This window comes from Prionailurus bengalensis, chromosome C1, assembly GCF_016509475.1.
Source record: "Prionailurus bengalensis isolate Pbe53 chromosome C1, Fcat_Pben_1.1_paternal_pri, whole genome shotgun sequence".
Taxonomy (NCBI): Eukaryota; Metazoa; Chordata; class Mammalia; order Carnivora; family Felidae; genus Prionailurus; species Prionailurus bengalensis.
Genome location: NC_057345.1, coordinates 219,485,256 through 219,536,280, shown reverse-complemented (window position 1 = coordinate 219,536,280; position 51,025 = coordinate 219,485,256). Strand labels below are relative to the sequence as shown.

The following is a 51,025-nucleotide window of genomic DNA, read 5'->3' as shown; positions in this document are numbered from 1 at the left end:
CTTGACTCTTGCCTCACAATACACTCAATAATCAAATCCTAGTAGATTTCCAACCTAACCTTAAAAGCCAAATCTATAAACATTTTGGGAGAAAAATGGAAGAGTGTGCCTTTGAGACCTTGGGGTAGGCAAACATTTCTTAGGTGGTATACAAAAGGCACTGATCATCAAATACAAGATTGATAGATGGGATTTCATCAAAAATTAAATATTTCTGCTTATTTAAAAATTCAATTATGAAAATGAAGAACATGGGCCAATCTGGGAGAAAATGTCCACAGTCCACAGATGTGACAGAGTACTTCTCTCTAGAACATATAAAGATTTCCTGCAAATCAGTAAGAAAGATATAAGTGGGTCCTTTAAATAATGGGGAAGAATTGTAGGAGACTGTACAGAGGCTTCTCAAACAACTAAAAATAGAACTACTCTATGATCCAGTGGCTGCACTACTAGGCATTTACCCAAAGAATACAAAAACACTCATTCGAAAACTACATGCACCCCTATGTTTATTGCAGCATTATTTACAACAGCCCAACTACGGAAAGAGCCTAAATGTCCACTGACTGATGAATGGATAAAGAAGTGGGGGCAGTTGGGTGGCTCAGTCAGATGAGCGTCTGACCTTGGCTCAGGTCATGATCTTGCAGTCCGTGAGTTCGAGCCCCGCGTCGGTCTCTGTGCTGACAGCTCAGAGCCTGGAGCCTGCTTGGGATTCTGTGACTCCCTCTCTCTCTGCCCCTCCCCTGCTTGTGCTCTCTCTCTCTCTCCCCCTCTCAAATAAATAAATAAGCAAACAAATTTCTTGTCTAGTCCTACGCTAGTGTTTAAAAAAAAAAAGAAGTGGTATATATACACAATGGAATATTACTCGGTGATCGAAAAGAACGAAATCTTGTCTTTTGCAACAACGTGGATGGAGCCGGAGAGTATTATGAGAAGTGAAGTAAGTCAGTCGGGAGAAAGATAAATACCGCGTGATCTCATTCCTGAGTGGAATTTTCAGAAACAAGACAAACGAGTGAGGAAAAAAGGAGAGAGAGGGGCAAACCAAGAAGCAGACTCTTAACTATAGAGAATAAATGGAGTACACTTTCGTGATGAAAAAAAGAAAATAAAATGATTTAAAACAACAAATAATGGGCAAGAGGTTTGTAGATTGGCACAGACCCCTCCTTTAAGATCACGTACAAATGACCAAAAACCAGCGAGGGAGGTGCTCGGCTTCCTTATCTCCAAGGACATGCAAAATAAAGCCAAGTAATATACCACTTTGCACACACTGGAAGGTCCACAGTGGAAAGGTCCAGCAAGCGTGCGTGTGGGTGAGGATGTTGAGTCCAGGGAAGTCTCGGACGCTGTCGGTGGGAGTGTAGAGTTCTACAGCCACTTTGGAGCGCTGTTCTTAGAAACATAGCCTGCCTGCCCTGTGATCCGGTCATCACTCTCAGTGTTCGCCCAAGGGAGGTGGAAACGTGTCCACAAAAAGATGTGTACCAGAATATTCCTAACAGTCAAGAGCTGAAAACCAACCCCGTGCCCGTCGGCAGGTGAATGGATAAGCCCGTCGAGGTTCCAGAGGTGACACCACTCAGCAGTGAAAAGTAACAAACCACATAGACAGTAACGTGGGTGAGTCGCCAACACATTATGTTGAGTGAAAGAAGCCAGACTGGTCCCATTTCTGTGAAACATTGAAATGGTCCCATTTCAATGGGAAAACTTTGACTGGTCCCATTTCTGTGAGATTCTAGAACAGCAACACTGAGCTGTGGGGATAGAAGTGAGAACAGTGACTGCTATCTGAGGCGGGGGATGGATTGACTACCAAGCGGCCCAAGGGGACCTTTTGGGGGAGATGGCCATGTCATGTACCTCCAGTGAGGTGGTTGCTACAAAGGGTGACCACCCCCCGCCAACCCTGTCCAGGTCAGCTGGGAGGAGGGGCTTCCTGAGATGTCCGACTTTCAGTTTTAAAACAGGGATAGTCCCGGAAAAACTGAAACCAGATGGTCACCCCTCACCCCCGCCACGACATGCACGTATACATTTGCCATCCAATTTTTGCATGCACGTGGAAACACATCTACGCTTAAAATCCGTGCATCTTATTATGTGTAAGTTATACTTTAATCTGAAAAAAGAGTGTCTTAAAAGGGAAAAACACCAAGCCAATGAACACAGAAGCTGGCAACAGAAGAGAGCGTTTGCCCTTTAGACATCAGGTCAAACTCAGTTTTAGTGCAGTGACTTTGAAGGGACCACAACTTAAGGAGCTGCCCAGCACATCATCCATACGCATCACTTCCTCCAGGACACGGGGATGCTGGATGAACAAAGGGACCGTTGGTGTTCCGCCGAGGTGACACCGTCCCGGGGAGAGTTAAGGAGCTTGGGTAGTCCCACCTGTTTCCTTCCTACCGTTAGTTTTCCTGCAGAAGGACCACTGGGAACATCAGGATGCCAAGAGAAGCAGGTGATTCGCCCACAGTGTCGGCTGGCTTGTTTAACCTGCCGTGAAATGAGTCTTGGAGCTCCCTCCACAGCCCTCCCACCCCGCAACCGATTAGCCAATTAATCCCTGTTAGCGTTTGCACACCCAGGCAGAGCCGGGGTGTTCCGGGCTGTGTTTGGATTTGCCGTCGTCGTCCGTTTGGCGCGACTGTCCGGGCGATCTTAGGTGCGGGCTGGTTCCTGCGCAGTCTGGCGGGCCGTCCGTGCCCGCACATCTGGGGAGGCGTTTTGAGGGCGGAGTCGCCGTGCCCCTCCACTACGTCCGGGTTCCAGTTAGCTCATGCGGCCTTTCCCCTCCAAGGATCACTGTATTCCTGAGCAAAACACCGTCCTTATCAATCACTCACCCCCGAGCCTCCAGAAGTGGAAATTGAGCACAGCTGTTTCAGATCTTTTTCATTATTACTAGAAGATGACTGCCATATTTTTGGCAGTGGCTTTAAAAGCACTCCGTGTCCTCAGTTGGCCAATTTTTAAACCGTACAAACATCTCACCAAGTTTAGGTGATGCTGAATAATGCTCTGAGGACTTTCTCCGGGGGGGGGGGGGGAAGTCAGTGGAAATTTCTGCACTTGAAGATGACAGTGACCAATCGAGAACACTCTGGAGGAGTCTTGCTCTGCCTGGTCCCGCTCTCAGCTGTAACAGCGCTCAGGGCTCCGGGCCAAGGCGAGGCCTCCCCGTCGGCACCCGATCTATTTTAGGAACATGAGAGAAAAATAGTTTGCCACTGACTCATTTGCATCCTGTGCTCAAGGTGAATTCTTTACATCCATTTCCCCAAAGAACAGCCGATAAAATTCGGCTTTTTTTCGAGCAGAACAAAGATGATAATGGTTTTCTTCCTAGGAAACGTTTTCCTGACTCCTAGTAAAATGCAATCCACAGCGCGAGACAGGGGCCTCGGAACATTGATCGCCGAAGTGGCCAGCCCTGCAGACTGTCCGGGGGAGTCCAGGGCCCAAGACGCAGGTGCAGCAGAGAACCTACTGTGTGCACGGGAGAGAAGAGAGAGTGAGACCCAGTCCCTGCCCTCAGTGCCTCTCAAGGCAGCAAAAGGAGTTGAGGCATGAGTCGATTACGTCGCCACCCTGCTCCAACGCAGCTTCTCACTGGACCATCAGGAAGGGACTCCTGCTTTGTGGATGGGTGTGATTTACTCCCACGGGAAGAAGCTGAAGCCGAGGAAGACCCAGGCGGGGAAGCTGTGCGTGGCTGCCTTGCTGTGACCCGGGCCTCACGGCCCCGATTTCCCCGCCCTAAGGACAAGAGCATCAGGCTGTGAAGGGTAGCAACTTCTGCCATCCCCCAAATGCCTCTTTGGCATGAGGGTTATTCTGAGCCGATTATTTTAGGAAACAGTAGACACAGGAGAAGCGCAGAAAACAGGGTAGCAGTTGCTCCTTTGTAAGAGAAATTTGCATGTACACAGGACAGCTCTGGGTGTGGGGGTGGCTCCCTCTCTACCAGAAAGAGAAGAGACTCTAAACCACAAGAAACTCTGATCAGGGGACAAGGCGCCACTCAAATCTGCACAAGCTTATCCTGGTTTACTGTGCTTTTCCTGGTAACCTCCCCGTAACTGGACCCCCCGCGCCTTTCTGCCTTTTGTCTCTAGCTGAAGATGGCGTTTCAGCCAGTGGCTTGAGCCACTCTTTTCTGGGTGTCTCCCGTGGATGCGTCTTAATCAACTTCCGTTTGTGTTTCTCTTGTTATTCTGTCTTGTATTGCAGGGCTCTCAGCCAAGGAATGCAGAAGGGTAGAGGGAAAATTCTTGTTTCTCCCCCACAACCATTTCTGTCCTCTCCGGAAACACCAGGCCTGTCACTCTGAGAAGGGGACTCAGGATCCTGGCTCAGCACCAGACCTTAGCTACTGACCAAGGCCCCTGGCTGCCCTGATGGGGCAGAAATGAGACACAGCTCCCAAGAGGAAGGAGGGGCCCTGGTCTTGGGGAGGAGAGGAGGGGTGAGAAGGGCAGGGACTGGGCCGAGGGACCGGCCAGAGCTGATCCCAGGAAGGAGGACCACCCTCCAGAACAGGCCCAGAGCCATGTCAGTGCCCGAGAGAGGCGAGTGAGAAAGAGACAACTGAGACCACACATCCGCAGGTAAGCTTGTGTGAACCCCCGTGGGTGTGTGTGTGCACACGCGTGTGCAAGCAGGATACATCAATAACTTTCTGCTTCCCAGTCTTGGGCAAGAGCTTGCTTTTGCCTCTCTGGGTGGTCGATGAATGCATTGTGGGGGAAACCATCAGCAGGCCGGGACTCAAATTATTTCAGCTCCTGAAGGACACGTGTCTTTCATTCATTCACTCACATGGCCGTTTAACTCTGCTAGGTCTTTTTCTTTTTTTTTTCCTATTTACCCACCATGCACCTGTTCACTGACCAGTTCAATAACTATGTTCTGAAGGTCGTCCAGGAATGAGGCAGAGGGGTGGCCTCCTTTGGTGGAGTCCCAAGGGAAGCAAAGCCTTTCCCGGCATCCTTGAAGACCATCTTTGTCACTGTGGATGGTGGTGCCTCCTGGGGTTATTGGGGCTTTTACAGTTACCAGTCCTGGTGTAATTACAGAGCCTCCCGCTGTGGAATCTTACCCCAGCCTCTGTTTCCAGTTCTGCCCCCTGGGATGGGGTCTTCTGCACCCTGCCGTGTTCTGGGCAGGATAACCATCTACTCGGGCCGCGGTCCTTAGGAGAAGACTTCTTCACAGCAAACCTGGAGAGGAAGAAAGGCCTGGAAGGGGATCAGGTACCTGCCTTCCCTTGCCTGGCTTCCAAACAGCGTGTCTTCCACCGCATCCTGCGCTTCTGGCCCGGGGTGGGCACTGAGTGCTCTGGGCGACTCTGACTGCCCTTCATGCTCTCAGGGGCTCACCATCTACTGTTATGGCAACATTCCTTGTATTGCTGTTGCGAGCGATGGAATTTATATTATGATTTACTTCTGCGAAGTTTCCTTTGGCCTTTTCAATCCACAGTAGGCTCCTCGAGGGCATTTCTGTGTGGCTGCAGGGCTCTCTGGCACAGTTCCGGGGGGCACGGGAAGGTTTTTGATAAATACTTAATGAAGGACAAGTTTGCAGATCTCTTGTGCAAAAGAAATGACGTGCTCACTCCATTCTGTGTTGGTCAGACTGCTCTTGAGGGTTTGGTCTCGTTCTGGGAGTAAATTTATGTGGGCCATCGACAGAGTGTCCAGAAGGGCAAGTGGGGGAGGGGGCTTGGTGGTGCGAAGAAGCTGAGTGGCGTGGCTGCTGGGAGGGCAGCAGGCATGGGTGCAGGGCACTCGTGCAGCACGAGCAAGGACGTTTTTAGCGCTGGGGCCTAAGGGGCACAAGGAACCTCAGGGAGGGATACGTGTCCAGGGGCACCTCAAGGAGGCGCTGGCACCAGGTCGGGTGGGTTCCCCCAACATGTGCTTCCTTACCACTAGTCCCAGGGCACATAATAGGCAGTTCACGAAAGATGCACGTAGGGTCCAGTAACTTTGGGAAATGCGGGTCGAAGTAAAGGTGAACGGGGGGGTGGTGCACAGCTCCCCCAGGGGACTCCTCGGGCAAATGGGATGGTTCATTGACTCCCCAAGAAGGGATCGCAGGGAGCGGTCCTTCCAAACGCGGCTGGCCGAGCAACGCTGGTCCTAGGATCATATCACACGGGTCTAGAATTCACGGAGCCCGCTTTCGGAGCTAACAGAGCCCAGGGTCTGTTGGACAAGACGTGGGTCGAGGGCCCTGCCTGCCCGGCAAGGCTGCCGCAGAGTGACTCAGCCCCCACGCCGGGTGCCCCACCTGGAGCTTTCTGTGGCTGTGTTAGTCCCTTTGGGCTGCTATAGCAGAGCAGCACCTTCATTTCCCACAGATCTGGAAGCTATGGAGTCCAAGATCAAGGTGCTGGCGGATTCCGTGTCTGGTGGAGGCCTGCTTCCCGGTTCAGGGACTTGCTGTGTCCTCAGTGCTGCAAGGGGCGGGGGAGTCTCTCCGGGGTTTCTTTTACAAGGGCACTAATCCTATTCGCCAGGACTCGCCCTCACCCTCGTGCCTAATCTGCCCCCAAAGGCCCTGCTTCTGAACGCCATCAGATGGTGGGGGTGGGGAGGGATGGGGGTGCGGGGTTTCAACCCGTGGAATTTGCAGGGACGCACGAGCCGCTTCCGGAACAGCCACGGGTGTCTTTCCTGTCTGGGATCAGAATGCATTTTAGGTACATTTGCCCTGAGAAGTTGAAACAATATAAAACCAGACTGGTTGTCATGTTTTGGAGTTTGTAGGCTGTGCACCGCATGAGTAATAATAATTACATGATAATCATTCGAGTAACAGCCATCGCCCTGAGGACTGTCTGTCCTGCGCACAAGGAACCCCCTTTTGCTCAGACGTTTGTTCACGTTCCCCACACCCCATCTGCCTCCCCTAGCGTCCCCCACCGTCGATGGCTCATGGGGATGGGAGTTTGGGGAGTTTGTGGTGTGATTGGCAGCCGGGCAGGGCTGGTCTCTCGTCCATCCCAGATCTGAGGGCTGCTGTGAGCACAGAGGGGCAGAGATGTGGATTCCAAGCCCCCTGCTCTGGGCTTTGATAAGCAACCTCAGTAGATGTCTAATAAAATCCCTTCTATTCCTGGTAGCTTCAGCTAACTTCGTAACCTGCAGCCAAAAGAATGTTTTCAAAATACATTGGAGACAGTGGGGAAGCATCGGTCCCCTGCCCCTCCCTGGCTTTTGGTGGAATCCTTGGCGTCCTCTGGCTTCTAGAAGCGTTTCCTCCATCTCGGCCTAACTTTCCCTTTTTTGTAAGGACACCTGTTGTACTGGGCTAGGTCCCACTGTGATGACCTCACTTTAACCCGATTACCACTCTTTGGCCTCTATGTCCAAATGAGGTCTCATGCGGAGGTACTGGGCATGAGCTTCAGCGTATGAATTCTGGGAGAGACGCAGTCCAACTGTAACACCGTGGGCGTCATAAATCTTCACGAGAAGCTCGGCCAACATGCTTTTGGGGAGGTCTGTCTCTGCGAAAAGCGAACTGGGCGTTTGTTCAGGCCCAGTCCTTCGGGGGTTCCTGAACCAAGAGGAGGTCTTTGGACAATAAGTGTTAGTACTAGGTTGATGAGCATCCCCCAAAATTTGTGTCCTAGGAGAACCAGGGGTTGCCAGGAACCACCAGAAACTAGGAGAGAAGCGTGGAACAGATTCCCTCTCAGAGCTTCTGGAAGGAACCAGTCTTATGGACACCTTGATTTCCGGGCCTCCAGGATTGTGGGGCAACACATTTATCTTGTTTTAAGCCCCCAGTCCATGGTGATTTGTTACATCAGCCCCAGGAAACTAGTGCAGAGCTGAACCCAATGAGGGGTCTCTGAGAGGATAATCACCCGACATGGAACAGCGGACAGAGCCCAAGTCCTAGAGCTTGGCCCTGCGTGATGCATGGATCATGCTGGGAGGCACCCCCATCTCTCCTGGGCCCCAGCTGACAGGGGCACAGAGTTTACCCCACAGAGATAATGGTTGTAACACGAGCACACACTCACTATGTCACTTGTTAGTTCCATGTGACTAACTAGGATGATCATGTTCTCTTGTGGGCACTTGGCCACAAGAGCAGAGACCAAGAAAGTGGACAGAAAGAAGGAACAGAAGGACAGCGGTGGGACTCTAGAGGGGTGGCAGATTATAATTTGGTCCCTGGAGGTGCAGCAAGTCCTGAATCACTTCAGCCCAGCCCCCACGAGACCTACTGCCAGGATCCCCCCACCACTGAAATCCCTGTCAGTCCCTACGGCCGAAGAGATGACAACATGGTGGCCTTGTGCCTACCCCTGGGCAGGGACTGGGGACCCTGCAGCCGGAGAAGGAGGGGCTAAGCTGGTGGTATAGAGTCTCCAGAGCGACGGCCACACCAGCGCCAGACGGGGGCCCCGATCTGGACGTCGCCTCCCCAGCCAGCAGCTGGTCCAGGGTTCCTCACCTCCCAGCAACTCCCTCCTCCTGCTTTGCTGATAGTACAGGTTTGGGGGGAGCACCCAGAGGAATGGGCTCTCACCTCTCACCCCTGCAGCTGGAACATCCAGCACTACTCTCTGTAGAGGGCCCGCCTGGCCGCTGCCTTGCCCTCCCTGACGGAGAGAAGAAAGTGCCGGTCAACCAGCACAGAGGGAGGGTCAAGCCATGGGCTTGGCATCTGACAGATGTGAGTTCAGAGCCTGCTCTGTCCTTTGCAGGTTGTGGGACTTGCAGTAGGTCATTGACTTCTCTGAGCCTCGGTTCCTACATCTGTAAAAGATGAATAAATCTGGGTCCAGAGCACGGGAGGTTGTGAGCAGTGAAGGACTGGGAATGTGTAAGACCCAGCACAGAGCCTGGCATGGGATGAAGAAGTGGGGGTGACTTGGCCCTTGAAGGAAGGGACCTGTTCTGCATGAGATCGTGTTGATACGACTTCCCTCTGAGGGCCTCCCCACGTGCTCAGGGCAGGGCAACTAGAACTTACAGGTCTGAAGAGTCAAAGAATGCAGTTCAGGCTGCCAAGAATGGCTAGAAAATAAGGGGGAAAATCTTAGTGTTCTGAGAGTCTTTGTCATGAAAGGGTGTTGGGTTTTGTAAATGCTTTTTCTTCATCTACCGACTTGACGCTGTGATTTTTCTGTTTCAGCCTCTAAATGTAATGGATCACATTAACTGATTTTTGAATGTTAAACTAGCCTTGCATATGCGGGTTAAATCCCACTTGGTCGTCATGAATAATTCTTTTTATACATTGTTGAATTTGATTTGATGATATTTGTTGAGGACTTTTGTATCTGTTCATGAGAGATATTGATCTCTAGTTTTCTTTTTTTTTAATGTTTGTTTATTTATTTATTTATTTATTTATTTATTTCAACGTTTTTAATTTATTTTTGGGACAGAGAGAGACAGAGCATGAATGGGGGAGGGGCAGAGAGAGAGGGAGACACAGAATCGGAAACAGGCTCCAGGCTCTGAGCCATCAGCCCAGAGTCCGACGCGGGGCTCGAACTCCCGGACCGTGAGATCGTGACCTGGCTGAAGTCGGATGCTTAACCGACTGCGCCACCCAGGCGCCCCAATGTTTATTTATTTTTGAGAGAGAGAGAGAGCGGAGGAGGGCAGAGAGAGAGGGAGACACAGAATGCAAAGCAGACTCCAGGCTCTGAGCTGTCAGTGCAGAGCCTGATGCAGGGCTCGAACTCATGAACCGCGAGATCATGACCCAAGCCGAAGTTGGACGCTTAACCAACTGAACCACCCTCTGTAGTTTCCTTTTCTTATAATGTCTTTGTCTGGTTTTGGTATTAAGGTAATGCTGGCCTCATAGAATGAGTTAAGAAGTATTCCCTCTACTTCTGTCCTCTGGAGGAGATTGTAGAGAACTGGTTTGATCTCTTCTTTCAATGTTTGGTAGAATTCACCAGTGAACGCATCCAGACCCTGTGCTTTCTGTTTTGGAAGGTTATTAATTACTGATTCAATTTCTTTGAAATTTCTTTGAAGAAATCAGATGATTTCTTCTTGTGTGAGTTTTGGAGGATTGTGTCTTTCCAGGAACTGGTCCGTGTCATCCAGGTTATCACGTTGTGGGTATGGAGTTGCTCACAGTATTCCTTCATTATCCTTTTATTGTCTATGAGCCTGTAGTGATGTCCTCTTTCATTTCCAGTATTAATAATTTGTTTCCTCCCTCTTTTTTTTTTCTTAGCCTGGCTAGTGGCTTATTAATTTATTGATCTTCTCAAAGAACCAGTTTTTGGTTTCTTTGATTTTCTCTGTTGATTTCCTGTTTTCAGTTACGTTGACATCTCCTCTAATTCTTATTCTTTCTTTTCTTCTGCTTACTTTGGAGTTAACTTGTTCTTCTTTTTCTAGTTTCCCAGGGTGGAGGCTTGGATGATTGATTTTAGATCTTTCTTCTTTTCTACTACGTGCATTCACTGCTATCTATTTCCCTCTGAGTGCTGCTTTTGCTGCATCTAGCAAATTTCGATAAGTTGTATTTTCATTTTCATTTAGTTCAAAACATTTTAAAGTTTCCTGTTAGATTTCTTCTTTGCCTCCTGCGTTATTTGGAAGTATGTTGTTGAATGTCCATGTATTTGGGGATTTTCCAGTTATCTTTCTATTACTGATTTCTAGGTTAATTTTGTTGAACTGAGAGCAGACGCTGTATGATTTATATTCTTTTAGGTTTGTGAAAGTGTGTTTGATGACTCAGGATGTGGTCTATCTTGGTGAGTGTTCCACGGGAGCTTGAGGAGAATATGTATTCTGCTGTTGTTGGGGAGAGGGATGAAATCTTAAACAGAAGGGGGCCACAGAGGAGACAGCCCCAAAATACTGCATCTTGATTGTCCTGAAATCCTTAGCTGATGTCTCAATGGTGCACACACACAGGTAAGACTGCAAGAAGCTTGGTGGCAAGTGTCACCTGTAGAGTGTGAAGAGCTGACAGGGCCTCAGCTCCTGCCCACTGTAGGGGAGACAGAGTGTGGAGTTCATGTTCTGCCACATAGAAGAGCTTGGTAGACGCCTTAGGCTTTCCATTGAGACCCCAGAAGGGCCTCAGTTTAGGAGCCAAGGCTATGTGCCAGGACTAATATTCACCCTAGGATCCATGGCAAATCAAAATAGGTCCCACCCCAACCAGGTGTGAAGCAAAATTCCCACAGGTTCGTGGTGATCCACCAATAATTGAACTGGCTGCTGAAAACAGGTCAACACTCTTCAAGGGTAAAGGAAATGAGACCCATGGTTAAGAGAAAAACAAACAAAACAAAACAACCAATCAATAGAGACAGACCCACAAACAAATCAGATGTTGGAATTTGTGCACAAAAAGTTTAAAACACTGACAAATATGGTCAAGAATCCGTATGGAAAGAGAGATCATATAATAGGCAAAGAAGTGTGAATTTCAGAAGAGATTCAGAAATTATTAAAAAAAAGTACCCAATGGAAATCAGATAACTTACAATTATAATATAATATATTTTTAAAAAATGTTTATTCATTTTTGAGAGACAGAGCATGAGCAGGGGAGGAGCAGAGAGAGAGGGAGACACAGAATCTGAAGTAGGCTCCAGGCTCTGAGATGTCAGCCCAGAGCCCGATGTGGGGCTCAAACTCAATGATCGCAAGATCATGACCTCAGCCGAAGTCGGACGCTAGACCGACTGGGCTCCCCAGGCGCCCCTATAACATAATATACTTAAGAAATCAGTAAAAGAGAGAGATGGAATACGACAAGTGCTTGATGCACTCCACAGAGATGGAAAAAAAGAACAAAGGAACAAAGAAGAGAGGGAACAAATGGAAAATGAACATCAAGATGGTAGACTGAAACAGAATCATATCATTAATTACATTAAAGGTAAATGGACCAGATACTCTCAATTAGAAGGCAGAGAGGAGAAAAATGTTAAGACCCAACTCTGTCTACTGCTTTCAGTACATGCACATGAAACATGAACATGCAGACAGGCTTGCCCACTTTGTTCTTGGGGGTCTGTACCCCCTTTACTTCTTCTCCAGCTCTATCCCTCCTCACTTGCACTCCCAAGTCAGCCCCGTAAGGCTGGGAATCAGGCAGCCAGGAGAAAAAGTCCCGTGGAAGGCAGGGACTGGGGAGCAAGCAGAGAAAGCGAAGTCAGAATCCCTTTTAGGTGTGTGGTGGGGGGGCGCCTGGGTGGCTCAGTTGGTTAAGCTTCCGACTTCAACATGGGTCATGATCTCGTGGTTCGTGAGTTCGAGCCCTGCGTCGGGCTCTGTGCTTTCAGCTCGGAGCCTGGAGCCTGTTTCAGATTCTGTGTCTCCCTCTCTCTTTGCCCTTCCCCCACTCATGCTCTGTCTCTCTCTGTCTCAAAAATTAATGTTAAAAAAAAATTTTAGAAGGTGTGTGGTGGGAAGGATGGGGAATGTGTTCATGCTAATGAGTTTTCCCCCATCATGGACTGTGCTCAGAACATTTATTTATAAGTGGTGTGCTTGAAAGTTAAAACATGTTATTCCACTGAGACAAGACATGAGGCATAGGTTCTTAAGCCAGCCTACAACAGTCGATGTTTGACAGGCAGATTGCTCTATGCTTTCATCAAGCATGCCAAGGAAATGGTAGCTCCTGTTGGATTAAATTAAGCTGGGTTAGAGGAAGTGTCAACATCATGATGCTTAACCTCTGGGAACATATGGAGTGTCTTCACGTATCCGGTCTTCTGTGTCTCTCATCAATTAATATTTGGTAGTTTAATTCATTTTTATCTGGTTACTTTCTAAAAGTCTATCCTTAATAATATTATAGCCGATGTCCTTTTGGATTTTCTAAGTATAAAATTATCCGTAAATAATGACATCCATCCTTCTTTCTTATGTTAATTATTTCTTTCTGTCTTGTTTTGTGTGTGTGTGTGTGTGTGTGTGTGTGTGTGTGGTGTTTTGGTTTTACTATCATAATGTGTGACCAAGGGAATTTAATGTCATGGAAAATAATAATAAAAGGAAAATTAATACAGGGGATACTTGTTCGGTCTTCTGTATTTAATTAAAATACCCCTACTGCTTTTCCATTAAGTGTGATGTTAGTTTTGACTTTAAAGGTAGGTCTTCCTGTCTTCAGAAATCCTTCCTTCTAATCAAGGAATTCTTCGTATTAGGTTCATGGATGAACGGGTTTGATCCAGGAGTATCCTGAAATCGTGGGTACAGAATTTTCTCTAAACGCTTACATGCAAACATTGGTTCAACCAACACTTACCCGGTGACTGTTATGTGCCAGGCTTGTTCTAGGCCCTGAAGTTACAACAGTGAACAGAGCGGTTAAAAAATCCTGCCCTTAGGAATTTACAGTGTAGCCAGGGAGACAGCAATAGACAATAAGGAAAATATAAAACATGTGAGCCGCTGTGTCATGGAGAAATATACCGCAAGGCCGAGGGGCAGGGAGTGCTTGGGTAGGTCGGTCAGAGAAAGAGTTGTGGGGAGGGGGCTATGAGAGCAGGCTCTGTTGTGGGCTGAATTGTGTGGTCCCCTGAAAGATGTGCCCACGTCTTAACCTATGGTACACGTGACTGTGACGCTATTTGGCAAAAGAGTTTTTGCAGATGTCATTGAGTTAGGGATCTGGAGATGAGGTCATCCTGGATTAAGCGGTGGGTCCCAAATCCAAGGCCAGTGTCTTCGTGCGAAAAGGAGGCCCACAGAGGAGGCCCTGTGACGGGCCTGATGCAGCCAAGGGACCCCGAGGGCTGCCAGCAGCCACCGCAAGTCAGGAGAAAGGCCGGGGACAGATCCTCCCTCAGAGGCTCTGGGAGGAAACAGCTCTGCGAACTCCTTAATTTCGACTTCTGAGCTCCAGAACCATGAAAGAGTTAATTAAGTCTGTGTTGTTTTAAGCCACCCAGTTTATGGTCATTTGTTACAACGGCCACAGGAAGCGAACATGGCCTGAAGTGTGTCCGTCTGGGAGGAGAAATTTCCAGGTGGAAGGAACAGCAGCGCTAAAGGCCCTGGGAGCGTTTAGCCAGTGGAGAGCAGTAGAATGAGGGGAGGGGTCACGGACGAGGGAGGGGGACGGCGTCCGTCGCTACCCAACTAACTGCTCCCGTCAGAAGGCCCTTCGTCTTCTTGCCGTTGGGCGAGTTTCTGGTCCCTCTTCGGTGAGTGCGGTGTTACCTCCCTGAACGGTCTATCTTGACCCTTCCCCTTCCGTCTGGCCCGGGGAGCCTGCCTCTTCTGCTCGCACCCACTGCTCTGTTAGCACCTTGTCCGAACCTGGGGAGGCCGCCTCTCACCGGGCAGGCCCCTGTCCCGGCCTGTGGGGCCCCGGGTGCCTCGGGCCGGACTTTGCTTCTTTGCTCCGCTCTGCTCGGCCCAGCCTGGAAGTGAGCCAAGCACCGAACTGATTGCTGAGCTGAGGAATTTCACTCGGTGTTCAGAAATCCCTGCCGGAATTTTCCATTGAGATAAGCAAGGGTGAAGGTTTGGAGGCAAGGCAGACGGCCGTTTCTGCTTATCTCAGAGGTCTTAGGAGATAAGAACATTCTGGAAGACCCGTACCTCAGCCATCTAGCACACTGGGTCTGATCCTTAACTACAGGAAGCCCAAGAAGGAAGGGGACGCACCTCTTCCCCACAAACCCCCACAGCGGGGTCACTGGGCGCATCTCCTGGAAAGATGTGGTAACAGTCTGGGCCACACCGGTGGCCTCTACACAAGGATTGGGGGCGGGGTGAGGGGTGCAGGGCAGGTCATGGGCAGTGTCTGCGACGAGCCCTGATAAGTGCTTCCAAAATCTCAGAGATGTTTCTGTGGCGGTGGGTCCGGCGTTCGCCACGTGACCCCAGGAAGGCAAACTGGTGGGACGTTACAGAAGGCTGGTTTGGATGCGAAAGAACCCACATGCAGGGGCTGCCTCGGGAAGCAGAAAGTCCCCGGTCACTGCAGATGGCCGAGCAGAGTCTGAAGAATCGGTTGGCGGGGGTGTTACAGACGGTCTTCAGACACTAGCGGGGGGCTCAGACCAGATAATCTCCAGGGGCCCTTCCGGCTTCCAGACTCTATGATTTTGTATTTCTTTCCAAAGAGGAACACAGTGAGACCTTGGATTGCAAATTACCTGTTCTGTAAGATTTCCGCAGGACCGGCAAACGTTTCTAATAAATTTTAACCTGATAAACGAGTGGTCTTGCGACCCGAGCAGTACGTGATGCCGAACTCACATGATCACCCCTGAGCCAATGGTTCTTGAAATTCGCTTTGAAATACGAGTGCTTTGGATGACAAGTGTGTTTCCGGAACGAATTATGCTCGCAAACCAAGGATTTACTGTATACGCCTGCGAATGTGGATGCTTGTACGTACGTATGGCCCGATTCCGCGGCATGGCAAAGATTCCCTCTGCTGATGCGCGTGCAGGAAAGTTGATAAAATGCCAAGAGAGAGAGCTCACAAGTTATACAGCTCCATCAAGATGATATTAACGGTGTCACAGAAGTGAATGATTTTGCCGTTTTTGCCTGATTTCCCACGGTCCGCCAGCAGTGTGCTAATGGGTAGATTTACTCTGGGTCAGCTGGGCAAGGTGTGCCCCCCTGTGTGGGCCTCAGCTCAGGCACTGGGGTAGGCAGGATTCTAGACTATCGGCCCATGGTGTCCACACCCCGTATAATCCTTTCCCCCTGAGGCTGCCCAGGGCTGTCGATAGGATGGATGTCCCTCCTGAGTTAGGTGATGTTACGTGGCAAAGATGAAGGGTTTTTTTGCAGATGTAGTTAAGGTCCCTTATCAGTTGACTTTGCGTTAACGGAAAGGAAGATGTGCCTGGTGGGCCTCACCTAATCAGGTGAACCCTTTAAAAGAGGGTCTGGAAGTCAGAGAGACTCTCCTGCTGCCCTGGCAAAAGCAAGCTGGCATGTGTGACAGGGCCTGAAAGCGGGGCCACATGACCAGGGCCAGCAGGTGGACCGTAAGAGCTGAGACGGGTCCTGGCTGACCGCCAGCAGGAACACGGGGCCTCAGTCCCGCAACAGCAAGGAGCTGAGTTCTGCCCACAACTGGCTCCGAAAGGACCTCCGGCTCCAGAAAGCCTGCGGCTGAGCCGACACCGTGACTGCAGCCTGGGAGACCCTCAGCAGAGGACCCAGTCGGCTGTGCGCACACCCCGGACCCGCGGAAACCGAGAAATGATAAACATGCTGGTGGCCGTCTGTCACAGAGCCTGGGACGAAGACACGGGCCCTGAGCCGGCCACTTGGGGCCCTCAGTAACAGAACCTCCGGGCAGCTGGATAGTCACATGGGGGCTGAACGGATTCCAAAAACCTCTTCTGTGGTGAGGGCCTGGCTTTGAAATCTATTGTCAGACCTCAGGCACAAAACTCCCTTTTTGGAGGTAGGATGCTGGTGATCAGTGACCTTGTCTCTGCATTCCTGCCGTAAAACTGGGATTTACAACGCTCTCTCATTCTGTGCCCCCTTCCCCCCACCTGCAGGAAGGTGGATACTTCACCGTAAATGGGGACAAGCCCATCCCTGTTAAAAAAGAGAAGAAAAGCATCGTCATCAGTTTCAAAACCGGACCCCCCCCCATGGTTATATAGGCGGAACGGCACATCCTCCCCCTGACCTTTGGTTACTGGTCTGCAGGGGTGTGGGGGGGGGCGTGAAGGTGCCATTCACAGGCAGGGAGAGCTCCTGGGTCTCCAAAGTGGCAGGGCCCAGCCACGCTTGTTGGTGGGATCCTGGGAGGTGGCCACATCCCCAAGGAAACGATTGTGTGGAGGAAGGATCCCCCTGCCCCAGGGGCGGTGTGGGCACACCAGAAAGAAGCTGGTCCTGAAGGGGTGGTGTGAGGACCTGACAGCAGGAGCCTGGCATAGTCGAACCCCCTCCAACACAAGATCCCAGCACCCCACGGGGCGTGGGGAATGTCTCCTGGCAGCTAAGTGGGATGGGAGCCCCCTTCCATCCGTCCCTCCGGTGGCCGGGTCTTCTCGTCCTCTGGGAGGAGCAGTCGGGCTGAAGGGTGACAAAGCTGGGAGGGGGCGTTAGAGAAACACAGCCCCTCACCGCCCCCTACCCCCACCCGTAGCACCAGGATCTGGTTGTCTGACCCCAGGACCAGCCCCCCCCTGGCTTGCCTCTGGTTCGGGGGCAGGGCCCCACAAGAGGTGGCTTCCAGACGTTTGTGGCAGGAATAAGTTCATTGGACCAAAATACAACCCTTTATTCCCTGAGCTTGAAGTTTTGAGAGCAACAGAGAACCTGCAGCCCCCAGGAAGGACCAGGGGATCCTCAGCACTGAAAGGAGGGACAGAGAGCAAAGCCTAGAGCTTCCCCCAGCTCCCCTGCGTTGAATGACAGCTCACACCTGCAGAGGCTTTATATCTGGCCCGCCCTGCCCCCACCCCAGGTGACACGGACCCTGGTGGACCTTGCCCTGGGATCCTCCCGGGAAGGGAGGAGGAAGGTTGACTTTGGAGCTGGAGGCGGGGTGGGGCTGGGCCCGGGCTGCTGTTCTGACCTGTTTTCTGTTGGAGCAGGACCTCTGCCCCTCCTGGCTCTCCCACCTCCCACCATCCCAGCCGCCTGGTGACGGAAGCAAACCTTTCCCCAGGCCAGAGGACTGAGAGAGGGGACCGGTGATGACAAGCCGTCAGGCTTCCCGGGGGTGACCAGGCCTGGGGCACACGTGAGTCATTGTTTTCACTTCTGTGTGCTCTGTAGAGTGTGAGTGTGTGTGTGCGTGCGTGTGCAATGCTTGTGTCTGTGTGTGAGTGTCTGTGTGTCTGTGAGTGTCAGTGGGTCTGTGTATTTCGGTGTGTGTTTGTGTGTGCACACGTATGCACGTGTGTGAGTGTGTCTGTGACTTTGTCCTCGGGCACGTATGCAAAGGGCAAAGTGCCAGGTGAGGAGTTTGTTCTTCTGACGACCAGAAGTGTTTGGATCCCCGTGGCCGGCGAGGTCAGGCTCCCAGAAGGGGCCTCCTGTCTAAACAGGGGCCCTTTGAGGGGCACCTGGATGGCTCAGTTGGTTGAGCGTCTGACTCTGGCTCAAGCCACGATCTCACAGTTTTTGAGTTCGAGTCCCGCGTCTGGCTCTGTGCTGACAGCTCGGAGCCTGGAGCCTGCTTCGCATTCTGTGTCTCCCTCTCTCTCTTCTTCTCCCCTGCTCTCACTCTGTCTCTCAAAAATAAAGATTAAAAAAATTAAATAGTGGCTCTTTGGGAAAATCCTAGACAGGAGTTCATCAGAAACTGCTGATGAGAGGAGCCCTTGAAGGGACCCATTTCAGATGACCTAGGTGCCCAGTTAGCACAGACTGGCGTCGGCATAACCAGCACGAAATCCCTGTGTTTTTTACACGCTGGGGCAGGGATGACACACACGGTGACGTCCTGCACGACAGACTCAGCAAATCAGACCCTTCCCCCAAATGCCCTCTCCCACCCCGAAAAAGGACTAGCTTGGGTTTGCAACCCTTCCTTTTTCCCTTTTGTGGAAAGGAGACAAGCGTAGAGAGTGTCTCTTCACCCTAATCATGAATATTTCATTCCTGAGAACATCTTTGTGTTTAGGAGGACTTCAAATAACCCCATCTTGATTAAATTCTAAAGGCTGGGTCAGAAGTCATAGTTTTAATTTTCTCTCTGCACAGAGGGTTCCAGTCTATGACTATTGGAAACTTTCAACGTATAATCACACAGAAACGTAGACACGAAAGTGCTTTCTGCAGCCTTATTCATTACAGAGAAAACACTTCTGCCCAAGAAAAGATCTCGCAGTTGGGAAATGGTTCAGCCAAGTGGAAAGGCTGTGAGAGTGTTCTGTGGGTCATTAAATGTCTGTATGCTGAATGCATATAGAACATATGCAGCAATGTGAAAAGCTTCTGTTAATACATATTGCTTTGTTTAAGGGGAGGATACATGATTTCATGTTAAAACTATGGGTTTTGGTTGGCTTGTTTTTAAGATTTGTAGAAAAGAAAGACAAGAAGACAATAGGCAAATGGCACTCCTGGTTATATTTAAGGATGTAGGATTATGGGGGATTTAATTTTTTTCCTATTGACAACGATGTGTTTATATTGATGGTGAAATACTATTTTATTTATTTTTTATTTTTTAAGTTTTTATTTATTTATTTTGATAGAGAGAGCGAGCAGGGGAGGGGCAGAGACGAGAGAGAGAGAGAGAGAGAGAGAGAGAGAATCCCAAGCACTACCCAATGGGGGGCTCCAACTCATGAACCATGAGATCATGATCTGAGCCGAAACCAAGAGTCAGACGCTTAACCAACTGAGTCACCCAGGCGCCCCGTGAAATACTATTTTTAAACAAAGCGATGTATCACCACCAAAGGAGTAAGATGCTGGAACGCGATATCGTGGTAATGGTGTATTCATTCATATTCCACCTGTTTTGATTCATGAGGACATGTTTGGGGCTGAAGATTTTCTAGACTTAAGAGCTTTATTAATCTGAGCGCATAAATAGCAAGGCAAACTTGAAGGGGTATCTTTACATACTCGAGAAGGCGTTGCCGTAGGTGTGTTAGAACTTTCTCCGTGCAAAATTCCAGTACAAATCAATGGGAGACCTGCTTCTAAGCAGGAGCCTTAAGTCCTTCCAGTTAGAAGCGAGGTGTTAGCTGGGGGGTGATGCAGAAAGCTTGGAAGTTGCATCCTTAAAAGTGTTTCTTTTTTCCAGCTTTGTTGGGGTGTAATTGACATCTGACACGGGGGGTGGGGGGGGGGGGGTGGGGGGGGGGGGGGGGGGGTGGGGGGGGGTGGGGGGGGTGGGGGGGGGTGGGGGGGGTGGGGGTGGGGTAAGGCGGGCACCCCGTTGATTTGATACATTTATGGATTGCGACAGGATGCCCAGCACGGTTTTAGCTGCCATCTCGTCCTGTCTCACAGTTACTGTTTCTTTTTGGCACTGAGAACAGTGAAGATCTACGAGGGTGACTTGCGAGTATACGATACAGTATCAGTAGGTAGGACCTCCGAGCGGTACATCGGATGCCCAGCCCTTGCTAACCTTGCAGCCAGAAGTTCGTACCCTTAGACTGACATCTTCCCATTGCCGGCCCCCAGCCCTTGGTGACCACCGTCCTGCTCTGTTTTTCAGAGGGTTTGCTATTCAGCTGACTGTCCTCAGCTACTGTCCTCAGTGAGTCTGGGCTGGTGGCTCCCTTGGGCAGGCTCAGTGAACCACCATTTTTTTTTTTTTTTTAATGTTTATTTTATTTATTTTGAGAGAGGGAGTGAGCGGGGAAGGGGCAGAGCGAGAGGGAGAGAGAGAGGGAGAGAGAGAGAGAGCTCCAAGCAGTTCCACACTGTCAGTGCAGAGCCCGGTGCGGGGCTCGAACTCACAGACGGTGAGATCATGACCCGAGCCGAAATCAAGAGTCGGATGCTTAACCAACTGAACCAGCCCCCCTCCCCCTGCCCCGGGCGCCCCTGCACCACTGTTCTCGATGTGGGAAGCACGTGCTGGCACCCTCTGCAAGTGGCCGACACCACACCGGTGCCCAGGGAACCCAGGGTGAGTGTGAACACGGCCCGCTCCGGCTTCGAATTCTGTGTCTCTGTCTTAGAAAAGCTGCTGGGCCTCTCTGTAAGGTGGGGGTAACGCCAGGACCCCCCCCGAGGCTTCCGGCTCAGCTTCAGTGGGACTCTCTATGCAGCCTGAGCCGGTCAGGGGCGTGTGGGCACGTCCGCCCTGCCCCTCCGTGGAGCTGGCCTCTTCGTTAGGCTTGGCTGCTCCTCCTATCACAGCCTCGTCCGAGTACCTGTGCAGGGTGACCGTGAAGCAAGTAACGGTCAGCTTTTCTTGGCCCCTCGGGGCTGAGCCCCCCGTATGGATCTTTTTCTACCTGTTTGTAGATACCCCAGGTCACCGCTTGGCAGGCTGCCTGGGGTTTGGCCGGCCGAGCAAACTGTGCAGTGTAAACAGCGCGTCTGTCCAATACGGCTTCTTGCCGAACCCTTTCTACACGTGTCCATGAGGTATTTATTGAGCACCTACTATACGATCAACAAACACAGTCCTGGCTCTCATGAGAGGTTACAGCCTGGCGCATGCGAAAAGGTATTAATAAAATAATTATATCAAGTGCATCTCGGAAGTTCCAGTCCAGTAGGGTGCCTGGGTGGCTCAGTTGGTTAAGTGTCTGACTCCGGCTCAGGTCATGATCTCGCAGTTCACGAGTTCGAGCCCTGCGTCGGGCTCTGTGCTGACAGCTGAGGGCCTGGAGCCTGCTTCGGATTCTGTGTCTCCCTCTCTCTCTGCCCCTCTTCTGCTTGTGCTCTGTCTCTCTCAAAAATAAATAAAAACATTAAAAATTTTTTTTAAAGAATTAAAAAAAAAAAGAAGTTCTAGTCCAGCAAGAGAGTGAAGTTGTTAAAAAATAATTCTTTGAGTTAAGGCAGAGTTACAAACTGAGATTAATTCAAGCTAGAAAAGGGACAGGGGACTGCAGGCCACATGATGGAAGAGACTTTTACCTGTTTTATTTACCTGCTGTTGGTGGGGACCGGATGTGATCAGGGGTGGCCGCTGAGGCAGGACAGAGGTCTGCTTCAGCTGGGACAGCGAGCCCTGAGCAGATGTAGTGGCTTTACCAGAAGCAAAGCCCCCAGTTTATCTGACAGCAGAGTGGATGCATAGTCAGTCTCCAGAAATGTCTGAACTTTGAGACAATATCATTTTGTTACCTTTCGTGGTGATTCCATTCAGAATCCTGGGCTCTGATTTGCCACGTGGCTTGCAGAGTTGGAATCAAGCTACAGATTTTATTCCTGGGGGGCCCGGCTGACGTTTCAGCGTCTCTCCTATTTTGTTCATGTTTATTTTGTGTTGGCTTTGAGTTTAGTCTTCGACTGATGGGTTTAGACCTAATGGGCTTAGGCTAATTGAGTTTAGACCGATGGGTCAGAAATCTGCGGAAGGAACTACATGGGTGGAGGGCTCTCGGAGAGGAGGACGGACCCTCCCGGGACCCTCGAGGGGCTGCCGTGTGTCTGGGTGTGAGGCGGCAGGAGTGGGCGGGGCTGGGCTGCCGTCCAGGCCACTGTACCCCGAACCCACCCCCGGCTGATTCTCCACGGAGAGCCTGCTCCGGCCAAGTCGCTCGCATCCTGCCTCAAGTCCTAAGAAATTGTGCTCAGTCGAGGCAGGCATTTCGAAACACTGGTGCTTCGATGGGTCATTTGCCCCTTCCTGTGTGTTTGGATGGTACACGGCTACTCACTGCTCGGGTGTTCATGAGGCACCTACTGCGCGTGCTGCCCTGCCCCCAGCCCCAAAGAGAAAAGATAAAAATGACAGCAGCGGTTCTCAGCCTTGGCAGACACCGGGATCACTTGGGGAGCTTAAAAAAACAAAAACAAAAACAAAAACAAAAACACAAAAACCATGGGTGGAAAACTTGAAACGCTTTATTTTTCTAAACCTTCTCTGAAACGTCCTACGTTGACCCTGTAAGCATCATACTTGATGGAGAAACTCATGAGTCCCGTAGAAGATGGCACTTCATGTGCCTCCCATGGTCCCCTGTCCTCAAGGGGCAGGAGCACCAGTGAACCCTTCTCTCCAGACCCCAGTGAACCCTTCTCTCCAGACCCGTAACCGCCCCCCCCCCCCCCCCGTCACTTCTGCTTAGAACAGCCTCGTTAGTATTTCAGACCCAGCCCGGTTTGTGCTGAGACTTTGACATGCTTTTCCTCTTCTTCAAAATTCCTTCCCTTCCTCCCTTCCCATAACCCTTGGGGGTCTCCCTCCTCCCCACCATGTTAAGGAGGGAGCAGAGATGTTCCTAAGACTGCCTGCCAGGGGTGGCAGTCGATATTGTTTTAGAAGAAGGTTTCTTCCTAGAAGCGCCCCGGATAATACACGGAGACAAAGTGATGACCTTGGAATGCCACCAGTCTGTAGCTCCTCGTGAAACAGAGGGTCTGGCAACGTCTTCAGTGACCCCTAACATCACCGCGACAGCGCTTGGCCACTACTTGCCTTCTGAGGAAATGCAAGGCTCACTCACGAAGCATCCTGGCCAAGAGATGGCCTGTATCTGATCAGATCTCTGTTTGGAAGCACCCAGCTCTAGGAAACACAGCATTCACGGGACACACTCAGTAACCACAGCGGAAGCAAACAGCCAAACCCAGACTGGAAAGTCGCAGGACAATCTGATCTCTTGAACAAATGAATTACAAAGAGAAAAAGATTCCCCGTACAGGTACTGAGATTTGCGGATGAAACAACGAGGCGTCTGGGATTGGCTTCAAACCAATCTTTGGCGGGAGGGGGTTTGGGGACGTGAGTGAAGCAAGACTGGCCATAGCTCAGTGTGCAAATGCAGCACGGTGCGCGAGGACGGTCTCCATTCTACTGTGGCAGGTGCCCGAAGTTTTCTATACGGAAAAGATACGCGCGGTTTGCCCAAATTTGTTTTGATCACAGAGCTGTTTTCCTCCACGGCACATCTCTCTGGGTGCTGAGGCTTTAGACACAGTGGGAGGGACCAAAACGTCGAGGTCCTTGAGACACCAACTTTTTCTTTAGGTGGATAATTCTGAAACACCAACTTGAACCCGTGAGTCACAGAGACAGTACGTTGCCTCTCGGGTGTTTCAGATACTTTTTGGAATAAGTAATGGGTCTTTAAAAATTATTTATTATTTTTGTTAAATTTTTTTTTTAATGTTTATTTTTGAGAGAGAGAGACAGAGAGAGACAGAGCGAGAGCAGGGGAAGGGCAGAGAAAGAGGGAGACACAGAATCTGAAGCAGCTCCAGGCTCTGAGTGGTCAGCAGAGAGCCCCACGCGGGGCTCGAACTGACGGACTGTGAGATCATGACCTGAGTCGAAGTCGGATGCTTAACCAACTGAGCCACCCGGGCGCCCCTAAGTAATGTTCTTTTTTTTTTTTTAAGTGAGAAGAATGGATTGAGGACAGTAAGCCCCTATGATAGCTAGCCCCTATGATAACTATGGGTCCTGCTGGGCACCGCCCGTACCCTTCCCAAACACGACCCCCAACTAGTTCCTCACAACAGACCTGTCACCTGGGTACTGCTCACCCCACTCTACAGATGGGGAGACGGGGTTGCGGAGTGGGGCAGGGGTATCGACCCAGGCTGCCTCCGACTCATTCATTCAACCTCCTGCAAATGCTGTCTCTTTGCAGGGCATGGCGCAGGCGGGAGGTGTCCCCTGCCCCGGGGCTGCCCCGGGCCAGCCCCTCGTGTTCAAGCTGGTCCTCTTGGGAAGTAGCTCTGTGGGCAAGTCCAGCTTGGCTCTCCGGTACGTGAAGAATGACTTCAAGAGCATCCTGCCCACCGTGGGATGTAAGTGACATGGGACAGCATGCCCTTCCTTAGTCCGCTAGAGGAGAAGCCAGGGCCGATGGCTCGGGTGCGGGCACTTCCCACGCTCCCCCCAGAGCCCCGGGTCGTGCCCAGCACCGCAGGGAGGGGACGAGGACTATGCTGGTCAGACACATGTGGAATCCAGAAGGCGGTCGGGTTTCAGTAAAGCAGGAGTCTGCAGGGGGTGGAGATTCGGGGTCAGGGCCTCGGGTCCCCAGGGGTTGGTGAGCGGGATTGTACCTGGTGGAGGGGGGAGCCCAGAGGAAGGCCCCCTAGGCCCTGCCACACATCCACCGGACGAGCTGGTCTCTCACCCTGCCTGGGTTCCCTCCTGCTGACGCTGTCCCCCTGGGGTGGCTTACAGGAGAATGGCTCCCTTTTGGCCCAGACTCTGTTTACCAGCCTGGCCTGGGTTGTGGGGGTGGGGGGCAGGGGGCGGGGTGGCAGGGAGGGAAGACCCTCTCACTGCACTTCTTGAAGAGGTGACATAGGTTACCCTACCTCTCAAGGGTAGGGGGCTTTGGAGCACCTGCCGGGCTGTCGGCCTCCTTCGCATCCTGCGAAGCATAGTCACTATGCTATTATAATTACTGCATCAATATGTATTACTATAAAAGTCGATATTCCCACTTTTCAGACGAGGAGGTGGAGACGATCCTTCCTGTGGTGTACGTAAATGCAGTCCGTGTTGTACAACATCCTTCTGGAGGCAGGGGCTTGCCTTTCTTGTCACACACGGCGCTGGCTTTAACAAGAGAACTGGCTTTTGTTCTGGAGAGGGTTCGAGAGGAGCAGAGCCCCAGGGCGAGAGTGAGGGGCTCTCCTCCTCCCGGGCAGGTAGCTGGGACAATGACAGAGGTAGTGTGTGCTGGGGGGGGGGGGGGGGGGGGAGGGGGTGATTGGCCTGCAGAAAACTTTCAATAAGTCTGACCTGAGTGACCAACACGTGGGTAAACGGCTTGTTGTCTCTTCTTGACATCGTCATCTGTGCGGGGGGGGGGGGGGGATATAAACGCCCTCCTGTGGTGGGCTCTCCCTGCAAGGCGGGCTTAAGGCTGTCTAAAGGCACCGATCACCATCTTGTGACTAAGGTCATCACCCACGCCCGCACTGCAGAGAGCAGGGTGGGACCAGGGGCTGGCTTGTCCAGGGTGCTGCTGCCTTCCGAGCATGCTGGCTTCAAGATACTTTACTCCAGGAGGGCCGGGGTCCCTGGGCCCCCCCAGGGGGTCTGGATCTGTTGGCGATCGCGTGCAGTGACCTGGCCGCAGAGGATGGCACAGGCTCTGGGTACCGCCCTCCGGAAAGGTGCCTGAGTCAGGGCGGTGTTCTAGCTGTCTCAGGGCAAGACCCCCATCCTTCCAACCAGGGGATTCTGGAGCCAGAGCGGTAACTGGGACAGACAGACTCATGTCCCCGAAGCAGAGCCAGAGTGGGAATCCCAAGTGAGCATAGTCTCCTGCGGGGGTGGCAGCCTGCTGAGGGGAGACCAGAAAAGCCCTGGTTCTCCTGGCCACCCCAGCCACCCCCAGCCACCTACCTGCGAGGCCCGGGTCCCACTTCAGGAGAGAGCTTAGTGGGGGAGGTGGAGGCTCCAAGTGGGAGTGCTGTGGCTGGGGGGCTTGAACCACAGAGAGCTCCCGAAGACCCCACCGGGGTCCCCGCAGAGCGACCCCTCATCCTGGAGTCCCAACTGGCCGCAGCCTGGGGATTCGGGCCCATTTCCCCAGCCTGCACGGAGTGACATCTTTTGGAGAAATGCTGACATCTAGTGGTTGTGGGCGTATTCGCCCGCGGGTAGCAGTGCCTCTGGCGGGAAGGGAAAGGCGGCAAGCATTCTCCACTGTCGCTGCTGAACCCTGGTGGCCCCGAGAAGGCATCCATTTCTCCTTCAACCGGGGCTCCGATGATGATGTTTATGAAAAAGGCAAACGCCACGAAGAGGCTCAGAGGAGTGAGTCAGCTGTTTGTTGACATTAGAAGGAGAGCGAGCACAACCACGTCCCTTATGTCAACGTTTGTAGAGACGCTTTTTAATCTGGGGCTATACCTTACAAGCCGGGCGCGCAGATGGGGGCTGTTCAGGGCACCAGCTTCCGGGAGCCCCCCCACAGAGGGCGTGCAGCTGAGGCTGGGGCGTGGCCGAGGGGCGTGGCCGGAAGCGTCCTTGGCTCTGGGGCACCTGTGTTGAGGTCTTCGGTGGGACCAGCCAAGGAGGAGGAGGTGGGGGAGGGGGGAGGGGGGAGGGGGAAGGAGGAGGAGGTGGGGGAGGGGGGAGGGGGGAGGGGGGAGGGGGAGGAGGCCTGTATTGTGCCCTGACGGGGCCACGATAGTCACTGTGCAGGCACCCCGGCTCAGTCCATCCAAGGCCCGTGAAAATGTGCCAGTGTGTTCGAGAAACTGAAAGTCCCCTGGGTTTTGGCCTGATTCCACCCCCCACCCCCCCACCTTGTTGCTAATATCATTTCAGGCAAAATCTCCAAGTCGGTCTGGATTCCCTGGAAGTTTACTTTTCAATCACTTTTTGGCTTTAGCTGTGACAATGTAGACAATGCGGTCCGTGGGTTTCTGAACAAGTGATTAATGTGGGCTCTTCCTGGTTGGAACCCAGGGGTCCCTGGGGCCCAGGACTGGCAGGTTGCTCTGGATTCCATTCCTGGAGCCCCAAGGGAGCTTGTGTCTCTCTCCGGGGCAGATAAGGTTCTGGTCTCTGCAAGTATCTGGTTATTCGTGCCTGGTCATCACTTGGACTGAAACCCTCCTTGCAAATTGGTTGGGGTTGCACATGGATTTAAGCTCAACTGGGAGCCATCTTTTACAAAGTGGAGAAGGAAGGGGCGCCTGGGAGGCCCAGTCGGTCTAGCGTCCGACTTCGGCTCAGGTCATGATCTCACGGTTTGTGAGTTCGAGCCCCGCATCGGGCTCTGTGCTGACAGCTCGGAGCCTGGAGCCCATTTTAGATTCTGTGTCTCCCTCTCTCTCTGCCCCTCCCCCACTCGTGCTCTGTCTCTCTCACTCTCTCCTTCAAAAACAAATAAACATTCAAAAAAAAAAAAACAAAAAACAAAGTGGAGAAGGAAAAGATAGGGAGCTAGGCCTGCTGAAGAGTAGGCAGATCCGAGAGGCCCCTGGGGAAGCTGGCAGTGGGGTCTGCTTACATCACGTTCCATCCTGGCAATAGCCCCGTGAGGGCTGGGAACCCTTCGTCCTACTATGGAAATAGGCTGCAGCTTTGTTCCACCCGGAGCTGTAGCTGCTCAGGCTGCCATAACAAACACCACCCACGGGGTGGCTTACACAGCAGCGATTTATTCTCACTCTCCTGGAGGCTGGCGTCTGAGGTCAGCGTGTAGGCCGGTAGGTTCTGTTTTGGAGCCTCTTCTCTGGGCTTGTGGGTACCTGCCGTCTGGCTGCTATCTTGCTGTGTGCTCATGTAGCCTTTCTTTGTGCTTGCATAGGAGGGAGGGAGAAGAGAGGGAGAGAGGGAGGGAAGGGAGAGGGAGAGAAGGAGAGAGAGGGAAGGTAGGGGGGAGAGGGAGGGAGGAAGGGGAGAGAAGGGGAGAGAGGGATGGTAGGGGGAGAGAGAGAGGGAGGGAGGGAGAGAGAGAGGGAGAGGGGGAAGGAGGGAGAGATCAAGCCTTCTGGATCTCTTCTCACAAGGTCATGATCCTACCATGGGGGCCCCACCCTCATGGCCTGTTCTAGCCCTGATCACTTCCCAAAGGCCCTACCTCCTAACACCGTCTCTTTGTGGGTTAGGACTTCACCTATGAATTTTGGGAGGGGACACAAACATCCAGGCACAACACCTCGGAAGTTGATCTGACTTCAGGTTTGTGGACACGCAGGGCAATGCAGGCTGTGCGGGCAGAGGACGCCCGTTGGTGGGTTCTGTTAGGAGCCACCCCAAACTAGGTTCTCGTGTGAGAGAACTCCACCCGCGTTGCACTGAAAACCTCAGCCCAGACTCATCCCTTTTCCAGTGTCCGTAGCGGGTTGCATTGTCCCCCAAAGGCTAAATCCACATCCCAATCCCCAGGGCCTGTGAATGTGGCCTTGTTTGGAAAAAGGGTGTTTGCAGCCGTGATTAGTTAAGGATGTTGGGATGGGATCATCCTGGATTTGGGGCCGGCCCTGAATCGGTGACAGATGTGCTCATAAGAACAGGAGAGAGAGAGAACAGGAGAGGGAGCGAGCACAGAGTCACAGAGGGAGGGCCCTGTGGAGACACAGGCAGAGATGGGGTGACGTGTCTCCAAGCTGGGGAATGCCAGCAGGTGCCAGCAACTGCCAGAAGCCGGGAGAGAGGCAAGGAAACAACTCTCAGAGATTCCAGAAGGGGCCAACCCCGGTGCCAGCTTGATTTTAGACCTCTGGCTTCCAAGGCGGGAAGAACGAACGTCTGTTGTTCTGAGCTACCCAGTTAGCGGTAATTGTTATGGCAGCTCCGGGAGCGGACGCACTTGGCCTGGCAGTGACAGTTTTAATATCAAACACGTGGTTGTGTTTGCCAGGATCCCCTAACGGGTCCGAAACCCAGCCTGGGGTCTGGGCAGGCCAGCAGCTCCGCCTAGAGCCTCCTCCCTGCTCTGGACACGGCTTCCCCGGCCCCTCCCAGCCCCTCCCTCCAGTTCTGGAGAGGACACAGCAGAACACCTTGGTGTCACCAATTTTATTTACTTACTTATAAAGTTTATTTATTTCGTGAGGGGCGGGGGGAGAATCCCAAGCAGGTTCCATGCTGTCAGCACAGAGCCTGATGTGGGGCTCGATCCCACGAGCCCTGAGATCACGAACAGAGCCGAAATCAAGAGTCGGACGCTTAACTGACCGAGCCACCCCGCTAAACAACTATTTTAAAACCTCACCACTTCGGCAAGGAAAGCTCAGAGTTAAAAGTCAAACGGGAGGCAGATTTCCCAGTGCGCAGAATGAAGGGTTTGGAGCAGGTAGGTCCTTCGCTGCATGTAACTATTAAGCAGGGATGGGAATGAATACAGGTCCTTGCTCACTGGCTCCAGGGTGACAGGTGAGAACACAGAAGTCCACCTGTGCCATCAGGGGTGTGTGTGTGTGTGTGAGAGGAGCACAGGTTGGCTGCTAGAGACCCGTCCTCGGGAAGGAGGGGGACTCAGCAGAAGCCCTTGAAGGCTGATTGTTGCCTGAAGACCTCGGCAGACACCCGGGCGGCCAGAGGAACGATGCCGAGTGGGGCCCTCAGGGAAGGGAGGTCGGCAGGGAGAGGCGTCGATGAGGCCAGAAGGTCAGCAGGAGGCAGGAGGGACTTGGGGGACGACTGATGTGGTCGTGAGCACCTCTCGGCCAGGTTGGTCTGGTCACTGAGCGGCCGGTGGGGCGGGGGTGCGGACGGTTCTAGAGGTCCCCGGGGCTCAGCTGCATCGCTGGAAGCCCACTGGGACGTGCTGGACCCCTGGTTGTCAGAGGTCCTCAGATGTGGGGAGGCCCAGGCCGAGAGGTCCTTCCACGTCACGCCGTCCGGAGGACTTTGTCCTTGGGCCCCGAGAGCCCATCTTCCCGCCCGGAGCCTCTGCGGAATCTGCGAAGGGTCCACGGCAACTTGTAACACTTTTCCTTTTGTGGAAGCCGCCGTCTTCCGGGAGAGGGGATCGCTCGGCCTTCCCGACGGTGACTCGGCCAGCTGTCTCTCTGGGCCCAGGGCTCACGACGGCCCGGCCTGAGCTGGGTCGGGGGGAGACCCCGTCCTGTGGGCGAAGTTGTCCCGGGCTTCTGTTCCAGGTGCATTCTTCACGAAGGAGCTGGAGTCGGGCGCCGTGGCCGTGAAGCTGGAGATCTGGGACACGGCCGGCCAGGAGAAGTACCACAGCGTCTGCCGCTTGTACTTCAGGGGCGCCAGTGGGGCCATCTTGGTGTACGACATCACCAGGAGGGTGAGGCTCCCCCCGGGCGCGTCCCCACTCGCCTTCGCGAGGCACCTGCTTCCTTGTGCTCCCGGGCACGGGGACGCTAGCTTCTGAGGGCTTTCTGTGACCGGCCCGCGCTGGTGCTTTATGGTAAAACCACTACAGCCAGTAGAAAACACTTAATGAAAGTCTGTCACTTCCTCCAGGAAGCCCTCACTGATAACCCCTGCTCCTCCTGCATGGTTGAGTTTGTGCCCCTCCGTGGTCCTCTCAGAACCCCGCACGGAGCACCCTCGTCTACCGCTCACGGTTCCTTGGGTGCCCGCCGAATTGGTGAGGGGTGTTGTTGCGGAAATAGTACGCGGCCCCTGGCTGTACGTCCCCCACAGTGTCATCTGGGTAGCTACTAAGTACCTGAGCAGGTGCTTAGAGCAGGAGGAGGGAAGGGAGCTGAGAGGAGGGGCACCTGACTCAGCCTGGGGTTGGGAGACTTCCTGCAGGGAGGGAGGGAAAAGTGGGGATTAGCCTGTTGGGGGTGAGGCTGGGCACGGGGGTGCGGTGGGTGGGTGAGCAGGGAGGGAAGACGGTCCTTAGTGAGAGAGCAGAGACCCAGAGACCGCGGGGTGAGGGCGGGGAGGGAGACGGGTTGGGCTGGGGAACGGGAGGCCACCCACCTGAGCAGCTCAGCAGCAGGAAGGGGAGAGGGGCAGCGTGGGGCCCAGGGCAGCACCCCCCCAGGCCTGGTCTCCGGGGTCCCGAAGTTAGGATCAGGTGATAGCCACGCCCCCAAACTCTCCTGCACGGAGTGGTCCCGGAGGGCGCCCAGGAGTGAGGGGCCCGAGGCCTGACCCCGAACAGCCCGCAGCCTCCAGATTCGGGCCCTGTGGGGAGGGGAAGGAGCTGTGGTATGACCTGGGCCCCGAAGCCAGAAGACCGGGTCGCCCCGCCTCAGGGGACAGAGCAGCCCTCCGGGCGGTCTGTCGTCTGGCCGACTGGACGGTGGGTGCTTCCACGCAGCGTGGCCGTGGACATCTGCATTGCCACACCCGCATGTCTTTGCTGGGAGAGCGGATGAAGAGCACCTGTGAGATTTGTGTGGCGTCCATGTTTTTTCTTCGTTAGGACTCCTTCTGCAGAGCCCAGCAGTGGCTGCAGGACCTCGAGAGGGAGGCGCCCCCAGGGGAGGTCGTGGTGATGCTGGTTGGCAACAAGACGGACGTCGGCGAGCGGCGGGAGGTGACGTTCCAGGTAGCGCTTGGGACTGGGTTGTGTCACTCCCCGAGGGGAGAAGGGGGTGACCCCAAGGTGGACACGACCACTCGCGACCCAGTCTCCCACCCACCCGCGTGCACACCACACCTGCACGCATGTCACAGACACTCATATATACTTCCTACTTGAATGTCCCTTTTGGGCAAAGATTTCTGATCTTTCCTGGAAAAGTCAGGCCTAGCAATGGTTGTTCCCCACATGTGGGGAGGCCCAGGCCAGCCCTTCTGGAAGGGGGCGGGGGGACCCGTGTGGCCGGTCTCCAAGGACCCCGGCCAGGTTAGCCAGGCTCACGAAGAAACCGTGGCCTTTCCTGCCCCTTCATCCCGGGCTGAGTTATGTGGGTGTTCAATCAATGATTGAAAAAGAGATAAGTGAAAAAATCCAGATTTCCTTGCTAGGAACCGAGCAAGGGCTAGAAACTAAAGAAAGCCATAGTTGGGGTGCCTGGGAGGCTTAGTCAGTTAAGTGTCCGACTTCGGCTCAGATCACGATCTCGGCATTCCTGGGTTCAAGCCCCACGTTGGGCTCTGTGCCGACAGCAGAGAGCCTGATGTGGGGCTTGAACTCACGAACCACAAGATCATGACCTGAGCCCGTCAAACACTTAACCGACTGAGCAGCCCAGGTGCCCCCAATTTTCATGAGAGAGAGAGAGAGAGAGAGAGAGAGAGAGAGAGAGAGATTGTGAGTGGGGGAGAGGGGCAGAGGGAGAGAGAGAGAGTGGGGTTCGATGGATCCCACAACCCTGGGATCATGATCTGAGCCAAAATCGAGAGTCAGATGCTCAACTGACTGAGCCATCCAGGTGCCCTGGCTTTCATTTTAAAATAATTCCAGGATTACAAAAAAGTGGTGCAGAAGTACCACAGAAAGTTCCTGTATGCCTTTCGCCCAGCCTTCCCGAACACTAACGTCTCGCAAAAACACAGAGCAGTGAGCAAATCAGAAAATGGGCATTCACGCAATACTAAGTCCACACCTTGTTCAGATGGTATCAGTGCCCCCCTAACACCCTGATGCATCACTCCCCGCAGTACTCACCCGTGTGGAGAGTGAGGGGGGACCCCCAGAAGGAGGGCTCAGCTCGGCTCGGCTTCCACATTTCCTGCCTTCTCACTTGCTTGGCCCTACATCAGAGCCCACGGGTGCAGGAGAGACGTGTGGGCGGGGAGCCGCCAGCTTCCCCTGGTGGCTCAGGCTCTGCTGGGAGGGGAGCCCTCCCCCTGCGAGGGCCTCCCCGCCTCCCCGCCTCCCTGGCCCTGGGCCCCCGAAGGAGAGAACCGAAACACAGAATTGGGAACCGTCACTGGTCTTGGGTCTTAGAAGGCAATTGAGTATTCCTAGGGAAGAGACTTTTTTTTCCTTAAAAAATTTTTTTTAAGTTTATTTCTGTATTTTGAAAAGGAGAGCATGAGCAGGGGAGGGGTCGAGAGAGAGGGAGAGAGAGAATCCCGAGCAGGCTCCACGCCGTCAGCGCGGAGCCTGATGTGGGGCTTGATCTCAAGAACTATGAGATCGTGACTTGAGAAAAAAATCAAGAGTTGGGCGCTCCACGGACTGAGCCACCCCGGCGCCCCGGGGAAAGTCTTTTTGTAAATTTGCGACCACTTCCCTCAGGAAGGGAAAGAGTTTGCGGAGAGCAAGAAGTTGCTGTTCATGGAGACCTCGGCCAAACTGAACCACCAGGTGACTGAGGTCTTTAGCACCATAGGTGAGTGGTGGGGCCCCCAGGAGAGCAGGGGTGGTGGTGATGGTGGGGGAGGGGAGTCATCACTGCCTCTGCTTCTTGGGTCTGCTTTCTGGCGTCCTGGGACCCGACAGAATGTCTCCGGGGGCTGGAAGGTGAGCAGGATTGCCAGGGGCCTGGACTTCATGGCTCTGGGTAACCGTCAGGGAGGACGGGGTCCCGGGACTGCCCCGTGTGCAGGGTGCATGCCAGGCCGGGGGCCTCCGCTCCCAGACCACCCTCCTCTGTCCTTCACAGCCCGAGAGCTGCTGCCGAGAGAAGACAGGAAGAAGGCCCAGCCGCAGAGGGGAGATGCAGGGCTGGCTCTGAAGGGGGCACCTGCTGGGCAGGCCGGATGCTGTGCCCACTAACAGCAGCCGCGCCAGGAAGCCCGGCTCCGGCTGCCCCTTGGGGTGAGCCACTGCCACGGCCACGTACTCTGATTCCCCCTGAAGCGGGCTTGTTGCCGAGTCCTAGAGGTTCTGGAAGCTGGCATCCTTGGGCCTTACCACTTCTCAAAGCCGGCGGGAATCATTCAGGAGAGGAGCCAGTGACAACGGGCTCCCAGGGGTGATGAGAGAAATTGCCCCCTTTTAGGGTTTGTGGGCCTTGGCACGGGGAAGCTGGACTTTAACATTTACCAAGGGACGAAAACTTTTCAAAGCAGTCACTCTGTTTCTGCCCCCAGCACACTTTGTACATCCGCTTCGGTAAAAACAAAACAAAACAAAACAAAACAAAACAAAACAAGACAAAAACCAACAAGGAGCTTTCCAAACATAAAGATGAGAAAAAGAAAAAACACCTCCCTGGTTCCCATAAGATGAAAGTCATACAGCCTCGCACATACTAAAAACATAAGATAAAAATCTGTAACTTTCTGGAATGTTCTTTGCCGTGATGACTCATAATTCTTTATGTAAAAGGCGTATACGACTCTGCTCTTCCTTGTGAGGATCGTGTGTCCCGGGCAGATGTCCTCACTCGGGCTCCAGTAAAACTCTTTTCTCTTTAAAATTTTAGGCCCCGTGTTGATGGGGTGGGGGTGGGGGGTGTCAGCTCTGCCTCAGCAGACGGTGATTCCAGATTCCCTGGGACAGGTGCACACCCGCCCCTGCCTGAATTCTCGTCCCCTCAGCTGCCTCGCCACCCAGCGTAGGGTGAAGCAGCCCAGGGGACGGCAAGGACTGAAAACCCTGGGCTGGACGGGGCGCTGTCCGGGGCTGGGCCCGCCTGGTTTGGGGAGCTGTGAGAGGAGGGGGCAGGCCCGGACAGGGGTGGCGGTGCTGGGAGGAGATGGGGTGTGGACTATGGGGCTGCGTTCACGTCCTGCCTCTCAGGGCCGTGGCCCAGGGAGGGACAGAACCCAAGGGAGGGGTCGGGGCCCCAGGCCCTTCCCCCTCTCTTCTCCCGGCTCTGAGTTTCACCAGGTGATGCTTGTGCCCTGTGAGCCTGACTCTTGGCCTGTGGTGTAAGTTTTGCAGCTTGTATGTCTTCAAACATGGAACTGTGTTCTCTAACCCGGCGGTTAGAGAGTTTGCAAGTTGGGGTTTGTCATGGCACGTGGACAGGAGGTGGTGCGTGAATGAGGAGGCGGGCCCACGCACAGGCTGTGACGGAGGAGGCCCAGGACACCTCTCCGGTGGTGACACATCACATGTTCACCTCCTTACTGCCCGCCTTCAGGGGGAGGCCCCGATGGCCCTTCTGGGAGCTCAACCCTGATGTCAAGGTGGCTATTTTACTGTGGGGGGGGGAGGGGTGGTGTTGGTTTCATCCTTGTCCCTGGGACTGTGATTAGCTAGTCTGAAATTTTAAGTATTAAGACACTGTTGTCCCCCTGGAAAGGGTGGCCTTGCTGTATCGACTATGAGGGTCAACAGCAGGACCAAGGTCATGCTGACTCTGAATTCATGACATCTGCAAAGGGTGTGGCAGCATTTCTAGGGGCTCCTCCGGAATTGCTCTCATCCACCTGCGTGGGGACGTCCTCCCAGCCCCAGGCCCGGCCCTCTGTGGGGGCCCAGCGCATGAGGATCCCCGGCAGCAGACTGATCAGGACACGGAGCCAGGCACTGGCTGGGACCCGTCCACATGAGGTCACCTCAGCCTGGCAGTATCCTGCCAAGGGTCAGGGCTCCCCACGAGGATCCCTTCTAGGTTCTGGTGTCTGGTCCCGCCCTCATCCAGCAGGCCTGGGACCCCCTGCATCCCAACCTCGTGATACTAACTGGAAGGAGCTGGGCCCAGGCAGACCCAGCGTCTGTTCTGGGGAGGTGGGGACAGCCCAGGTGTCCCACGGATTCAGGCCTTCCTGATGTACATTCTCCAAGAGCTTCTCATGGATCTTTCTAGACTAAAGCAGATTTCACAAGGCTTCCCTTGTCATGATCTTTGAGAAAAGCTACAAGGCAAATACAGAAAATAATAGCCTTGGAGAGGGCCTGCTTCCTTGATTTCCACTTATGTTATTTTTATTTCTTGAACAATTTCATCTGTGACCGTGTCTGTGGTCAAGTTGCCCGGTTTCTCATGATTATTCCTGCGTAGATGAAACATGTAAAGTGTGAGTCCCTGGGGTGCCAGTCCCTGGGGTCCCCTACCCCCTCTGCTCCCCCCATCTTCCCTGCTGTAGCAGGGCTGGGGACCCCTGTGCCAACCTGACCAGATCCCCCTTGGAGGCCGCAGGAGGCCGAGGTCACCCCTGGCCACTAGATGGCATTCCAGCATCGCTTAAGGCAGACCCCGCTGCTCGAGGGCACAGGGTCTGGGTATTCGCTGCTAAATGCCAGGCTTTCAGAGACATTTCTCATGAGTTGATCGATGCGATGGGAAGTGGCAAAATGAAGGAGATATTTGTAGGATACCCATGTATCTATACCTATTCCCTCCTGTTTTGTCTAGTGAGTATCACTGTGCTAGAATTTATTATTAAAACGTATCCTTGGACTTCTTTCCACCAGGCATCCTTCCATGGTGTCCTAGGCTGGATGCGGTGCATTGTGGTCCTGGAGCTCAGCTCCCCATCACCCAGGATGTGACTGCACCTTTCCCTCTTCTCTGCCCCACTAGGCGGGTGGCTTGACCCTGCTATGGAATGACCTGGGAGCCTCCACAAGCAGCAGCCCTTGCCCCCCGCAGGCTCTGGTTAAATCGGTCTGTGGTGCAGCTTGGGCCCTGGTTCCCGGGAGATTTGAGCCTCGCAGGTGAACCTAATATTCTGGCGAGCTGGAGAACCGCCCGAGGGCAGAGGTTCTAGCCGCCCTTTTCCTGTGGGGCGCTCGGTGCCTGGTACAACATCTGACACCCTCCAGGCGCTCAACAAACGTGTGCCCGCCAAGAAGATAGAGATGGGTTTTCCCCCGAGATCTAAAGGAAAGACAGGCTTTCCAAAACCAGCTTCCACCACAATGACGGGTGGAAGGGCTCTGTATCTGTGCTCCGCCCACCTGATCTCAGCCCCATCCTGGAACCTGAGACTGGGGTGGGGGGCAACGTACGCAGGGAGATGCACCCATGGGGTCGGCAGGCATCCCCGGCGGAGTCCCAGGAATACCAGTTCCCTTGTGCGATGGCCTCTGGTCCTGACAATGTGGGAACAAAGGCAAATGACAAGTTGAATTTCCTTACTGCCTACAGCCCACTGACAAGTCCTTGAGACAGGCAGTGACCTTCCTCTGGGAGCTTTGCCCGGATGATGACACTTTGCTATGGGCAAAAGGCAAATTTACCTTAACGTTATCCTTACCCACCCCGTCCCCGCCCCCAGGATCCCGTGAGTCTATATTAACATATAAAAATTCCTTTAGAAACTTCCTTTATCTCTACCTCCCGAGATATATGTTGGCAATCATCCTCCAAGCTTCTGGCCCTTGATAGCCATCTGAAGGGTCTCCTGACAGTTTATACTCAACGGCAATAAATGACGTTTCCCTAGCAACAGCCAGCCCCTCAAGGTCCTGGACACCTTGCTTCCAAAGCACCTTAGAGACTTGCGCTGTCCCTAACCCCCTCCCAAGCTGAAGGTGTATAATCAGTGACCTGCCACAACCCCAAGGCGGCTCTCTCTGCCCACGGGTCCTGTCCCTTTTGCACCAGAGATGTCTCAAGAATTCTTTCTTGACCGTCAGCTCCGGACCTCTACTGCTCTCAAACCCTATCACTGAGGGATGCCGGCCTGTGAGCCCACTGTCTTGCCTGCAGCCTGGGAAGCTGCTCCCACCCCACTTAGCCTGAGTTTGGACCTGGGTCCTCTCTGGAGCCTGGATGTGTGCACGCCTTCGGTGATGGAGGCAGGAGACTCAGAGGGTTGGTAAGTGGCCTCCAGGAGGGGCCCTGCTGTCCTGCCCCTGAAGGTACCCTTTCCCTGTCTTCTGTTTCCTCGGGATGCATCTCCTCCAACCCCACTGGAAGAGTTCCCCAGGCCCTGTTAACAAGACAACCACAAGGCCATAATGGAACCACTGAAGGCCCTGTTAATACTTAACCCAACCGCGGTTTCCACTCCCTCTGGAATGTAACCTTTAACCTGCCAAATTGGAATTTCCTGGAGGCCATCCTCTGCAAGACCCCTTCCCCCTTAGGAGGGCGACCTTGCCTAAACAATGCTAATAAATCCCCTTAAAAAAAAAAAAAAAAAAAGAACCTTCTCTCTGTCCTTAAAATCTTTCCTTTTCTGCACCTGGGCAGAGCATGTCTACCGGCTGGACTGAATGCTGCCCGATTCAGGGGTTGCTTAAGAAAGCCAATTAGGTCTTCAAATGTTTCAATTTTGTCTTTTAACAGCCCAGAGGGGTCGACCCAGGGACTTCTTCTTTCTTTAAAAATTATTCCTTTCTTGGGGTTCCCACTGGGCCAAACTGAGACAATTGAAGCATCTAATATTATTTGTAAGGTGTTGAACAAAAAGAGAGAGAGAGAGAGAGAAAGAGAGACCTCCTTTAGAAGAATCCAGCTAATAAATGTGGAAGGAATTGGAGAATCTCCATTGTGTGACCCACCGGTGAGGTCATTTGCTTCCCAGCAGGGATGTTCAGTGGGTGTATAAATCACTGGTGGGGGCAGGGGGTTGCTGGGCACACAGGGCTTGTATGTCAGGCACACGGTAAGCAGGGGGGAGACCCCTTACGGTGGAGATCCCCGCCTCTAGGCCAGGGTCACACGGAGGGACACAGCAGGAGGAGGGACACAGTGCTGGTGCCCACAGCAAGTGACTGAATCCAGCTGAGGCGCTCGATCTGCCTCTCAGACCACAGGAAATTCAGGGACAGAACAAGGGAACACACCTCAACAAACCAGATCATTCTACAGGATGACGCATCGGGGCTCTTGAGAGACTCAGTGTCAAGACAAAATAAGAAGGCCAGGGGCTAACAAGCAATACCTAACTATGACAGTGAATTTAGATCGCAGCCTGCTTTCAACGAAAAGAAAGAAAAAAGGACAGCAAGACTTTCTGGCCATACTTGGGGATTTTTGACTATGGACTGAAAACCAGGTGATATTATGGAGTTATTAGAAAATGTTTTAGGCACGGTCGTTTTGTGGTTATGCAGGATACTGTCCTCATTTTGAGGCGCAACGTGCTGAAATATCTAGGGGAAATGTCACGATGTTTACAACTTACTTCCAGATGGTGGGCGGGGAGGTGGGGGGGGAAGAGAAAGCAAATACATAAAATAAAAAGTGTTGATCCTAAGAGAGGGTGTGTGGGATGCTCCTTAGATTACCTTTTGAACTTTCCCGTGTGTTTAAAAACTTTCATAAAAAGTTGCAGGAAGCATAATCTCCCGCCTCTCCATCCCCCTGGGCACAGAAGGTGTGTTAGTGGCCCGGGGCCGCCCTACCGGAGCACCGCAGTCTGGAGCCCATCGGCACACCGCTGTGTTTCCGTGCGAACTCTTTTTTTTTTTTTTTAAGGGTGTAATTAGCGGCGTGAGCACATTTACAGGGTCTGCAAGCAGGCCCTCGGTCCAGCTCCAAGATGTTTTCATGTCTGTCAAGCAGTTACCCTGGCAACCGGCAGTCTGCTCTCTGTCTCCCTTCCGCACATTTCATAGAAATCTGATCATACGCTACGTGGACTTTCGCGCTTTCCACTTGGCGTCTCGTTTTCGAGGACCCGAGCTATGGCATCGGCAGAACCCCGGTCCTTTTTATGGCTGAGTCCTAACGCGCTGTGTGGATCGACTGCATTTCATCTGTTCGTGTGTCACTTTCTGAGCATCTGCTGGGACCTGCTTTCCTGACTGCACCCCGTCCCAGGCCTGGTCCAGCACCTGTCTGTTCCGGGGAGCGGTCCTGGCCCTGCCTCCTCCCTGTGTCTGGTGAGCCCTGGACCTCCCTCCCTCGAAATGGAGCAGGGACGGCTGGGGTCTGGGGGCCTGCGGGCCTGCTCTGCGGCCTCCTGGGTGTGGACGGACGGAAGTCTGGCAGTCAAGGTGGGCTCCCGAGACCCTGAAAGGGTGCAGACAGCGGCCCTCGTGCTCTGGGTTTGGAAGTGGCTGCCCTTTAAGCCCGTCCCCACCACCCTCCTCCCTGCACGCCGGGGTGGGGTGGGCCTTGGGGAAGGGGTTTACACCGAACACCCACACCGTGTTGGCCTGCAAACAGGTGCTGTGACTGCCTGAGCTATGGAGTGAGGTGGGTGTTCCTGTTCGGGGGTGTTCAGATGGGGACACTGAGGCTCAGAGTTAAGGGCTGGGCTCAGTTGCCCAGTTCGTGGGGGTGTGGCCCTGGCACCGAGGCAAGCTCCTCTGAGGCAGGACGTAGGGACATCTTGGCACGATTTGGCACGGGCAGCAAAGGGACGCGGTGCAGTTCATTTAGGTTCGAGTCTCCCGCTGGTGGTTAGAAACAAGCAGCTCACACTTGTCTTTCTCCTCTGAGTGCAAGCAAACAAGGGAGGTGAAAGCGACTGGGCTCAGAGAGGACGGGTCACGGGGAGGGGCTGTGCTGCCCGCCCCTGGGGGCCTCCTGCACCGTGTGGTGCAGTGTGCAGCCTGGACAGCCACTCAGAGCCGCTCGGGTGGAGGGCGCTATGGGCCGCAGGTGACCCCGGAAGGTCCCAGCTCCCCTACCCAGTGCTGGGTGCCTTCAGGCAAGTCACGGAGCCTCTGGGCTGCTGGACTCCGAGCGTCCTTCTAGGCTACTGTCCCTCGAGGGAAGACAGCTTCCAGTTTGCCACCACAAAGATGCAACTAAACAAGGCCAGCTGCTTTTATTAGGATTGAAGGGAAAGGAGCCGTGGAGGGGGGTGGGGGGAGGCTCCTGGAATCATGTCTTCCTGCGCCGGGCTGTCCCCCATCCCCAGAGGGCTCAGCGCCTCCTTTCAGCGGGGAGCAGCCTGGCCAGTTCACGACATCCCGGGGGGGCTGCTGTCCTCCGGCCGAAGCGGCCCACGGGTCTGATCCTGCGGCCCGCGTACCAGGCGGGATCGATGTCAGGGTCTGGGAAGGAGAGAGCCAGAGCTTGTGCGCGGGCGTCTGCGGTGCGTCCCCTGGCACGTGTGTGCCGTCTGTCCCCGCAGGTGGCAGGCCAGGTCACTTCTGGGTAGTGGGCAGCTTTGGGAAATGGGAACTCAAGCTACGCAGCCACCCCTTCCTCCCCCGCCCCTCCCCCCCCCCCCCAGGGTCTCGTGCCAGGGCCGGGGAAAGCCAATGAGCCCCTCAACTGTGTGCTGCGCGCGGTGGCAGGGGCGCTGGGAAGCAGGTGACCGGGCCACTCCCTGGAAAGGCCTGGCGAGCAACAGGCCGCACCCCTCCCAGGGCAGGGGCACTCGTGGTGAGCCACGGTTCCTGGGGGTGGAGGGGGGTGGGGCGGGTGAAGGAGGCTGATGCCCAGGGTCGGGCACTCACTGCGGATCTCCATGGAGTGCGGGTGGGTTTGGCTTGCAGCCCCCCGCAGGGCCAGTCCCAGCAGCAGCAGGCCCAGCAGCCAGGCCTGCAAAGCCTTCATCCCTCGGCTCCTGGCTCAGGGCCGGCTGGAGGCGGGATCCCACCCGGGAGGGCACGACCTGGGCACAGGGCAGGAGCAAAGTTACGTTACACACCCGGCAAGGCGGGCGGCCACAGAGGTGGGAGCCTTAGAGAACGCGAGCGCGGCGTGCGCGAGCGAGAGGGCGTATGCACGCGCATGTGAGTGTATGTGCGCGCGTGCATGTGAGTGTATGTGCGCGCGTGCGCATGCGTGGGACCGCGCGCCTGTGTAGGACACGAGAGCGCGCGCGTGCGGTCACAGGCCCGTGCACGTGTGAAGCGTGGGGTGCACGCGCAGCCGCCCTCCACCGTGAGCTGCTCTGAGCTGCGCTGGAGCCACACCGGGCTCTTTGCAAAGCGCGTTGCCCTCCCTGGGGCCTCATTCTGTGCAGCGAGCCTTACGTGAGGCCAGCAAGCGTGTCAGACCCGTTTGCACCACCCCCGTGTCATCGGAAGGAACCGGGGAGGTGTACACGCCGTGGGTGTAGAGAAGTGGGCTGTCTGGGAACGGCCCCGGTCTGTCTGTGTCAGGGAGCCGGAGGGACTGGAGCTCTCTGTACCGCTGTGTGCACCCTGTGCACACAGGCAGGGGGGGCAGAGGCGAGCAGGGTGTGGGGAACGGGCCCCCAGGGTTGCTGCAGAGGCCCTGGGCGCAGGGGGCGGTTTGCCTGCCAGGGACGTGGCCGGGGGCTGGGGGTCCCCGGTGCAGGCTGCTTTCCCTCACTCAGCCCAGGACTTCCCGACACCCAGTCCATCGTGTCCCCACAGGTCAGCTGGTGGTCGGGCTGTGGAAGAGTCCTCTGGTACCCTGCCATCGTCGGGGGACCTAGCCCTCCTCCCGCACGTGCCCCCACCCTCGGCACTTGGGGTGGGGGCATCAGAAGGCGCCTGAGCACCCTGTGTGTTCCAGGGAGGACCCCTCTGCCGACCTTGACTTTCCAGGTTGCCCAAGCCCCATGGAAAGCGCTTTTGGACTGAGAGATTTAAAATGCCCACCTCTCTGTTGGGGTGTCACACGCGGGGTGGGAATTGGAGGACACGGAGGTGCCACCACGAAAGCAGAGTAATGTAGAGACCCATCCGGATGGGCTGGGCTGTTGCTGCCCCTCTGGGCAGGACCCAGGGCGGTGGCTGGCCTCATAGGAGGGGTAGGATGCGTCCTGGCCCCTGGTCCCCAAGGACCTGCTTCTCTTCCGCCTGGAGATTCTTGCCTCCAGCCCACTGGGTTTCCTGCTCCACATTGCCACAGGGGCGCAGGGACAATTCTGCCCTTTGTCTCTACTGTGGCCAATGCTGGAGCATCGGAGCTGGGCAGGTGGGTGCCCCTCAGACACACAAACCCCTGGCTGCAGGGAGACCCTCCCGCCCCAGCCCTACAGGGAGGAGAGTGACAAGGAAGGGGCACAGAGAAACAGGGTGGGGGTGGGGTGGGTACTCACCGCGGGTCCCCACGAGCGTGCTGCGCGCGGCGGTGACCCAGGCAGGGCCAGCTCACCCCCTTTTATAACCCGAGGAGGAAGCAGCCCACCCCCAGCTGCTCCACCCCCCCCCCCCCCCCCCCGCCTCAACCGCATCCCCCTCCCTCCCAGGGTGGCATCGGGACAGAGTCTCCGCTTTTTCTTTTCTTTCTTCTATTTTTTTTTTTTTTTTAAACTCATCAGCGACGTGATTTGTCCCTTCCTGGGTTATATAATCTCATTTGGGTCGAGTGGTTTTAAAACACATTAGCCTTCCTCCTTCACACCGGCCTTTGGGCTGATGGCAAAGTCTGTGCCACGGCGGGGCAGCGTGGGAGCACTGCGGTCACAGAAGGGTGACGGTGATGGAGAGGCTGCCGGGGCCTGAGCCCGCTTCCCAGGCCGCAGTCCCCGTCTGTCCCCCACCTGCGGGGCCTTCACAGCTGCATTCATCACATGCAAACCAGTGCCATCCTGTTTCTGTAACACACAGAATGCTTCCTCCCAGGCTTTCCAGTTTCCGTCACTACTGCTTAGAATGAGCAAGTTTACTGTGATTATAAAACAAATATATTAACTTTCACTATAAAATAAGAAACAAGTTTGTACTAAAAAACTGTTTTGAAAGTTTATTTTGAGAGAGAGAGAGAGAGAGAGAGAGCAAGAGCAGGGGAAGGGCAGAGAGAGGAGAGAGACTGAATCCCCAGCAGTCTCCTTGCTGTCAGTGCGGAGCCGGACATGGGGCTCAAACTCAGGGACCCAGGGATCACAACCTGAGCCGAAGTCAAGATTCAGATGCTTAACCAGCAAGCCTCCCAGGCTTCCCCACTGGCTGTTTCCAGGCACCCCTACTAGCTGGATTTGCTGTGCTAATATTTTACTTAGGATTTTTCTTGTCTGTTGTGTTCGATTCTCCTTTCTCACACGGTCTTTGTTCTGTTTTGAGGCTAAGGTTTTGCTAACCTTACAAAAGAGGAGGGGCCCTTCCCCCTTTCCTTTATTCTGTGAAGGAGTTTGAGGAAGGACACGAGTTTGGGGCTGTTTGGGGGAGGGAGAGGGCAGGGCTTGGTGCTGATAAGAGGGGAGAGTGGGGGGGTGGGGGCTGGGGTCATGGGTGGGGGGCTTCCTGGCTCCAGAGCTTGGTGGGCTGAGACAGGAGCCCTGGGGACAGGGAAATGAGTTCAGTGGCGGCAGGTGTTTGTGGACCCTGAGGGACGGCCCTGCGGCTGCTTTGTGCATCCAGAGCTCCTCAGTGGGGCCTCGGCCACGGCCGGAACATGGGTGTGAACAGAGCCAACAGCTGGGCAGAGGGTGAGCTCACCGGGGAGGAGCGGGGAGTGGGGAGGAGGGCAGAGAAGGGATGGGATTGGGCAGCAGGAGGAACCCAGGGATCAGCCCAGGGGAGGAGGCTTGAGCGCAGAGGGGCGGGTGTGAGGGCGCCTCCCCACGGGGCCCTTTGCTGGGCCGGCTGTGGATGATGCCCCATCCTGTCCTTTAACTGCCCTGCACACGAGAATTCAAACCCCTCCGCTGTCCCCGCCCTCCTGCGTCTCCAACACACTCTGCCGGGGGTCGGCAAACTTTTTCTGCAATGGGCCAGACGGTGAACATATCTGGCTTAGTGGGCCGGGGTCTGTGTTGTAGCTGCAAGTGAACTGAACCTGAATAGCTAGGGCTGGGCACCTGCAGGGCTGTTTCACAAAACCAGGCTGCTGGCTGGATTGGGCCCCTGGGCCGCAGTCAGCTGCCCCCTGTATTTCTAGCGGGCAAATTACTCATTATAAGTGAGGGCCAATGGTCCACCATCGAGGGAGGCCCTCAGAGACCATAGTCCCATTTATGAATCCCACGTGTATGAGGTCGCTGGGTCACTTGCACGGGATCAAATGACCTGCTCCCCTGCTAGTCGAGGCAGATCCCGCCCTAGGCTGGCAGCACCTATGAGGGACATGGCCCTGCTCGCTCCATCACTTTGTGTCTGGAAGATGACTGTGACCACTCTAGGGAAATAGAACTGGGGATGAAAAGCCCGCCGAGAGGTTCACGGTCAAGAGGGAAGCCTCAGAAACGTCATAGGGGCATGGCTGCCCCTGGGCCTCCCTGGCCCTGCCCTCCCTTCCTGAGGCTGGGTCTTATGTCCCTCCGTCCTGACGGAAAGTTCCGTGCGTGGCTCATACACTCGCCGTCTCACCCGGGCTGGTTTGAGTGGGTTCTGCTCCTTGCAATGAAAGGAACCCCACACTGGGGAGACCCTCATGAGCGGACCCCTCTCTTGGAGTGAACTTGATGGCTTTGAATTCTTGGAACTCTTACCCTCAACCAGGTGGGTTCCCGGGCTTACTCAGCAGGGAGCATGGTGGCGGGTAGCTGTTTGTGGTTTTGGTGTTTGGACCATAATGGTGCAGTGGGTTGAGGTGTGTCCCTCAGAAATTCACGTCAACCAGGAATCTCAGAATGTGACCTTGGAAATAAGATCTTTGCAGGTGCAGATGGAATCACGTTAAGATGAGGTCGTGCTGGAGGGAGGTGACCCCTAAATCCAGTTCCTGGTGTCCTTAGAAGAAGAGGAGGGACACACGGAGACACCAGGAGAAGGTGCTGTGAAGACAGAGGCAGAGACAAGCCAGGGACAGGTGGAGGCCACCGGAAGCTGGGGAAGAGGATGGCACGGATCCTCCCTCAGAGCTTCCAGAAGGACCCAGCCCTGCCGGCACCTTGACCTTGGCCTTTGGCCTCCTGAGCTGTGAGAGAACACGTTTCTGTCATCCTCAGCCACCTTGCTTGTGGTGCTTTGTTACATCAGCCCCAGGAAATGAATGCAGGAGTCCCTAAGTGTGTCTGAGTGACTGATGAAATCTCTCTTTCTGGTACTTATTTCTAGAAGGCACGAGTCTTTGTGGTTTTGGCCTGTGTTTCTTAAACGTGGGCTCCTTCTGGAGTCCTGGAAAAATGGTGCACAATCTGATTGCAAGGAGGTGGCCGTGGGGACTGGGAGCCACCGGAGTCCTAGCTGCAGAATGACCACGGTGTGTGTGTGGGTGGGTGGGGCGGGGCTCCAGTCACTAGCAAAGCTGCTTCTGATGCAGAAGTTTTCTGAAAATCCAAATTCTTGAGGACTTTTAAAAAATTATTTATTTTTACAAAAAATTTTTTAAATGTTTATTTTTGAGAATGAGAGACAGTCAGAGGGTGAGCAGGGGTGGGGCAGAGAGAGAGGGAGACACAGAATCCGAAGCAGGCTCCAGGCTCCGAGCTGTCAGCACAGAGCCCGACATGGGGCTCAAACTCACAAACTGCAAGATCATGACCTGAGCCGAAGTCGGACACTCAACTGACTGAGCCACCCAGGCACCCCAATCAATTGCATTTTTAAAAAATTTTTGTTTATTTTTTTTGAGAGACAGAGCACAAATGGGGAGGAGCAGAGAGAGAGGGAGACACAGAATCCGAAGCAGGCTCCGAGCTCCAAGCTGTCAGCACAGAGCTCGACTCGGGGCTTGAACTCATGAACTGCAAGGTCATGACCTGAACCGAAGTCGGGCGCTTAACTGACTGAGCCACCCAGGCGCCCCTCTTGAGAACATTTTAAAGGACTCATCTTTAATTTAGAAAGCTGTTTCCCAGGTCTGTGTCAGGGAAACACCGCTCCCAAGAGCTGAGGTCAAGTTTTAGTGAGAGATGAGTGGTGGTGGGCGTGTCTTCCTCCCCAAGGGGACAGTGGCTCTGGGAACTCTGGCATCGCACTTATCATCATCGGAAATGACTTTCTCCATTGCTTGTATGTGACTCCCATCCAACTGGGTTCTGGGTATCCGGTGTGGGAAATACCAGACGTGGCTTTTATGTAGGAACTATGCCTTAGTCAGCGTTCTCCAGAGACATGGAACGAAGTGTGTGTGTGTGTGTGTGTGTGTGTAGAGAGAGAGAGCTTAAGGAACTAATGTGATTGTGGGATTGGCAAGTCTGGAATCTACATGGCAAGATGACAGGCTGAGGACCCAGGGAAGAGACGATGTTGCAGCTGGAATTGGAAGGCAGCGCTGAGGAGGCAGAATTCTCTCTTTCTTGGGGGACCTCCGTCTTTCTCTCTTAAGGCCTTCAACTGATTGGATGAGGCCCACCCACACTACGGAGGAGAATCTGCTTTACTCAAAGGCCGCTAATTGTAAATGTTAACCACATCTAAAAAAGCATCACAGCGACATCTAGACTGGTGTTTGGCCAAAAGTCTGGGCTCCAGGGCCTAGCCAAGTTGGCACCTAAAATTAGCCATAGCTATGGGGCAACATCCGGAGAAGGCTTCATCTCCTTGCCAGTAAACTAATCTGCAGGAGTTTTAAGTTGAGCGCAAATAACGGATGGATGTCTGGAGGAATGAGCAGGGTTGCTGGTTGAGAGATGATGCTCTCTGTTCTTGTTTCCTTAGCTTATCCGCATTTTCTGTTTTCTTCCCAACAAAACACAGAGATAGCTCATACTGCTAATAGTATTAGTAATAATCTAATAATAATTCTATGCAAAAACAACTTTGGTGCCACAGGTCTCGTGAGCACGCTTAGAAGTCACTTGGCCGGCTCGCGTGCGGGCTGTGGAGCGTCTGGGGACCAGAAGCCAAGTGCACGGATCCTATTGTGCCTTCGGGGTGGGTCTCCGGCCCCCGGTGAAGCGGCTTCTTCCACACAGCGCTGCTGAGACTTACAGAAATCGCTGCTGGCTAGAGCACCGCCGTGGAAGACCACTGACCTGAGGTGGTTCGGGTCGATGCGCTGGGGCAATCGCCTGGAAGGTCATACCCTTCGCCGGGCATCCGGCAGGAACTGAGCACAAGTGGCTATCTGGGCCTGGACCGCCACGTGTTGGGCGCTAGGTGATCTGAGCAGAGGGCCTCATGCTGCCTATTCTAAGCTCACTTTAAACCATGAAGGATCCGGGGCACCTGGGTGGCTCAGTCGGTCGAGCGTCCGACTTCGGCTCAGGTCATGATCTCGCAGTTTGTGAGTTCAAGCCTGAGTCGGGCTCTGTGCTGACAGCTCGGAGCCTGGAGCCGGCTTCGGGTTCTGTGTCTCCCTCTCTCTCTGCCCCTCCCCAGCTCATGCTCTGTCTCTCTCTCTCTCTGTCAAAAATAAATAAACATTAAAAAGAAAATAAACTACAAGATCTGCACATTCAGCTCCTCATGATGCTTCTTTTCTCTGATAAAGAAGACTGTTGGAGAATAAAACTCTGGAGAAATATTTTACTTTTTTATTTAAGTAGGCTTCATGCCCAGCTTGGGGCTTAAACTCACGGCCCCGAGAAAAAGAGTCACATGCTCTACCTACTGAGCGCCCCCGGAGAGATGTTTTCAACGCTAACTCTAACACCCACTTGGAGTTGTAATGAAACCACGGACTCCTCTCGCTCTTGGTTGGAAGCAGCTGAACACCAGGGTCCCTCGTCACCCATCTCCCCGTAATCAGCTTCCAGGAAAGGTGCTTCTGGAATGACCGTCTGCTAGAAAAGGGACTCGGGAAAGCTCTTTCAAAGAATGGAATTTATTGTATGAAAACGACCACCTCTTATTTGCTGCCACGGGGAGCTCAGCACTCAGCGAGCTCTGTGGATTCGACACTCGTCTGGGGAGAGTCCCACTGCGAGGGGGCAGGAAGCGCTTCCCTTGGTCAGCCCTTGGGGACACAGCTGACTTTCGTCTCTGCCCCCCGTTTGACTCCCAGGGAAGCCCTGCCCCCAAGCAGGGCTGCGGCCTCGGTGCTCTGTCTGGAGTGAGCCACAGCGTTACCCCTGGAAAGGCCAGCACCGAGTGGGCAGTTCGGGGGCACTTTGAAATTGTAACCGTGGTGACAGCCACAGGGAGCCTCCCCTCTCTCCGCGTGGGGAACGCTGGTCCCACTCAGGCTGTCCACATGCCACTGCCTCTGGGGGGACGGTCAGTCGTGCCTGGGAGCCTCCTGGAAACCGGCAGTCTGGTGGCTCCGTGGCCGTTCCTGGGTGCTATGCCGGCTGCCGTGGACTCCACGGGCGTGGGCCTGCTTGTGCCCGAGCCCCCAGGTCACTGCTCGGTGAGGTCACACGCACAGCCATTGTTCCTGAAGCTTTTCTACCACGTCTGGGCAGGCTGGGCCGTGGCCACTCGATGCACTCAATGCACCGTCTACCCCCACCCACTCCCCCTTCCCTGAACTGGTGGGACAGGAGGTTTTCTTGCACAGAGTGGGTCCTCTGGCCTTGAGTGGGGCAGTGAGTGCCAAGTGTCCTGCTGCTGGGTGACGTGAGAACAGGCACGGGGGGGGATTCTAGGAGGATGGGGGCGCAGAGGACAAGGGGGGGCGTGTGGCAAAGCCAGTGGACGGGACGGGGAGGACGCCTGTTGTCCATGCTCCTGGTCGCTCTCGGAAGTGAAGTGTGTGCCTGAGCCCAGGGCTCCCTGGGAGGCTGGGAGGAGGCCGTTCACGGGAGCATGTGCCATGACCTTCTGCTTTCCCCGTGCTTTCTCTTAGGGTCTGGCCGGGGGAGGGGAGGTGTTCCACTGATCTCTGTCAGCGTGATTATAATTTAGCTACAGTGGGCTGAATGGTGGCTCCCCAGACTCCCATCCTAACTCCTAGAACTTGTGGATGTGACCCTGTTTGGAAAACAGGTCCTTGCACATGTATTTAGGGTAAAGATCTCCAGATGAGATTACCCTGGATAATCGAGCTGGGTCCTAAATCCAAGGGCAAGCATCCTCGTGAGAGAAGGGCAGAGGGAGACTTGGGAGACCCAGAAGGCCTCGTGAGTCCTTCCCGTGAAGGGTCAGATGGTATACACTCAACTCTGTTTTTGCAGCACAAAAGCGACACAGACAATAATGTGGCAGGTGGGTGTGGCCAGGTTTGTGGACCGAGGCCTAGAGACAGGGCAGGCGACCTGAAGAAGGAGAAGCTTTGGAGAAAAGAGGCGGGGCTGGCTTGCCTTGGACAGGGGTCCCCCAAACCCCCAAACCAACAGGCCTGGCGGATCCCAGGCTGGGGCTTGTTTGGAAGGCACGGGGATCCCTGTAGTGAGGTTCATGGCCATCCTTCTGACTTCCTGGCTGCCCCCACGCACGGCACGTGGAGTAGCTGGGGCTCCCTGGGGACGCGAGTTCGTTCACAAGTCACAACGAAGGTCTCGGTAGAGTAACGGAGCACCGGCCACAGAAGCGAGAGCAGAGACAGCACGGATACGACAGGACACAGCTGTAGACTAAGCACACGGATTTGTCACGAGATGAGGGACAAGATCCAGGCATCGTGGAAAAGAACCGAGTGGCAGTCTTTGGCATAAAGGTATATTCCCAACAGCCAGGTTCTCCCGACAGAATGTGGGGGTGAAGGAGAAGACAGCCCCAAGCCCTGGAGTGAGCCGCTGGAAGGCTGGGGTGGACATTACCGGGCACAGCAAGGGGCTGGGGGCGGTGAGGCCAAGTTCGGCCGGAAGGGGGACTCTGAGAAGCTGGAGGAGGGGGTGGCTGGTCTCCGGTGGGGAATTGGCTGCACTTCCAGCCCATAGGTACGCAGAGCCGCGGGGCTTGATGGGGGCTGGAGAGGAGCTTTGGAGGGGTGGAGGGACCGGTGCTGGGGGCTGGGAGGACGCCCGCCAGGTCAGCACAGGTCACCGGGCCTCTGTGGTGCCGCTGAGGGAATGAGTGAATGAGTACGTGCTCTCGCTCTGATGGCGCTCGAGTCAGCAGTGGAGGAACGAACGTGGCTAATAAAGCCCTCCGGTAGGAACACGTACTACCTGGGACCCGTTGTCCCTATTACATGAACACTCGGGGACACACGGCCGGCAGACCGTCTCTTCTCTAACTCCTAGGAACTCACGTTGACTTTGATTTACTTTGTGGATAAGGAGAGGTGTACCCCCCCGCCCCAATTGATCTCCTTTCATTTGTAGGAAGCTTTTAATTGTTTTTAGCACTGAATTAGGAGCTACGTATTTGCACCAGCTTCCATCCAGAGAAGGGGCCTCACGTCTGTCTTTTCTACAGACCCCAGCATAACCTGAAGCCCAGTCGTTCAAATGGATTTCTGAAACCCGCGGGCGGGCCTGGGGACGGCGTGAGCTCTGCGGCCGCCGCCTTTGGGCTCAGTGGAAACACAGAGCTAGCGGTCCAGGGTCCGCACGGCGGTGGGTGGGGGTGGGACTCTGACCCCCGTCAGGTCAGAAGACAGGCTCGCCTGCTCCCCTCTGTTCTCCACCTGCCTTTCGTTCCCTTCCGTCCCCGAGCAGTTTAAGAGAGAAGAGTTCAAGCTGGCCCAAAGTCACTTTAGAAAGCATC

The 51,025-nt window shown here is 54.2% G+C and overlaps 2 protein-coding genes across 3 annotated transcripts; one reads left to right on the top strand and one right to left on the bottom strand.

The window, feature by feature from the left end:
* Positions 1-3,268: 3,268 nt before the first annotated feature.
* On the top strand, positions 3,269-33,999 carry RAB17 (RAB17, member RAS oncogene family). Of its 2 annotated transcripts, XM_043578264.1 has the most exons (7): positions 3,269-4,628; positions 5,138-5,273; positions 24,230-24,389; positions 30,168-30,319; positions 31,415-31,540; positions 33,182-33,275; positions 33,549-33,999. In XM_043578264.1, exons 3-7 carry the CDS (start codon positions 24,233-24,235, stop codon positions 33,659-33,661), a joined length of 642 nt encoding a protein of 213 aa, XP_043434199.1. In that variant the 5' UTR covers positions 3,269-4,628; positions 5,138-5,273; positions 24,230-24,232; the 3' UTR covers positions 33,662-33,999. The 2 variants fall into 2 exon arrangements, with proteins under 2 accessions (XP_043434199.1, XP_043434198.1); XM_043578263.1 differs by lacking the exons at positions 3,269-4,628; positions 5,138-5,273 and adding an exon at positions 17,498-17,727.
* Positions 34,000-40,494: 6,495 nt separating this feature from the next.
* PRLH (prolactin releasing hormone) lies at positions 40,495-41,411 on the bottom strand. The gene is made up of 2 exons (XM_043573460.1): positions 41,147-41,411; positions 40,495-40,738 (listed from the first exon to the last, which is right to left on the bottom strand). Exons 1-2 carry the CDS (start codon positions 41,244-41,246, stop codon positions 40,608-40,610), a joined length of 231 nt encoding a protein of 76 aa, XP_043429395.1. The 5' UTR covers positions 41,247-41,411; the 3' UTR covers positions 40,495-40,607.
* Positions 41,412-51,025: the final 9,614 nt, after the last annotated feature.

Coding starts and splice junctions, on each gene's coding strand:
- RAB17 (XM_043578264.1), top strand. CDS start 24,233: ATGGCGCAGGCGGGAGGTGTCCCCTGCCCCGGGGCTGCCCCGGGCCAG. Junction 24,390..30,167: donor CATCCTGCCCACCGTGGGAT/GTAAGTGACATG, acceptor CTTCTGTTCCAG/GTGCATTCTTCACGAAGGAG. Junction 33,276..33,548: donor TGAGGTCTTTAGCACCATAG/GTGAGTGGTGGG, acceptor TGTCCTTCACAG/CCCGAGAGCTGCTGCCGAGA.
- PRLH (XM_043573460.1), bottom strand. CDS start 41,246: ATGAAGGCTTTGCAGGCCTGGCTGCTGGGCCTGCTGCTGCTGGGACTG. Junction 40,739..41,146: donor GCACTCCATGGAGATCCGCA/GTGAGTGCCCGA, acceptor TCTCCTTCCCAG/ACCCTGACATCGATCCCGCC.